The following is a 72,089-nucleotide window of genomic DNA, read 5'->3' on the forward strand; positions in this document are numbered from 1 at the left end:
CTGTCTCCCTTTATTTTCTCCAAAACTGTAAAACTTAGGAACTGGATGATGACAGAGGTTGTATGTATATGTATGTGTGTGTGCGTGTATGTGTATACATGTGTGTAACTAAAAAGTGTAAGAGATCTTCTGAAATTTAACTTGAAGCAAACAACTTTGAACTAGTTAATGTATGCCAGTAAAAGATCTTTTTATTTCCTTGGCTACTTTCAGTTTTAAGAATTTGTTTCTATTTACAAAATAATAAAATCATGAAAAAAATTTTTAAAGAGCTGGAAAAGACCATAGAGATTATCTAGTCCAATTCCCAACCTAAAAAGGAAGGTAGAAATCTTTCACTCACATATGTACCTTTATTTTGCTTACTTTTTAAGTAGAATTTTTTTCGTACACTCTTAAAAATTAAGAAAAAATCTGAAAAGCGCCCAAATGAAAGTCACTACAGTTCACAATCCTTTATAGATCCTAAGTATCTATAAATACTGTGGCAGCATGAGGCAGTGTTAAGAAAACAAGGCATTGAATCACAGGACCTGGATTCAGGACCTGGTACTGCCTGTTACTAGCTGTATGATACAAGGCAAGGCTTCTCTTTCCTGCTTTGTGGGTTTGGACTGGATGATCTTAAGGTCTCTAGATGCTAATGTTTTCAGACTTAAATACCAGGACTAATTATCTGATGTTGCCTGTTCAAATGGAGGGAGAGGGGCGGGGAACCTAGGGACAATTTAGCAGAATTATAGAATGATTAAAGGACTGTTAAATGGTATTCTGGAGAAAGGCTTGAACTGGAATCACTTGCCCTAGGAAAGAGAAAGTCGAGGGGCTGCCTACTAAATAATCATATCTTGTATTTGGTATAATTCTTTGTAGTTGGGAAGAATTTTCACATACATTTACTCATTCGATCCCCGTAAGAAGCCTATTAAGACAGGTAATACAAGTTTTATTTGTCCCATTTTATAGATAAGGAATCTAAAGCATGGAAAAGTTCAATGACTTGCCCAAGGTCACATAACTAATAAGTGATACAATGACTTAAATACTGGTCTGACTGATGCGCTAACTGGTCTAGTGCTCTTTCTGCTGTTGTACCAATAGCGAGCAAGACATGCCACAGAGTATAAGTTTTAAATGGAGAATTTATTAGCCGGCGTCCATCCCGGGGCATGAGCAGCCCAAATCAGAACAGTCCAGAGTAGGGGTGAAGGAGACATATTGAGACAGAAAAATCAAGGTGCAGTGGTTAATTATCTCTTGAAACTTACATATGTTATTTCAGCAGATCCGGCAAGCCTGTGTCATTTCACTTTTGTGACCATGATACAAGAAGAGGAACTTCCTTAATGGAATAGATTGTAAATACAACAAATCAGATAGCTGACAAAGTGTCAACTGAAATTACAACCCAGGATCTCTGTGTCCAATTTGCCATTAACATTCCACAACATGGTATATGCTCATAAAATATCAGGATAAGAAAAGTCAATGATAATGTCTGGGGCTAAGGTTTTCACCCTTAATGGCCATAGACAGACCAAGGGATGCTCCATCTGGGTTTGTTGACATAAAATAGAGACATCTCGGAGCCTACTCAGGGAACAAATAGACTGTTAGGGTCAGGCTTTCCTTCTGGTTGATTAGTTGACATTCTTTAGAGCAGTCACTGGGGCCCAGGGACATTTGCTGAAAGCCAAATGGCAAGATCTAAGTCCATTTTTGTTATGCAAACTGGGGTTTTTATCAGGGCCTGGGGGCAAGGTCTTCTTAGCAATAGTACCACACTACCATATGCCAAACTTGTACTTGTTTGATAAAAGACTTGAAAACTGTCAAGAATTAACTGTTTGCTTCTGCACAGAACAGGACAGGAGAAGAGAAAATAAGCTGTTATGCTGCAACATAAAGATCACTATGAGAGGCAGTGTAGTAGAAGGGTATAGGGCTGACCTTGGGTCAGGGTAGAGGATGACCTGGGTTCAAATACTACCTCAGACATATACTAGCTGTGGGACCATGAATGATAAGTCACATCTCAATACCCTGGGTAACTCTCTTAAGACTCTAAGTTACAGACCAGTTGCTGATCTGAACTGATGGGGGACACTTCCACACAAGGAATTCCCTCTACACTGCTGAAATCACAGGTCTGGACCAAAAAGAATAGCTAAGTAGACCAGAGCATTTAGGCTGTGGAATCTCTTAAGTGGAGGTCTTTAAAAGCAGGACAATTTCATGTTCCTTGTAGAATTGAGGTTTGGTTCTTTTGGAAAGCAGAGAAAGGATCACCTCAAAACCTTCTCCAAGCCCATGATTCTTACACCTAAAACATCTTGGAAGGAAGGTGGTAACAGCTGTCATTTGAGCTGAGTTAACAAAAAGGCTCAAAATCTTGCCCCTTGGAAAAAAAAGATGTGTGGCTCAGATCCTATTAAGCTTTAACTGTTTATTAATTTATCCCCAACCTCTCCTCTCTATGGTCTGAACAGAAAAAAAGAAATTGTCCTCTTTAAAAAGTGAAGTTTTTGCAGAGTGCTATTTTCATTTCATAATATGCACCAAACCCATTTTGTCAAATTTTGTTTTAGAAGTAGAGTTGCAACTGGGCTAAGCAGAAAGCCTTCCTTCCAAGCCCCCACTTGGAGCAAATTTTCATTTTTAACTTATAAGCCTCTTGGGGTGACAATGGGAGACCATAGGCCTAATGGAAACTTTGACACAGACTTCATCATTCATCATGACTGACAGGTGTAGCCATAACACCCTTGCCTTAGAAATTGTCCTGTGAGTGTGGCTCATAGGCAGCTCAGATCTTGGGCTCTGGCCTTGGGAAGGTTGGTTTGCACAAAGAATTCTAACACAGAGGGATAAAGGAACAAATAACTGGATGTAACTAGAAGGTACTGTCTTGGAAAATGAAGCGTTCTGGGCCTTTTTTTTTTGGTAGGCCAGTTGTTGGCAGACTGACAACCAGCTGTGTGGGCACAGCTGCATAGGCCCTTCACGTTTTCCTGTCCCCGTCTTGACTTATTCTAATAATCGTTGTGTGTTCCAAGAAAATTGATCTCTTTTTAAGATGTCAGGTTACGTGGCTTCCACAGAGTAGAAAATCATAAACCAACACATGATTTGGTGATCGATCGTAGCTAAAAGAGAAGATTTCCCCCTCACAAAAAAGGTGGCTACCAGTTTCCCAGACTCACCCACCTACATAGACAATTGCAGTATTATTTTTTTCTTCAAAGGGTTTGCCCAAAAGTTCTTTAGGTACCACCAGAGCACAGACACACGCTGGCTTGAAACAGACAGCGTGTCCCATGAAGAAATAAATGTCTTCTGAAAAGCCTATGATCTTTCCATGGTTTGGGCTAAGCCTTTCTAGTTTTGAGTTAAATGGTTTATAGATATTTTTCCCTCTGGCATAGAATCTCTAATTCTTTCCTATGATGACATTCCTTCCCTCTCATATGACTACTTTGATCATTCTGGCATTGACAGGCTCGTTAATATTCATCTTCTCTGTAGGTCCACACACTTTTCTTTTCCCTCCACCCAGGCTCCTGGGAAGTCCCTAAGCCCATCATTTCTTATTGGCTTGTTCTGTAACCATTTATTGTTTCACCTGGTTAGCAAGGCAATCTGATATCTAATTAAGGATTTCCCTGGCAATACCAGACTAATTCACTTTATAGCCTGCTTGAAGTCCAAGCAAATCATGTCCATTGCTGCATTGTTCCCTGCCTCTGAGAAATTGCTTGTGCTGGTTAAGCATGACCGCCTCTCTGTAAAGGCATCTCTAACCAATTTGTACATTCCCAAGAGTTCTAGCTTAATCCCTCATCAAAGAGACCGGTTCTTTCCAAATTTAAGTGGTAGACTTGAAGGGATGTGAGTTTGAGATCTGTTATGTATGGAGACCCTTTAGATAGCTTATTATTTTATAGAGAGGAAATCTGTAAAAACTTACTTTTCCTCCTTTTGTCCTTGCTCTGCGATATTTTTTTTCAGCTTTCCCTCATTTCAGCTCTCTAAATTACTTCTTCTCAAAACCTCTTTAAAAGGGCCAAATGTCCAAAAAGTCTTTGACAACACTCAAATTACACATTGACTTAATTATGACAATTGCATGTATTGTCTTTTATTGTATTAGGCATTATACAATAAATTCTGTTTTCTGTAATTCTATCGATTAGAACTATTCATTACCATTCCATATTTTGCTAAATAGTGATAAGTGATATGCATATTGATGATTCTGTTGCCCTGGAATATCATAGAATTATATCCTAGGTCAGGGCTGTCCAAAATGCAGCCTGCAGGCACGGCCCCCAGTGTGATATATGTGGCTGGCCTACAAACATAGAAATTTACATAATCGCTTTAGTAAATGAAGCTCTCACTAAGATGGCAAATCAAAATATATACTTATCTCTTTTAATGAGATCTATTTTTAATGGCTCTGAAATCACACTTTTTATGTCTGCATTTTTTTACTTCAGCTGAGGCATAACATATTCGACCCCAGTCCTTTATTTTAACTCTGTGCGTGTCTTTCTGTGTCAACTGCATTTCTTCTAAAACAGCATATGTGTGGAGTCTGTTTTCTATACCATCTACTATCTCTTTATGTTTTACAGTTGAGATCTTCCCTTTCAAATTTATTATTATGATTATTCACTGCATATTTCCATCCATCCCATTCATTTCTTCTTCTTCTTCTTCTTCTTCTTCTTCTTCTTCTTCTTCTTCTTCTTCTTCTTCTTCTCCTTCTCCTTCTCCTTCTCCTTCTCCTTCTGCTTCTGCTTCTGCTTCTGCTTCTTCTGCTTAATCTCCTTCTGCTTCTTCTTCTTCTTCTTCTTCTTCATCTTCTTGTTCTTCTTCTTCTTCATCTTCTTCTTCTTCTTCTTCTTCTTCTTCTTCTTCTTCTTCTTCTTCTTCTTCATCTTCTTCTTCTTCTTCTCCTTCTCCTTCTCCTTCTTCATCTTCTTCTTCTTCTTCTTCTGCTTCTGCTTCTTCTGCTTAATCTCCTTCTGCTTCTTCTTCTTCTTCTTCTTCTTCTTCTTCTTCTTCTTCTTCTTCTTCTTCCTCTTCTTCTTCTTCTTCTCTTCTTCTTCTTCCTCTCTTTCTTCTTCTTCTTCTTCTTCTTCTTCTTCTTCTTCTTCCTTCTTTGTCTTCTTCTTCTTCTTCTTCTTCTTCATCTTTCTTCTTCTTCCTTCTTCTTCTGCTTCTCTTCTCTACTTCGTCATCTTCTTTCATCTTCTTCTTCTTGTTTGTTCTGCTTCTGCTTCTGCTCCTCTGCTTAATCCTCTTCTGCTTCTTCTTCATGTTTGTCTTCACTCTCCCTTTTTTTTTTGCTTTTTTTGGGGGCAGGGCAATTGGGGTTAAGTGACTTGCCCGAGGTCACACAGGTAGTACTTGTGTCAAGTGTCTGAGGTCTGATTTGAATTCAGGTCCTTCTGACTCCAGGGCTAGTGCTCTACTCGCTGCACCACCTAGCTGCCCCTTCTCTCCCTTTTTATTCTGTCCCTCCTCAAAGTCTATTTTGCTGCTGACAACTGCCTCCCTTCATCTGCTCTTCCTCTTGTCATCCCCTACCCCGGTTCTCTTATCCCTTTCTCCTATTTCCTCCTATTTCCCTATTGGGTATGATAGATTTCTATACACAATTGAGTGTGTGTATATATTTTTCCCTCTTTGTACCAATTCTGATGAGAGTAAGGTAAGCATGGCCCACTACCCCCGCCCCCATTTCCCTGTTCACTGTAAAAGTTCTACTGGAACACCTTTTAAATGTGAGAAAATTTTCCCCATTCTTTCCCTTCTCCACTTCTTCCTCTTCTTCACTCCATTTTTTTTCTGAGATCATCCCAACATAATCAACTCATAGCTATGGTCTCTATGGTCACTGCCCTTATAAATGGTAAGGATCTTGAGTCACATATATCATTTTCACATATAGGTGTGTGAACAATTTTACCTTGCTGAGTCCCATATGATTTCTCTTTTCTGTTTATGTTTTTATGCTTCTCTCAAGTCTAGTGTTTAGGAATGCTTACAATTCCTCTCTTTCATCAAATATGCATTTTTCCCTCTGAATGATCATACTCAGTTTGCCTGGGTAGTTTATTCTTCATTGTAATCCTAGCTCTTTGTCTTCTCAAAAATCATAATCCCAGCTCTTTGCTCCTTTAACACAGAAGCCTCTAATTCTTGTGTGATCCTGACTGTGGCTGCATATTTGAATTGTTTCTTTATAGCTGCTTGTAATATTTTCTCCTTCATCTGGAAACTCTGGAATTTGACTTAAAGTCATATTCTTAGACTTAAAGTCATATTCTTGGGAGGTTTTATTTAGGGATACCTTACAGGAGGTGATCGGTAGATTTTGTCAATTTCTATCTTACCCTCTGGATCTAAGACATCGGAGAAGTTTTCTTGGATAATTTCTTGAAATAATGCCTAAATTCTTTCTTCGATCTTTGATTTCAGGTAGTTCAATAACTTTGAAATGATCTCTCCTCCATCTGTTTTCCAGGTCAATTGTTTTTCCTTTTTATTTCTCTATCCATCTATCTATCTATTCATTCATTTATCTATCTATTTATTTATGTATTTATTTATTTGGCAGGGCAATTGGGATTAAGTGACTTCCCCAAGGTCACGCAGGTAGTACATGTGTCAAGTGTCTGAGGGCGGATTTGAACTCAGTTCCTCCTGATTCCAAGGCTGGTGCTCTACTCACTGCGCCATCTAGCTGCCCCTGTCCATTGTTTTTCTGACAAGATTTTTCATATTTTCTTCTATGCTTTCATTCTTTTGATTTTGTTTTCTTGAAGGAAGAAATCCACCCTACACTGGAAGAGGCTGTGGATAGAAGAGCCCGTGTTGGGAAGCAACCCCTGGCCATCACCTTCCAGAGCCCTACATGTGACAGCACTGTAAGTCATGGAGTGGGGCCATCCCAAGTAATTGTTCTTTTTATCTCAGCACTGGACCCAGATGGCTCCAGAGGAGAAACTGAGGCTGGTGACTTTGCACAACCCTCCCTCACTTTAATCCAATTCACTTGCAAATCATGGCTTCACCTTGCTGATGCCATGGTCCTCTTCTAGACAGAAGGATAAACAACAACATGAAGAAGTCATGGAGACTATCCAGCATAAATGGGGTGGAGGATGAATGGGGAGGAAGAAGGGAAATAGCTCACTGGTGGTGATTGTTCATTTCTATTAACACTATGTGAGCTGGTACCCAGCAGAGTGCCATGAGCCAACCTTTCTGACAGTGCTCTCATGCCCCAGGTCTGCTGGAGGACCTCTGAATCCGTGTTCTATCCTGACCCTTCTGTCTACTAGAAGGGGGAGGTCCTTCTCCACGGTGGTGGTGGTGGTGGGGAAGTACCCTCCAGACTCCCAACTCTGCAGGGCAGGCCCCCTGATATGTTCTAGGGAGTACTGGGCCTTTTTATTTCCCCTGCCACTGGCACCCTTAGAGGCTCTGGCCTTTCCATCCACCCTGCTGGTGATCCTTCCTGTGTGCTTTCTCATCCTCAATTAGAGTGAGAACTCCTTGAGAGCACTGACTCTCCTTGTCTGCATGGAATGGCAGGTTTTAGCATGGTTCTTGGTACGTAGTCAACACTTAACCAGTGCTTTTCATTCATTCATTCATTCATTCATTCATTCCTTTTTCAATAAAACTACTTGTGTTTTCTGCCTCCTTAGGCTGTGTACTTGTTAGGAAAGCCGATACTGCTGATGGAGGTGGTAGTGGATTGTCAAATATGGAAGTTCCCATATTATCTGGAGGGATGAGGTTCAGGGATGTGAACAGGTCAAAAACATGAAAGATATTTGAAGGTGTCTACACTCTTCTATACAAGAGGGAGCCACTGACCATGCCTCATTCTTCTATGTTTTAATTTGGTGACAGGGTAAACCCATCAGAGACTCAAGTGTCCAGAAGACACATGGACCAAGTCCTCAGCTGCATGGCAGATCAAGAGAGTCAGGTCTCCCAGAGGGCACAGAATTGTGAGTAACTGAGACAACATGTGTAGCTGTTCCACTGTGTGTGTGTGTGTGTGTGTCTGTGTGTCTGTGTGTGTTTGAGTGTGTGGGAGGGTGTGTGTTAGAATGGGTGGCTTTGTGCTTAGAGAGACAGCAGGAGGGAAGCGGGAGAACCCAGTCTCACAGAGACAGTTCCCTCCATTCCTTTTTTTCTCCTCTTACCACACACTTACATTTCATTGCCTCAGGACCTCAGCATACTCCCTGTGCTCCTGATTTAGACCCTAGATGCTGGCTCCTGCCCTGTGTCCCATATCTCTTCTAGGCCTTTATCAGTACATGAGGAAGGCATGAGGGGAGCACCTGCCCTGGGGTTCTTTCCCCCTCCTGTTAAGAAGGCAACATCCCAAATGGGGCAGTAGGAAGGAGGGGTGGTACTGTTCAGCCCTGAGGGCTTCAGAAGGGGCCAGCAGAGGGAAGGGGAGCAGTGTCTCTAGTCCCTGTGGGAAGGTTGGAGCTCTGACCCCTCTGTCCCTTGCCTGTCCATGTGGGGAAGGTATTTGTCTGTGTATGTATGTGTGTGTCTGTGTGCATGTGCATATGTGTGTGTACTTGTGTGTGTTTGTCCAATACCCTATGCCTGGCCAGTAGCTGCCTTAGCTCAGGTGATTTCAGGTTGCATTGATACAATTATGAGATGGAGTCTGGGATAGACCAGGGCTTCTTACCCTTTTTCTACTAGAGCTCCTTTTTCACCTGAAAATATTTTACATGACCCTGAATATACGGGTATATAAAACATGTATACAAATCAAACATTTACTGATAATAAGTCACAAAGAAATTTCTTTCAAAACAATTCTTTGGTATATATATATAACCTTACTAATTATTAAAGATGAAAGGAAGGTTGCACACTAATGAGATGCATGTGCTTATTTATTTTTACATGAATTAAATCTTGGCAGAACATTTCATACTGCAGAATGTAAAGCATCTTCAGCATTTTTCAGAGTTGATTGATATGTTGATTTAATAATCATCGAAACTGAGAAAGCCACTTCACACAAATGCATAGTACAAAATAGCAGAAGAATATTTTAGGCCATTTCAGAAATTATTGGAAATTCTGTCCTAATGCCAAGCCAAAATTCATTTAACGATTTTTTTAGGAAACCCAAGTTTTAAACCTGTGTCATTTGATAACTCAGCAAACTCTTCTTGAACTTTTAATGGCAGATAGCTGTTTTTTTTATTTCAATTGAGTATGGTTTATAAACACAATTTAGTTTTTTAGAATCAGAAGTTGAAGGGAAGTATTTCTGAAACTGTCTCCATGTACTTCAGATGATTAATTAGAACTCTTTCAATTAAATCTTTGGGAAGGTTATAAATTATAAATTCAATTATAAAATCATCTGCAGCTGTAAACACTTCTTTTTTTTCAAGACGGTAATACAAATTTATTTCTTGAAGAGAGTAACATACGCACTAAAGATATTTTCATCAGAACAATAATCGTATTCCGAGGTGATCAGTACAGTAATGGGAAAAATAATTATAAACATTTATATAGCACTGGAAATGCAATATTAAGTTTATAAGGTGAGAAGTTTGCTGCACAACATTGCAGAGGGATTATGGTAATTTTTCTTCCTGACTATATGCTCAGAACACTGCATCATATTATATATGCTACATATTAATGCCAGCTATAGACCCGGGCCAAATTCTACCAAGATGGGCAGATGAATACTCATCGTATCAAAGAGCACACATAGACATAGGTAATTAAAACAGAATTAAATAGCGCATGAAATCAAGTGACAGTAAACTGATACAATGACTATAATAGGTATATATACATGAACATATATATCTTTTTAAAAACTTTTACCGTGAAAAGTCATGATTTTGTTGCACAATAGGTATCTTATTAGCTGAGTCTAAGCATAAATATTCAGGGTCATGGAGAGTTGGACAGAATTGGAAAACACCTGAACAACAAAATCAGATAATAATGTTCTATTATTAATCTTATTTCTACTATTATTTTTTCCCAGAGTCCAGCTGACCTTCTTGCCAATGGCCAGGAGGGAATGAAATTGCCTTTTTCACATGCCAGTGCAGCACTTAGACCAGGATTATGTTTGAGTTCAATTGCTGGAGCAATTGTAACTTCTTCAGCTTCAGTTTGGCGTTGAATAATGTAGGAATGTATGAGTCAAACTTCCAAATCCCTGCCATTTTCCACAGCTGTGATAAGTTCAGGAATATGGTGTTCCTTCAAATGTTGAAAATGCCAGATTCAAGCTTTAGGTTGTGTGAGATAAATTAAATGTGAAGACTTCACAGGGAAGATATGTATAAACATACATACATGCATACATACATATATATATATACATATATATATTTATATATATTAAGAAAAGGTTAAAAATCAAGAAATAGGGAAGTGGAAAAATTCTGAGGCCATGAGAGTCTGATGGCTCAGTCTCTGGGAAAGTTTACCCGGAAACTTTTTGTTCTTTCTTATGTTTCTGGTTTAAAGACGTGCTCAGTAAGAATAGGGTCACTATGGCCTGCTTTCCTTTACTGTAAAAGTACAGGAAAAGAATGGAGAGGGTCTCCCCCTCCCCTTATCCTATTCTCCTTCTTTAGATTTATAGATGTCACCTCAGTTGTAATCATTAACTAAGGGAAGGGGAATTGGAGTTTCTGTGCCTCGATTTCCCACTTCTTTGTCTACCTTTCATGCTCAGATTGTAAGCCCGCCTCCCAGCCAATGGTGAGAAGGGTCAGAGGTGGGCGGGAATTCTCTTGTGTTAAGTCCTTTTTCCAGTTTTGTGATCTCTCTGGGATACAGACCTAGAAGGATATTGCTGGGTTAAAGGGTACGCAGAATTTTATAGCCCTTTGGGCATCATTCCCAATCACTCTCTGGAATGGTTTGATTAGTTCACAACTCTACCAACAATACAGCAGTGTTCCAATTTTCCCACCTCTTCTCCAACATTTATCATTTTCCTCTTTGGTCATGTAAGCCATTCTGATAGGCGTGAAGTGATGCCTCAGAGTTGTTTGAATTTGCATTTCTCTAATCAATACTGCTTTGGAATATTTTTTTAAATATGACTATAGATATCTTTAATTTCTTCCTCTGAAAGCTTCCTGTTTGCATCATTTGATCAATTGGGGAATGACTTGTGAATACAAGTTCTAAATTGGATGCAGTTCTCTTTGTATTTTAGCAATAAAGTCTTTATGAGAGACACTGGTTGTGAAAACTGTTTCCCAGATTTCTGTTTCCCTTCTAATCTTGGTTGCATTGGCTTTGTTTGTGGAAAAACTTCAATTTAACAAATCAAACTCATCCATTTTGTATTTCCTAATGTTCTCTATCTCCTGTTTAGTCGTAAATTCTTCCATTCTGCATAAATCCAAGAGGTAAACTATTCCTTGCTTTCCTAGTTTGCCTGTACTTATTAGCCTTTATATCTAAATTGTGTACCCAGTTTGACTTTATCCTTGTATAGGGCGTAAGACGTTGATCTATGCCTTGCTTCTGCCATACTATTTTCCAGTTTTACCAGCAGTTTTTGGGTTTATCAAACAGTAGATTACTAGAGTCATTGACTGCTGTATCTTGTGTACCTAAGCTATTTCATTGATACACCACTTTGTTTCTTAGCCAGTACCAAATAGTTGTGATGAATGCTGCTTTATAATATAATTTAAGATCTGGTACAGCTAGGCCACTTTCCCCTGCCTTTCTTTTCATTAATTCCCTTGATATTCTGGACCCCTTCTTCTTCCAAATAAATTTTGTTATTGTATTTCCTACCTGTATAAGATATTTTTTGGTAGTTCGATTGGTATGGTGCTGAATAAGTAAATTAATCTAGGTAGAAGTGTCATTTTTTATTATATTAGCTCAGCCTACCCATGAGCAACTGATATTTCCCCAATATTTAGATCTGACTTTATTTGTGTGAAAAGTGTTTTGCAATTGTGTTCTCATAATTCATGGGTTTGCCTTGGCAATTAGACTCCCAATTTGACATAGAAGAACAAAAATAACATGGTTTTGAAAGGCATAAGTCATTATGAAATAAATTAACAAAACCAGATTTGTGCTCAGTCAAAAATACAACAACTTCATCTTTCAATTTCAATAATCTGTTTAAATTTCTCCCTCTTCAGAGCTGCTGCATGATTCATCAAATTTTCTTTTTGTTGACAATTTAAGTGTGCTACAAACTGGTAGTGAAGACTTTGGCTCATGGGGATCATTATTTTAGCTCTTCTTTCTAACTTTAGCTACTTATACATAACTGAAAAATATTGTTGTCCTAAAATATGAAAAATATTGCTAATAATTTCTCAAATATATAGTAGCTTTAGTTTATTAAATTACTTTTGCTTGTGCTTAATTTAAAAAAATATTGTTCACACTTATGTATATACAGTGGTAGGGCTTTTGTCTTCATTTGGTAGGGAATTTCAGGATCACTACCATTTTACAGATTAGGAAACTGAGGCTAAAAGAGTTTAGTAGGCAAGAGGGGCAGGGTGTATGAGAAAATAGCAAAAAAGTTGCCAGTCAGTGACACTGGAAGGAAGAGTACCCATCAAAGCTGAGCTCTCTGGCCTCCTCCCATTCACTCTAAGAGCCTAAGTTTTCTCATTTGTAAATTGAGCCGGAGAAGGAAATGGTAAACCACTTCAATATCTCTGCTAAGAAAACCCCAAATAGAGTCATGAAGATTCTGACATGACTGAAAAATGACTAAAAAGCAAAAGTAAACAGAGAGCCATCACACAGAAGAAAAAAAACTTTGAAAAAATATTCAGTAAAATGAATCAAGACATTGAAAAAGTGTTAAAATAAATTCATCCTGCCTTCCCTGTGGACCTTGCACCACTGGAAAGGAATGGTGGGACTTGTTTTCTTCCTCTTTTGAAGGACCATGCTTATCAATTCTTGTATTACTCATAAAGAGTTGGTCTCCATCTGAGAGCAGGGACTGTTTCATTTTTATCTTTGGACTCCTACCTTTGGACTCCCAGCACCCCTAGCATTGTGTGATCCCATAGTACCTTTTAATAAATGCTTTTTGACGAATTTAATGCTATTGAAAATTATTTCAGTCTTTTGTTGACATCTGGTCAAAAGAATGAGATTGAAGAATATTATAGTACTCTTTTCCTGACATCTAGTGGTCACAATGGAAATTGCAGAATTTATCCATTTTTGTTGTCATCTTGTGGAGAGATGGAATATTTGCATTGTAATGAAAGTTTTAGGCCACAGAGAAATATATCATACAACTGAGATCCCTGTCTTGTGGCCAATGCAGATATTACACTTTTAGTCTGTCATCTCGTGTTCAAGCCACCTACTCATTTAAAACCATATTTTTATTGAATTTTAGTGCATGTAACAGCTCTTTTCTTGTTATGGAGGCAGAAAGAAACTAAAGTCCTAAATTTATGAAATGAAGAGCGTACTGAATTCCTTCAATGTCAATATGAATTCAGACTAAATTGTCCCCATGAAAATTCTCTATTAAACTCAACATCATATCAAAACTCATCTGATACAGGATAAGCCTTCATAGCCGTAGGGACAGCATTGAGCTGATTTCATCCTCCCATATGGTTATGTGGATAAAGTCTTAATGTTGATTAAGAAAAGGACTCAAAAATTTTCAGTACATAAATGAAAAAAAAAGACTGACTTTTTTCTGAAGGAAACTTTGAAATAATATCGAGTGTGACTGACATTCTACCAGGCATTCAGGTAAATATCTGCCCAGTTGTTGAGGGCTTGTTGTTGTTCAGTCACTCAGTGATGTCTGACTCTATGTGATGCCATGGACTTTTATCCATGGGGTTTTCTTTGCAATGATGCTGAAGTGATTTGCTATTTCATTCTCCAAAGTGTTTCAATTCAACCAGAGTAACTGAGGCAAATAAGGGTTAAGTGACTTGCCCAGAGTGGCAGAGTAAGTATCTGAGGCCACACTTGAACTCAGACCTTTCTGTTTCCAAGACAGGAGTTCTATGCACTGCACCACATAAGTGCCCTGTCCAGGGCTAGTGAAAAATAAAAATAAACCTGTAAAAAATAACCCTGGGAGTATGCAAAATGATAGTAAGGCTACAGCTATAGTCATTGGCCTCAGTAGTAGGGCTTAGATTCCAATTGGGCTTTTCTCTTTCCAAATCTCATCTATCTGCTGGGAGAACAGACTATTTTATTATATTAATAGGATATTATTACGTTAGGATTAAGGTTTTTTTCTATTTCCTCATTCAGGGGCCATGCCCTGTAAGTCAGTCAGTCTCTGAAGGAAATTGCTGATGAATGAGATTTCCAAATCCTCTGGGAACATGCTCCTTCATCCTGGGCAGGACCTCAACCAACTAGGAGACCTCTCTTCTGTTCAGAGGGTAAACAGAATGTAATGAAGGAGAAGTCCAGCCCTAAAGCAATAATTCTATTCTCTTGCAACCCCACATCGTGTTTGAGTGTAACTCAGAACATGAAAGAGAAAATTGACCAGAGTGGATTGAATGAAGATGAATTCCTTTGTCCAGATGGGTGGAGGTGGCCGAGTCCCATGATCAAGCCATGTTCTCAAGAGGAGGAGTTGAAGACATTTAGCCTACCTCCTCACTAATTGTTCACCTATCAGGATTGTTTTTCATCTGTCAGGGCACTTCTTTATCCAAAGGTATTTAACCATTCAATGATCTCCATGGTTTTATCTTTGGTTGTGGAGAGAGACCATTGCCCATCAATTTATTGATTATCAGCTAGCCTAATTAATAAATTGATTATTAATTACTCAGAAACTCTGTCTCTCAGGTTTTTCATTCATCTCATTTCCCCTGAACCACGTTCTTCATCCATCTCCAACTGATACACTCCATTCTGAACAAAGCCATCTTTCTCCTTTTAGGTGCTACCAACATTCCCAAATGTGTGGTGTATGTCTGTGGCCTTACTCCTTTCTGTAGCTAGTCATTCTTTTAATATTTTCAATGTATCCAGAAGATCATAGCATCCTAGATCTAGAGATGGGAGTCCAATCACCTCATTTTATAGAAGTGATTTGCCCAAGGTCATGCACAAGATTTTAGGTCAAGAGGTGCAAGGGATATCAAAGGTTATAGTCCAACCCTCTCAATTTATAGATGAGGAAACAGAGGGCCAGAGAGAAGTGACTTGCTTAAAGTCACATGCAGGAATATAGATCTGGTGCTGAAAGGGAACACAGAGGCTATGTAATGAGACCTGCTTATTTTACTGATCTGTCAAGTGAATCTCAGAGGCCTTATGTGACTTGCTCAGGAATACACAGCTCATAAGTGACAGAGACAGGATTTGAGTCCCAGCCTCTTTAATTGAAAATCCAAACTCCTTCAGTTTCATCACAAAATGTCTCCATTGCCAATCCCCACTTCCTCTTTCTGTTTCCTGGTAAGGAGTGTTGTTATCAAAAAGCAATGTCTAATGTGGTGACTCCAAGGTGTCACCCCACTCCCCTCCCCGTTCCCTTTTCCCTTACTTTCTTGTAGGGCATCTTATTTCCTAGCTGCATGGGAAAAGTTTTTTTTTTGAACATCTTCTTTTAAAACTTTGAGTTCCAAATTCTCTCCCCTTTTCCCTCCCAACCCACCCTCCCTAAGAAGGCAAGCAATTCAACTTAGGCCACATGTGTATCATTATGCAAAACCCTTCCACAATACTCATGTCATGAAAGACTAAATATATTTTGGTCCTTCCTATCCTATCCCCCTTTATCCAATTTTCTCTCTTGACCATGTCTCTTTCCAAAGTGTTTGCTTTCGATTACCACCTCCCCCTATCTGCCCTCCCTTCTATCATCCTCCCTTTTCAACCTCCTTCCTCCTTCTTTCCTGTAAGATACCCAATTGAGTGTGTATGGTATTTCCTCCTCAGGTCAAATCCGATGAGAGCAAGATTCACTCATTTCCCCTCACCTGCCCCATCATCCCTCCCAACAGAACTGCTATTTCCTGCCACTTTTATGCAAGATAATTTACCCCATTCTATCTCTCCCTTTCTCCCTCTCAACATATTCCTCTCTCATCCCTTAATTTGATTTTTTTTAGATATCATCCCTTCCTGTGCAACTCACCCTGTGCTCTCTCTCTGTCTATATATATATACATATATATAGACACATATGTCTGTATATATATGTATATATACATATATATAGACACATATGTCTGTATATATATGTATATATACATATATAGACACATATGTATATATATATATCTCAGGTTCAAATCCTGCCTCAGACACTTAGTAGCTGTGTGCTCTTAAATTAAATTAGTCACTTGACTTCTGGTTTCCAGTTTCATAAACTGTAAAATCAGGGGGATGGAACTGGATGACCTCTGACATCTCTTCTATCTCTGATCTAGGATTCTGTAATTCCAAGGACTCCTTGAAGGTGTTAAAGGAATGACTGGGCAGAAAGGGAACTGAGGCAACATATATATATGTGTGTGTGTGTGTGTGTGTGTGTGTGTATACATATATATACAAATATATACACACACATATACATATATATTCATACATATATATATATATATATATATATATATACACACCACATAAGCTTGGCAGTGCCTGAAAGGAGAGAGATAGAGACAGAGATAGAGAGACAGAGAGGGAAAGAGACAGAGGGAAAGAGAAGGAGGGAGAAGGAGAGAAGGAAGGAGGAGGAGAGAAGGACAGTGACAGGAAGAGAGAGAGAGAGAGAGCTTTGTTTAGAATGGAACATAACAGTGGGAGATGAATGGTCTCCCATTTAGCATTTGGAAGCAGAGGAGCCGGTTTGGAATCCCAGCCCTACTGCTGAGCACAATGATCACAGTTGTAGTCACATTTACTATTGGATTTTGTATACTCCCAGGGTTACTCTTTTTTGAATTTACTAGCCCTGCTCAATATCTCCAGTATTTATCTGCATGCCTGATTTCACAATGGTGGTCTCACTCAAACAACTGATGTTTCCTTCCTTTCATATTACTTCAAAACAAAGATCACTCGTATTTTTGTATTTCTTTTCTCTGAATATTGCTGTTGTTTTACCCAAATATCTGGGACATTGGAGGGTGTAAACAACTCAGTGCCTCTCCACTGTGATGAATTCTTGTCCTTTAACCTTTGCTAACATGAGGAGTTTCATAGGTAATTTTGATATCAATGATTTGACCTGAATTCCTATTTGCACTAAAGGAATTCATTACTCACTTCCTATCCTAAATCAAGGACTTCATTTAGCTCCATTCTTTTTTCCCTTAGCCAGAAGTATGCTGTCCCACAGGTTCGAATCCAATAAAGGAAGACTCTGGAATTCATCTGACTGTAATATCAGGATTTGTACAGAAGATAGCAGCCTTAAAGTAATGATGAAATGATGATATTGTTTGATGTCATTAAATAATGACATTTGAAGTATTTTTTATTGTCCTCAACTTTTAAGTAAACTGTATCCTGTTTGAATGGGAGATGTCAATGAAAGATTGTGTTATTTTCCTCAATGGCAATTAATTGGTCAACAAACAGTAATTATGCACTTACTTTCAGTTCGATTCAATTCAGTAAATATTTACTGATCACCTACTATGTGCAGGTACTTTGTGCCAGTCATGGGAGACTTAATAAGTAGGTGATTACAGTATATATGTGTGTGTGTGTATGGTGTGTATGTGTATGTATATCCGTATGTATGTATATACACACATACATACATATGTACCATATATAAACCATTTAAAATAGCTAGACAGTATTAAATACCTGAGTGTATACATGCCAAAACAGATATAGGAACTATATGAATATAAACATAAAACACTTTTTATACAGATAAACATCCAAAGGAAAACACAGCAGAGAAAGATGTGGCCTACATTAAAATACCGCATTTCCCCGTGTATAAGACGCACCCTTTACCAAACAATTTGAGGTCTAAAAACTGGGTGCATCTTATACAGTGGTTGTAGATTTTTTTACTTGCATTTCCCACTTTTTCACTCTTGTCTTTGCGCTCATTGTTTTACATTTGTTACCAGTACATTAGGTTACCTTTTGCCATGTTCTGCCCAGAAATGGCTCAGAAAATATTTTTGTGAACTGCTGAATTCAAATTAAAAGTGATCCAGTTTGCGAAAGTGAATGGAAGTCATGCTGCTGAATGTAAGTTTGGCCCTCCTCCAACTGAGAAAATAATCCAAGACTGGCTTTGGGAAGAAGAAACCCTACTGAAAACACTATGGCAGAAGAAGGCCATGAAAGGCAAGAGTGAAGAAACCAACTATAGGAGAAGTTTGTACCTGGGTGAACAGATCCTGGGATAATATCAAGATTGAGATCGTTGTCAAATCATTTAAGTTGGGCATTTCAAATGCCATAGTTGGAACTGAGGATGAGGAAATATATGAAGACAGTGATTCGTCATCAAACACAGATGAGGACAAGCTAATGGATGGGAGTTTTGACAGTGATGAGGAGCTGTATGAATTTCATGATGAATAAAATTTGAGTTCAATAACTTCATGTAATACATTTTTTTTCAAATTTTGGGCCCCAAATTAAGGTGCATCTTATACATGGGGAAATACAGTACACTCCAATCTGACCTATTCCAATGTGCTAGCAATGATTGCCTAGGGCCTGGGATGGAAGTTAAGACATAAAGACATAAAGACAGACAGACAGACAGACACACACACACACACACACACACACATAGAAACACACGCAAACTCCCACATTTTCACACACACTGGTATACCAATGATGGAGCACTGAATGCAATGGATTTTAGAAAGGAACATACAATCATACACAGAAAGACTTGCCCCTAATCTTAAACACCCACACTTGTGGACACCCAATAAATTATTCGATAATGAATTTTCATTTATTTCATTTAGCAATCCAGGGGAAGACCCAAAAGAAGGTCTCAAAAGTGCCTTCAGAAATATCTGAGTGATTTAGGACATGGAGAGATAGGGCAGCCACAGGCAAACAGGCTCAGAACATTATTCCCTAAGGAAAATCTTCTGGAAAAGGCTGATGGAAGATTTGAAAATATCCCCTCAAAAAGAAGGATTACTATATTTCATTTACCCCTGACATGTCCAAGTACTCAGCTCTTCTCTTTATATATCCATGCATCTGAGCATTACTGTGTTCTCTTTATGGAGTGAATGTATGAATTCTCTCCTATACTGCCTAGTTATTCCTGTCAGTACTCATATATCCTATCTTTATATGGATTGTGTAGGAGACTCTGCAGTCTTACACAGGAGTATGCATAGATGAAGACTGAGAATATATATAAATGAACGATATGAGTTCCTTCCCGTATGTGCCATGATATAATCATAGATATATGTATATGCACATATACATATATATATATATATATATATATATATAAATATACACAAACATACAGACACGCTGACATGACGAGAGTCATTCAGCACTCATATAGTGGAATAAAAAGAGAAAATGGAAGATACAGAGGCAATAAATATGCAGAGGAAATATTCAAGCACTTATGGATACAAAGTCCAGTGGTTTCTAAGAGATGGACAGAAGGCAGTCTGGACAGGCAGCAGCGGGGTCCCTGGCATCCTTCTTGGGCCCTGTGGGCCTTTCCATCAGTACCTGGCTCTCGGAATGGCAACAGGCAGATAATCTTGCTGGCAGCTCCGGCCACTTGCAGACTCAGTGGGCGAGAGGAAATGAGTTCCAGAAGGTTTTAGGGGGGGATGGGGCAAATGAGGCTGAGAGGGCTGAAGGGGAGGAGAAATGAGCCTGAGTGCCTTGGGGGTGGAGGGGCAGGGTGGGAGATGCTGACTGCAGAGAGTCCCTTGAGTGGTATGCCTGAAGAGAGCTAGGGAAGGGAGGGGCTGCCTTGGTGGGGAGAAGGGATCCTGCCTCACAAAAGTCTGGGATGACTTCATCGGCCACTGGAGCTCAGCGGGCGGTCCAGCTTGCCCAGTCTCAGATCTCCTTTACTGGTGGCTCCCTGAGGAGCTCCAGACCTGGGAGTAGATATCTGACAGGTGAGAGATGCCAGTGGGCCAGCTCAAAGGCCTTAACATTTTAATTGTATCTTGCCTGGTTACTTATCATGTACTATTCTCCTTTGTATATTGCACTATCATTACTTTCAAAAAGTCCCCCATGACTGCACAAACTTACAGAGGAAGAACTTACAGGCCCTAGTGATTGTATGAAGAACAAAGGAGAAGGTTGAGTACTACCACAGACAAGACACTTTATTTGTCTTTCTTGTAAACATTTTATGCGGAAGGAGGGCAGAAGTCCCTCAGTGTGCTGTATGAAGTGACTTTGTTCACATATAATATTTTGTTTTGTTTTGTGCCTTAGTTTCCCTACCTCACCCAGGCCGGAAATTCAGCAGCCATTCATGGGCTCAGTCTCACTGCTCATTATCATTATTATCTTTGACCAGCTGTTTTTTTTTTTTTCTGATGTGAGCCACTTCACCCATCCTTAAACAGTCTTGTGTCCCTTACAGCTGTATGCTTACTACATTGGTGCTTGACAGTTCCAACTTAAGGAAGCAGCAATACACTCTCCTCTCATATCTAAAGATCAAGTCCAACATAGAAACAGGCTTGATCGGTGAGATTTAAAGAACAGAGCACTTTTGGGGCATTTCTTCCATCTTAGATGTCACAATTTGCTGCCATGTAACATAGTATACAGGACTCTAAGACAGGAAGATTTGACACTGACTAATGACTTTGGACAAGTTGCTTAATTTCTCTCAAACTCCGTTCCCTCATCTGTAAAATGGAGATAGTAACACCTGCAGGACATATCTCACAGGGCTGTTGTGAGGATCAAATGATAATGTACATTCCAAATACTTTACAAAGCTTTAGAGGCTTGATTAATGTTGGCTATCATTATTACTACTACATAGTCTCTGGGTTTTGCTCATTTACTCATATATAGTCACTTAAGCTGAAGAGCATTTTCCTGGGAAATCTCCCCTGTCCCGATGTACAATTAAAATTCCTTATACATAAATATAGTATCAATATAACCACCACCACCCCCAAACGAAAGTTCCCTTCATGGATGCATTGTCTTCTCTTATTAAAATATAAACTCTGGAACAGACGGCCTCTTTTTGTTTATTTGTTTGTAACATAGTAAATGTTTAGTAAATTCTAGCTATTTTATTCATCCATTAAATGTCTTCATGGAGTATATCGTATGTAGTGTCTCCGATTAAATTTGTATAGTTCTCAGTATAAAATTATTATTGGTCTTGGATTGGTATACCCCCATTTTTATAGTGAATACATTATAGATGTAAAGTGATAGTTATGGACACATCGATCATAAGCCTATGATTTCCCAGTGTGTCAGTCTATTCTTAATCTGAAATTTTAATTTGGTATACTAAGTGCATTGTAAAACATGGGTGGGTCATTTTGTTCACTTTGTTGAAATGATTGAGGCATTTCTTCATGATGCCTACCCTTGGCATCAAGTCGTGCTGGCTCAGCTATCAAAGGTTATTAGGCTACATAAGATGAACTGTGGGTAAAGGAGACACCCTATTCTAGCCTACACTCTTATAGCAGTGACTTTGACAAAGGCACTGTAGAGACTTGAATGTTAGAAAATTCTTCCCACTGCACCAGAAATCAGCTACTGGTATAATACATTATTTCGAATCTCTGAAAAGCCCAAACTTGTGTGATATCAGGCCTACCATATGGATAAATCGATGTGTTTCCTACTGAAACTTTCTGAACTCTTTGCTGTATCCATTAGGGACGACTCGTTTTACTTCAAAAAATATTTCAAGGTCATATGACTTGAATAATGTGGATACTAAATCCTTCACTGGATATGGAAGCTCCTCCATATCTGAGAAGATGGTCTTCAAGAGTTGCCAAGTCATTAAATTACACAACCCTATAGCAAATTCAGGGCAGCTAGGTGGCACAGTGGATAAAGCACTGGGCTTGGAATCAGGAAGACTCATCTTTGTAAATTCAAATCAGGCCTAAGACACATAATTGTCCTGTAATCCTGGGCAATTCACTTAACCCAGTTTGCCTCCATTTCCTGGCCTATAAAATGAGCTGGAGAAGGAAATGGCAAAACCACCCCAGCATCTTTGCTAAGAAATCCCCAAATGGGGTCATGAAGGGTCAGACACAATGAAAATGACTCAACAAAAAAGTTACTGACCTTCTGGCTATAAGACTCTCTTATTTGGCCAGGCTAATTTTCAGTCAGTAGACACAGTCCATTGCTAGTCTGATAGTTGAATACTAACTCAATCTTAGTTTGACAAGATCTTCTAGAACATAAACTCCTCTGGCATAGCCTTTGAAAATCTTGAGTTCACCTTCTCACTAGAAAGGTAATAGAGTATGACTTTTAGAAAAGTTGTATGTGTTACCACTTTATTTATTTGTTTCCGTATCACGTGAGACCTGGGCTTTATTTTTTTCAGATTGCTTTCTTTTTATTAATTAACTTTTAGTTTTCATCATTCCCTTTTATAGGGCGTTGAGTTCTAAATTCCCCCCCTTCACTTTCCTCTCCCCAAGATGGCATGTGGCCTGATATAGGCTATACATCTATGATCATATTAAACATATTTTCATATTAGTCATGTCATGAAAGAAGAATCAGAAGAAATGAGGAAAACCACGAGAAAGACAAAACAAAAAACAGCAGCAACAGAAGAGAAAATAGTAGGTTTCAATCTGCATTCAGACTCCATAGTTCTTTCTCTGGATGTGGATAGCATTTTCCTTCATGAGTCTCTTGGAATTGTCTTAGATCATTGCATTGCTCAGAAGAGCTAAGTCTAACAAAGTAGGTCATTGCACAATGTTGCTGTTACTGCATACGATGTTCTCCTAGTTCTGCTCGCTTCACTCAACATCAGTTCATGAAAGTCTTTCCAGGTCTTTCTGAAATCCTCGTGCTCACCATTTCTTATGGAACAATAGTATTCCATTACATTCATATGCCAAAACTTTTTCAGTCATTCCCCAACTAATGGGCATGCCCTCAATTTCCAATTCTTGGAATTGCAATAAATATTGTTGTACCTGTGGGTCCTTTTCCTATGGTTATGATCCCTTTGGGATACAGATCTACTAGTGGTATTGCTGTATCGAAGGCTATGGCCAGTTTTTTTTCCAGTTTAAATTATTTCTTTATTTATGTGAAAATTCTACAAGTATTTTTTGCATTTGAAAATGAGACTTAAAAAAAGTCAAGTCACTATGTGACTTATTATAGTCATCTGACACTTTTTAGTCAAAGCTAATAATCATGCAAATTGACAATGGGGAAAAAGATTTAAGTAAAAATGTTTTTATATAACCTCAAAATTCATCCTTAAATCTACCTTTTATGAAGCATGACTGATTTCTCATGAAAATCAAACAAAGCATTAAGGAGTTAAATTCTATCCCTGTTGCATGCATCCAGTATTCCCGATCATATTCAGGATATATAAACATTTAAAACCCAAACTAAGGACTCAATATTTTCTGGTTAAGAGATTTAATGAAATGCCTATGAAAAGAACAAAAGAAAAACTCCCTTTAGTGAAAATTTCTTCAAAAGAAATTATGCTACAAAATATAATAAATAATTATATTAAAATCACACATTCATTTTACCTTAAAATCAGACACAATTTTAATTAAACATTAATATTTCACTTTAATATGTTTCATCTGTAGGAAAGAAAAATTCAGATAAGTTATACAACAAATTCTAATCCAAACATAGTTTTAACTCCAGAATAATTCAGATTATGGGAAGCTTTTTATAATTATATAGGGCTATTTCTCCAGCTGTGCATCACAAATACTTTAAAAGGTGAAACACAGGCACTTGACAATAAACTATGCAAGGCATAGTGATCCTTATAGGTCGTGGTATAACTGAACTCCCAATAAGAGGAAAGAAGTAATGACATTTCCTGACCTCTCTCCTCAGCTAAAGGGTTGTCATAAGGTCTTCAATTGATTTGTTTCTATTGTCTTGTGTCAGCATTAGCTGAAGATGTGTCAAAAACAGTGCTTCTGATCTTAAGTTTTTTTTTAATGAACTACGAAATGGTTCTATGAATTATGAAATACATCCTTATGTAATTTTAGCAAACACTGCTACAAAGACACTGGAGACAAAAACCAAATATCAACTTATTTACCTGAGGGAAATTATTTTTCTTCTCCAACAAGGCTAAGTAACATAGTATTAACAAAGCTTTCTATTATATTATGAACAAAAAAACCTAATTAAAATTACTTCACGTATAGTTTTAAAATATAGCATCCTTCTGACTATTCTTGTCAAAGAAAATCTTTTTTCCTAAAACATTGTATTTTTAGAAGTCTTTATACACTTAGTAGTTTTATGATAAGGCATGTTCAGATTTTCCATAGAGATATTAATTGGAAAGTCCATTTAAACTGAGCTGCGCAGAAGTACAATTGCATTATATGGGTTGCAGGGGACAGAGACAGTCTAATGTTGGTAAATTGCGTGTTCTGAAGCATATACCTCCTCCTGACAAAGCCCCAAGGAAAAACTATTCTTTACCAACAAAAGTTATGACTTTTTTTCTCCTCACACAAGTTGGTGATTCAGATAAAAGAGCTATCTAAGCATCCCTGGTGAAGTGGCATATTGCCATAGACATCCAACATGAGCACAGTTAAAGACAACTATAGAAGTTTAGAGATTTAAACATTTTTTACTTCAAGAAGTAACTTCATAGTTGATAACAATGGATCAGCCATAAATTATTTTTCTGCTAAAAATAGGCATTTTTTACAAGATAAGATGTAACTAACACCCATTACATTCAGAATATAATTTTTAAAATTAACCCCAAATCTGTGGTTGTAATAGAAAAAGAGGCACTTTCAGTTTTATATCGTTTGAAATCTATACTGAACAGAAGTATAACAATTTAATTCCCAAACTAAAATGAAAGAGTACTAAGACATGTAGTTAGCACACATTATATCATTCCTTAGTCATCCTGACAACATAAAAGCATGGTGACTTTTAAGAAATAATTAATTTAAAAATAAGATCAATATTTAAAAGTCAAGAAGGAGAAATAAGGAAAAATAAAACCAAAACAAAACCAAGATTGTTGCTATTCGTGTGCAAATAAGAAGCTATTTCTCCACAGGCATTGAATGAATATAAATTTTTTACTTGACATTTTGCACTCAATTATAACCCTTTACTTTCCTATTGTTTAAGCAAGTTTTTTATGCAAATTTTGATTTTTTGCTAAATTAAGTAACTTTTAGCCTAACTTTTGGAAGACTTATTGACTCTCTGCAAATTCCGGGCAATGGAAGAAAATTGTACAACTGCTATAGTCTCATATTTCATACAACATACAAACAGAAGCAGAATGACCAATTAAAAAACAAGGAAAGAAGATTCTCAGACAAAAAACGTAGGAATTATAACTATGGCACGAAGAGTTTTGTGGCCAATTACAAATCAACACTGGCTTTTTTAATGGAAGTCATCCAAAATTAACATCTGTAGCTTCAAAAGTCTTAGGATCCCAAGGGCCTACAAGTTTCTGGATAAGGCAGTCAAATTCAAAACCAGTCTATCTATTCACAAAGGAAATATAGTACTTTTGGTTATCTCAACAATCTGAAATACTGGAAAAATCCAAATATGAAAAATAGTCACAAAAGAGGTTTTCTTTCCTTTTTAAATGAAGAAAACAGATGAATCATCTGTTGATATACTAATTAAAAGTAACAGAGAAAATATTTATAAGAATCTGAGCAAAACTAAGCACATGGGTGCAATATTGAACAAATTTTGGTTTGATTACACATGGACATCAAGAAACATTTTCATTTATAAAGTATTTCAAATTGCCATTATTCCTCTAATTCTTCCCAGTTATCAGTAAGATTACCTTTGCTTTGCCGTCTCATGCTGACCAACTTTCCGGCTGACTTGATACTCCACCTGGAAGTGTTTCCTGAGCTGGTCAAGTTGGTGTATTTAGTGGAACCTTTAGTCTCATCTTCCCAACCTGGCCGGGAGAGATGGTCCCTAGAAGAGTCACCTACATCAGTAGCTGGATCTTCAAGAATAATCTGAGCTGGCTCCCATCCCTCGATCTCATCTGGTTTCTTGGATTGCATATTCTGTTTTAACACCAAACTGTCCCAAAATCCAGATTTCCCTTCAGTCTTCACATCTTCTTTTATTCTGAATTTCGTTCCTTTAAACTTTGGAGATTTGCATTTTTCTAGTAGTTGCTGTTCATCATCTTTACTAAACATTGAGGTCACTTCTTTCCAACCTCGGAACCTGGCTCCCTGAACCTTCGTGGCAAGTTGAGACACTGAGGAGGTAATTTGATCTTGAAGTAACTGGTCCTTGTTCTTGGAGGAGGCAGCAGCCGTGGCGGCCGGAGGAGACGGCAGCGCTTTGCCCTCTCCTCTGCTCTCCTCTTCCTCAGGAGAATCATCCAGAAGCACTTTGCTCTTGTTCAGTTTCCACATGCTACAGTAGGGTTGGGGGTGTTCTCTTCCCCACCCCTCTTTAAACTTGCTGGATTTTGGTCGGGATGACTGGTTGAGGATCTGTAATTTTTTTTCGGGTTTATGATTTCAGTGAGGGGCTCCCATGCCTGGCCAGAGCCCAGAGCTGGAGCAGAAGCTGGAGCCACTGGAGCCTCTGCCACTGGCCGGGGGCTCGGCCTTGTTAGTCTATGGCCAGTTTTATAGCCCTTTGGGCATAGCTCCAAATTGCTCTCCAGAATGGCTGAAACAGTTAACAACTCTACCAACAATGCATTAGTGTTCTAATTTTCCCACATCTTCTCCAACCTTTGTTGTTTTCCTGTTTTATTATGTTAGCCAATTTGATACATGTGATATGGTACCTCAGAGTTGTTTTAATGTGCACTTCTTTAATCAATAGTGATTTAGAGCATTTTTTCATATGACAATGGACAGCTTTAATTTCTTCATCTGAAAACTCCCTGTTCATATCCTTTGACCATTTATCAATTGGGGAATGACATATTCTTGTAGATTTGACTCAGTTCTCCACAGATTTTAGAAATGTGTAACCTTTATCAGAGACACTGGCTTTAAAGATTGTTTCCTAGTTTTCTGCTTCCTTTCTAATCTTGGTTGCATCAGCTTTGTGCAAAACCTTTTTTTTAACTTTAATGTACTCAAAATTATCCATTTTGCATTTCATACTGTTGTCTACCTCTTCTTCTGTCATAAATTCTTCAATTCTCTATAGATCTCACAGTTAAACTATTTCTTACTCTTCTATTTTGCTTATACTTTCACTTTTAATGTCTAAATTGTTTACATATTTTGGTCTTATCATGGTATAATGTATAAGATGTTGGTCTATACCTAATTTCTGCCACACTATTTTCCAGTTTTTCCAGCAGGTTTCTCAAATACTGACTTCTCCCAAAAGCTAGAGTCTTTGGGTTTATCAAACAATAAATTACTACAGTCATTGACTATTGTATCTTGTATATCTAACCAGTTCCACTGATCCAACACTCAATTTCTTGGCCAGCACCAAGAAGTTTTGATGATTGCTGCTTTATAGTAGTTTTAGATCTGGTATGGCTAGGCCACCTTCCCTTACATTTCTTTTCTGTCTTTAATTTATTTTTTATTTGTAGTTTACAACCATCTGTTCCACAAGATTGTGAGTTCCAAATTTTCTCCCCTCCCTCTCCTCTCCCCTCCCCCCCAAAGGTGGCATGCAATCCGATATAGGTTCTACATATACCTTCACATTGAACTTATTTATGCAGTAGTCAAGCTGTAAAGAAGAGTTATAATCAATGGAATAAATCATGAGAAATCAAAAACAAAACCAAGAAAGGAAGAGAAAAAAGAGAGGGAGCAAACAGTTTGCCTCAATCTGCATTGAGGCAATTCTGGGCAATATTTGAGAATGAGGATATTTGGCACCAACTTAGTTAATGAATTCCAGCATTTAAGGGTTAATTTGCTTTAAGGAAAAAGAAGGAGATGTCTATCATTTTAAAAATATATATATTTATATATGTTAATCTGGAGGTTTATGGACTAATTTGTGAATGAATCCAAATGTTTAAAGGTTATTTTGCTTTAAGAAGGAAGGGGGAGGGGCAACAACTACTGGGATTTGAGTTTTTACTGAAAGAAAGAACAGCAGGGGTCTCAAACCTGGCTTTTTAAAGTCAGCAAAGGTGATGTTTTTAGGATAAGATTAGGTTTCCAGGAGGATGTGGGTCTTAAGGATACAGTTCTTATTAGTGAAGCTTGCCATCTGATGGGAAAGAACCCACCCTCAGGGGGAGATGATGTGGCAGATCTCTTTAATCAGAAATAAGCAGGTAGTGACAAAAGGGAAGTTATCTGCCAGAATCTGTTACCCTTGTGAAAGAAGTTGTTTTAAAAAATGGGAAATTGGATAAATGCAAATATGTAAAATCTTGTTGTTTTAATCAAATGACTGGTTATATTGGTACTCTTCTATAGTCAAATGAAAGATAATATGGTTTCTAAAGTGTTAATGAGAATAATTAGAAAGGAAAGAGAAGTTTTATGATGTAGGGTTGAATCATTATCCCATAGACTAAGGCTGGGATTTTAAAGTTATATTGTATTTATGTGAAATAGAGATGTTATAAAGTGATATAAGAGCAATTAGGTATTGACACAAATAGTGTAATTAATTACTGCGACTAAATCAGAGACATCTTCAGTTTAGGCAAACAATTCTAGAAGTATTTTGGAAAATGTTTTTGTGATTTTAAGCGAGAGTTAGAGCTTAACAATGTGTATAAGACTCAATTCCTGAAGTGTTCCTTTTTTCCTCCAGAAGGAATTAACAGGGACAAATCCATCAACTTGTGAGGTCAGTCATTAACCGCTTTTGTTTGTTTAAGCAAACTGGAATGGGATTCCAGTATACACAGTTATGTCAGTAAAAAGTACTAACTTATGAGTTGTTTTGTATTATGGTTGAAACGTAAAGGGACACTGAGTAATAGGTTGGAAACGTAAATAAAAGCTTGAGGGGATACGAAAGGCAGATGAGAAAGTTAGGGGACAAACGGGAGTCAGCTAAGCCTCCCCTGTCCTGAGAATGATAGTTTCAGATGGTTTTAGCAAGTTGGGAAAGAGTGTGAGGAAGTATTTAGAAGCTGGAAATGTTATGTAGCTTGATTTGTTAATTATTTGCTCAATGAAATTTGGGCAGTCTCATGTGAAGGATATTTATTTGCTATTTAAGATTTTATGGGACTACAATTTAATATTGTTTTAAGCTCTGATTACAGGTTTAGGTCACGTGAAGCCAGTGGTAGTATGGCGGGCATTGCAAGCTGAGAACTTGAAAGGTCTGTGCCTGGGAAAAAGTCTTGAAGATGACCTTGGACACAGCCTAGGTAGGATCTTCCTGACTCTATTTCCCAATTCTGCTATTTCCTTTCTGAAAAGGAAAGTCTCCACCTGATTACTCTTAAGCCCTGCTTTCAGCACTGGTGACTATAAGATTGGCTATCAGATATGACTGGTGCCTGGAATCAAACAGAGCTGAGGAAGTTCTTTCCTTCTGTTAAGATATATGACATAGTCCCTCATTTCTTTCATAGCAAATTTATATTAACAAGAAGTTTTGTAAGCACTATGCTAAATCTATTAGGTAATAGAAGAATATTGAAATATCTCTGAGTTATTATAATAGGATACAGGTATGAATAGCTTACAATTTTAACCTATGTTCATGGCCAAATAAAACATTGAAATAATATAGGGATAACATCCTCCAAAAGGGGAAAATGATTAGGCAAAGCAAATAAGGCAAAGATGTAATGTGATCAATGTCTAAGAGAAGGAAGGGATAGCAAATTTTGAAAAAGGCAATTCCCCTAAGAATTATATACATATGTGTATGACTGGCTCCAAAATTTATCAGTTCTGGAAATTCGAGCTGATAAGTATGTTTTGGTAACAAGATCTTAAATGTGGATTTTTGCACAAGGAAATTGTATGAGATATTGTTACAAGTGAAATTATATCTCCTTTGTAAGGTATCTGTCTGATGATTTTAAAGGAAGATGAGTTCAATTTATGGTTGGACCTTCATATTTTAAAGGATTCTTATACCAGGTACAAAATTTAGGTAAGGACAGAAACAGTAGATGATATATGAACTGAAATACTCTGAAGTTAAAAGGAGAACCAAATTTAAGCGATTGTACTAAGTTATGTTAAGTTAGAATTGTTTGAGAATTTCTAGATCTGAACCAGAGAAGCAGAACTCTCTTTTACTATCTAGGTATTGTATTTGTTTGAACTTAGCCCTGCGTGGCTGGGACCTATGTTGTGCTGTTTTTCTCTCAATTATCAAATCATATGTATTCTGGGAGCTCCTATCAGATCTGACTACTTCTACAGCTGCCAACTTGTGGATGGACTCCTTGATCCTTCTGTCACATCTGCCCCTGATCCCAAGTGGACATCTGAGCCCATAGGACACCTTGCCCTCCGGTTTCAAAAGAGCCTGAAGGGGACAGCATCAGAAGCAGGCAGCCCCTCCCGAGACTCTGGACCAGAATCTGTACGAAGGACAACTCTCTTTCTGAGTCCCTTGTGTTCCCAAGACTGTTTACTTGTACCTTTGGTGTCTTTAGCTTATTTTACTTAAGTTCTCTAGTTTCCCCATTGTGCTCCCTACTGATCCCCCTTGCAACTTGCTTCCCCTGCTTGTTTACAAGTAGTTTATAATTACTGTCCATCTCTGGGGATGTCCAAACACAGAAAGAAAAAAACCTGAATCCACCTAGATAAGGATTTTTAGAACTTTTAAGGTAGAGTTTTTTCCATACCTTAATTGGTCTTCAGGCGAAACCTTCAGTTTGCCTTTGACCAAAAGGGGGAAATGTGGAATGTTTTATACCATTTTGTAGCCTGAATTAATGAGTAACTGGAAGAAGATCCAGGACCTGGGCTTCTTTGTTCTCTAAACTTTGCTCAGGAAATACCCCTACCTCTGTTGACAAGGCCAGATCAGACTTACTTAAGGATATTTTTCCCCTGTTAGCCATTGAGGGATGAGACCCTAATCCTGAGAGGAGCACCTTGCTTAATATTTTACAGGTATATACTTTAACTGACCCTTGTCAAAACTCTTGTCTTTACAAACTTTTCACTTGGCATGTTGATGAAGGGAGAGCACAGGCTTTGGGAGTCCTAACGCAGTCCTTAGTTGCCTAAGCCAGTTGCCTGTTTAAAAAAACAATTAGACTCCCTGGCTGCTACAGCCACTCTAACTGAAGAAGCTTCTGAATTTCTGCCTGAGCCTTGCCCTCTATTGTTACTATATGCATGCCTTCAGTTACTTCCCAAATCCTTGCTTTACAGGATGCGTTTAGGGAATTTTTACTGCAAGTTTTTCACCTGGCACTAGCCTAAGCTGATATTGAGTGATATTCAGGGGACCAATGTCCCCCCCTGGCTCACCACCCTGCTAGCACTTTGGCTGGCCCCCCCTCATTTTATTGATCCTGTCTGTAACTATAGGTTCCTGATTACTTTCTCATATCCCCAACCTTATTCGTTCTCATGTTAATTCTGTCCCTGTCTTAGTGGCCCAAACCTCAGGTGCTCTGAATCAAGTCATTCCTTTTCAAATATTTGAAATGTTCCATAAAAGAAGTGGGAGATGTGATACCTGAGTAGCCAGCTATTGCTAGAAAAACCCTGCCCCCAGCCCCTAACTGCAAACCCCAGTTTGTGTAAGAAAATCAGACTTAGTTCCTGCTGTTTGGCGAGTGTCCTGGGCCCCTAAGACATTTCCAAGGAATGTAAGCTAATTACCAGGATGGAAGCCGTGGCCCTAGACATTATCTTGAATTATATGACTTTTACCATATCTTGAGCCTTCCTAGCTTCAAGAGTTATGGCAAAAGTTGGAGACAGAGATCCTGGGTTGTAATTCCAATTGACACTTTGTCAGCTATCTGATATGTTGTATTTACAATCTATTCAGGAGGTTCCTCTAACATATCATGGTCATAAAAAGTGAAATAACACAGGCTTGCTGAGTCTGCAAAGTAACATATGTAAACTTCAAGAGATAATTAAGCACTGAATCCTGTATTGTCTATATAAACTACCCTCTCCCTTTAAACGTGGCCATTGACTTGGGAAGACCCCAATGGCCGCCGGCTAATAAACTTCTCCATTCAAAACTTATACTCTGTGGCGTGTCTCACTCGCTTCTGGTATAACAATATCTATGGCTGCCTATGTTTCAGATTTTTTTTCTTTTTTTTTCAACAAAACATAGACATTTCACAATTAACACAGACACGCGAACAGAGACGAACTCAAAACACAACAAAATTCACGGTGTGGATCGAATTGAAGGCTAAACAGGTCCCCTCAGAGGAAAGATTTCCTCCTCAAAGATATGACCCCCAATCTCTCTCACACCTCAACGCAAAACAGAGAACCATACAGTGTGGGTGAAATCGAAGGCTAAACAAGTCCTGTCAGAGGAAAGATTTCCTCCTCAAGGATACGACCCCCAATTTCTCTCACACTCCAACACAAAACAGAGACAAACAGCATGGGTTGACTGAAGGCTAAACAAATTCCCTCGAGGAGGGATAACGACCTCCAATCTCCCCACACCCCAAAACACAAAACAGAAAACCAAATGGCATGAGCTGATTGAAGGCTAAACAAGTCCCCTCAGAGGAAAGATTTCCTCCTTAGGGATACGACCCCCAATCTTCCCACACCCCAATAGGAAGGGTGGCGTCCCAGCCTCCCCAGCTCTGTACCACAGCCTCGTCAGGGTTTAGCATGGTATCAGAGATCCAAATGGCTAGCCCCAAACCAGAAAAACCTTACCTCTAGAGGTCTACAAACCAGAATTCTCCGTAGGCCGAAAAGGGACAGTTCATCAAAGAGCCCATTCTCCGAGACCATCACTCCATATCAGAGTCCTAGGAAAAGAAATCCCCAGGAGCTGGCCCTCTAAAGTGAGAGAAGGTGGATCGGGGGCAGAGACACCCTGTTGAGGTCCGGAATTCTGTGTGTGTTTCCAGGGCGGTAACATGAAATACCGCCTCATCTCGCTGGGGCCTCCAAAATGTTGTACCAGAAGCGAGCGAGACACACCACAGAGTATAAGTTTTAAGTGGAGAATTTATTAGCCGGCGGCCATCAGGGTACGGCACCACATATCAATGGCAAATATGTTGGGGTGATGGCTTGGCTTATATAGGATATGGGGGTACAGAGTGGGGGGAAAAACAGGAACAAAGATCCTGGCTGATCAAAAGATTCAGTCAGGTTATCCTACTAGTGGGATAATCTCATTTACATTCCTTGGTGGAGTTATGGAGTCCCAGGGATATCTCTCAGGAAGGATCTGTCAAGTTATCTCTCAGTGGGATGGTCCTATCTATTGACATTCCTTGGAGGAGCCAGGGAGTCCCAGGGGTTTGCTAAATGCCAAAGATATCTGAGTCCATTCTTTCTGGGGGTGCTTGTCAGTAGCTAGGGGTTTCTCAGGGGTTCCTAATTTTCCTTGTATTACATTAAATTTAAAATTTATTTTTTTTAAAATTTGGTCTTGGCTAAGGGAGCACCATTGATTGTCATTATATCTTGGATCTTCAAAATAATCCTTAGGTCAAGGAATATTTTTTTTTTAAATTCAGAGAAGTCATTCTTCCTTGACAAAAGGTACTGTTCAAATACAAATTATGAGGAAAGCACCAAGCTAATTGAGAAAACAGAAGACCTAAGAGACATAGGTTTTTCAGGAAAAAAAAAAGTATTTGGAATTTAAGGGGAAAAAAACCAACTTCATAATTAAAGTCCAAAGAATGTGTTCCTGATTGCATAGAATATTTCCAGTGTCATTTACACATTTAAGTCCTTTTACCAACTTTGTTGTCACCATTTAATATCCATGTTATCTATGGGGATTTCAGCAGTACTGTAAGTGGTGTGCAGGATGTGGAAAATATTATCCTATTTTATATCATTTTCTAATTTCAACCAGACCCAGAGCCTGAATTAATGAGTAACTGGATGAAGATCCAGGACCTGGGCTTCTTTGTTCTCTCTAAAAGTTTGCTCAGGCAATACCCTTACCTCTGTCAACAAGGCCACATCATTAAAGGACATTACCCTAACCCCAAGAGAGATTACCTTGCTTAATATTCTACAGGTATATACCTATGTTATGGAATGTAATGAGACACAGAGATGCTGGGTTGTAGTTTCAACTGACTTTTGTCAGCATCCTTTACAACTCTATTCCATTAAGGAAAATCCTCTTCTTGTATCATGGTTAAACATACATGAGGCTCATAAAAAATGAGGTAATACAGGCTTGCTAGCTCTGCTAAAATAACGTATATAAGTTTTCTCATTGCTTTGTTCAGGCAGCCAGAGTTTATACTCTGACTCCTTGTACGTACAAGTAAGCTAGCTTCACTATGCTTTAAGGGAAAATAATAAACAACATGGATTTTTCTATCACCTAGCTCTGTTGTTTCCTTCAACCAAATTTTCAGGCTTAACAGTTATGGTGCCGTGACTTTTGGATGGAAATGATGGAAACGGAACAATGCGGCCCAACCTTGCCAACACTTTTGGGCACCATAGGATTAATTTTTCCTGGAATTTTGGCCTTGACAAGGTGGGGGTAAGTTGTCTCTCTTCCCAGCTTCCAAAAAGGACTCCCACAAAATTGGTTGAAGTCTGAAAATTCCCTTTAAGCTAGCTCTGGGGGCAGGGATCAAATCTGTGGTCAAACGCACATAGATCCCCTGGAAACACTGATTGATCTAGAAAATTAACTATGGATCAGTCAAAAACTAGAATTAGAAGTCCAACCGTTCCTCCACTCCCTTCCTTCCTTTCCTTGGAGGCCCTGATCCTGGGGAGAAAAACTGCACTTTGCTTTTTCCCTCCCCCTCTGCCTCCCAGAAAAGGCTCTGATCCTGAGGGAGGTAACTCTGTTCTGCTACCGTTGCCTTCTCTCTTCCCTCCCCCTTTTCGCCCTTCCCTTAAGGGCTCTGTTTTTGCCTTCTGCCCTATTCCTGCTTTCTTCCCTTAAAGGCTCTGATTATGGGGAGGATAAATGCATTTTATCCTTACTCCTAGCCTTCCCTTACCTGCCATAGTCTTCCTCCATCTCCCCTTTCCCCCTTCCTAAGGGATAGGATATGGAGAGTGAGAAAAATCAGGAACTCCAAGGCTTCCCCAAAGACCATAGGGGTGCTAATAGCTAACTCATGAAAGCTTCTAATTCTCTGTTGTTTAAACTCTGAGCTCAGTCTGTATTTGTTCTGTATTTGTTTTGTTGATTGTCTGTTAACTGTCTGTGTGAGAGCGTGTGCTGTGAAATGTCTATACCGTGTAAAATCTGAAACCGAGGTAGCCAGAGAATTCTAAGGCTGCAGTAAGGGAAACAGAGACTCTTTTTTCTTTTTCAATGTCTGGTCTGGCCAATCAGACTTGAAGAAAAAAATAGAGTTGAAACATTTTAGCATATTCTGGGATTGATTATTCATTAAATGTTTGGAAATTGGTTAGTTGGATTTTGGGACAGAACTCCTGAGACTATAGATCACTCCAGGACCTCTCACTCTTGCTGAAACACCCTCCCAATGCTGATCACTTAGGTGAAGTTTACTTAAGTTACAATCATTGAGATCTTTCACCATTGTCCTGTCTCTGACAGAGCCAGAGCTGCAGTAAAAGTGAGAGCAGCTAAAACTCCTTTCCTCCCAGATCAGATTAGGAGAGAATGCAGGAGAACTGTAGGGAAAACTTAAATCATCCTTCCCCACCTGGCAAAAGGAGGAGAAGGACAGAAATTCACAGACTGACAGTATTCTGACAGTCCTGTGCCCATGGGTACCTTTGTAGCCCATCCTTTTTGGCAAAGCTTGGAATTGTCACCCAGGTCCTATGCATTCTGCCCACTCTGTCCTCAGCAGCTGCAAACCGCCCTAGGCTCAGTAACTTCTGCAGTTGCGGGGGAAGGGCGAGGTAGATGGATTTGGACTTTCTGCCTCCCAGAATTGTCACCACTGGGATACTAGCTTCTGCTCTAGGTAACTTTATACTTCTTGTTCCAATTGCAAAACTGTATTTTAATCTCTGTTTGACCTGTTTCCTGATTTGAAAGGGAAAATAATAATGATGGTTGTTACGGGATCAAAATGATAATGATTGTAAAATGCGTAACATAAAGTCTGGTATATGATAGACACAACATTATTATTATCTCTCTCTGATTTAATGTAATTGTTAACTTTTGAAGTGGTTTTTAAATACCAAAAGTAATAAGCTGAATAATTTCTATATGTGGTAATCTGGAAATGCAATAGATGTCATCTGAAAATTATTGTTTCTATATTTCTAAACTTGCATTGTGTTCCCAAAAATTCTCTTGGATTGTGAAATTTGAGAAGACCAGTGTGTGGTAAGAAATGATATTATAGCAATTTTAATCTGATTTTGATATATGTGAATTGGGTTTCCAAAGGGAGGTGATAAAATCTGGAACTGTTATATGTGGCTATAACAAGTAAATAATTAATAATACTGATATTTAACCATGAGAACAGACTTTCTGTGTGAAAAAATTTTCTATTATGAGAATATATCTGGTGATCTAAATTTATAGTTTCAAATGATGAGATGAAAGATTCTCTGTGCATGGAGATTTAGAAATGTGTTCATCTAAATTGATAAATGGGTTGTTTCAAGTTTTAAAATGCATAATTATGTTTAGGGCACTGTTACATTTCTAAATTGTGTAATTTGACAAACAGATGTATCAGCAATATTGAAAAAAATATGGTTTTAAAGGCAATAATCTTTTCTAAGTATTGGGCCTTAGAAATTAAAATGTTACCACTAGTGATTAAAATAATTCCTCTTATAATCTGGATGTTATTAGATTAGGAATTGTAGTTAATTAAGAAATTGAGGGTTTTAACTGAAACAAGAACTTTTGAAGCCATCTAGTCATGAATTCTTATCAATCTTGTGTGGTTTTCTGTGTAGAGGGATTACTCTGGAAAAAGCTTTTTAAAGTCCTGGTAAACCTTATTATTGTGATAAGGTAAATTTAATTGGGTATGTAATTTATAGAAACCAAGTGTCCTCCCATTATAACACTTTTTGACTAAGGAACTTTGTAATATCTAGGAATTCTGGGCAATATTTGAGAATGAGGACATTTGGCACCAACTTAGTTAATGAATTCCAGCATTTAAGGGTTAAATTGCTTTAAGGAAAAAGAAGGAGATGTCTATCATTTTAAAAATGTATATTTATATATGTTAATCTGGAGGTTTATGGACTAATTGGTGATGGCACTTTGGGAATATGAATGAGTCCCAATGTTTAAAGGTTATTTTGCTTTAAGAAGGAAGGGAGAGGGGCAACAATTACTGGGATTTGAGTTTTTACTGAAAGAAAGAACAGTAGGGGTCAGAAGCCTAAAAAAAACCTGGCTTTTTAAAGCCAGCCAAAGTGATGCATTTTTAGGATAAGATTGGGTTTCGAAGAGGATGTGGGTCTTAAGGATACAGTTCTTATTAGTGAAGCTTGCCTTCTGATGGAAAAGAACCCACCCTCAGGGGGAGATGAGATGGCAGATCTCTCTAATAAGTGTTCCTTTCTTTTAGAATGAGTTATCATGAAAAACAAATCCCCTTTTTTGTGTCTTTGTGTGTTTAAGAAGCTGGAATGGGATTCCAGTATACACAGTTATGACAATGAAAGTACTAACTTATGAGTTGTTTTGTCTTATGGCTGAAATGAAGGCTGAGTAATGGGTTTGAAAGATTTGGAAAGGTAAATTAAGGTTGAGGGAAAATAGGAAAGGCAGATAAGAAAGTTTGGGGACAAATTGGAGTTTGCTAAGCCTCTCCTGTCCAGAGAGAATACTAGTTTCAAATGGTTTAAGCTGAGAATGTGAGAAAGTATTCTAGAAGGCCAAAAAGTTATGTAGCTTGATTTGATAATTATTAGCTCAATGAAATTTGGGCAGTCCTATCTGAAGGATATTTATTTGCTATTTAAGATTTTATGGGACTACAATTTAATATTGTCTTAAGCTCTGATTACAATAGTAGGTCACATGAAGCCAGTAATGGCATGGCAGGCGTTACAAGCTGAGAATTTTTTAGGTGGGCCTGCCTGGGAGCAGTCGTGAAGATGACCTTGGACACAACCTAGGTAGGATCTTCCTGACTCTATTTCCCAATTCTGCTATTTCCTTTCTGAAAAGGAAAATCCCCACCTGATTACTCCTAAGCCCTGCTTTCAGCACCTGGTGACTATAAGATTGGCTATCAGATATGACTCGTGCCTGGAATCAAACAGAGCTAAGGAAGTTCTTTCCTTCTGTTAAGATATATGAAATTGTCCCTCTTTCGTTTCATAGCAAATTTATATTATCAAGAAGTTTTGTAAGCACAATGCTAAATCTATTAGGTAATAGAGGGATATTGGAATATCTCTGAGTTATTATAATAGGATACAGGAATGAATAGCTTACAATTTTAACCTATGTTCATGACCAAATAAAGATTAGAAGAATATAGAGATAACATCCTCCAAAAGGAGGAAATGATTAGACAAAGTAATAAGACAAAGATGTAATGTGATAAATGTCTAATTAAATAGGATAGCAAATTTTGAGAAAAAGCAATAGGATCAAATTGATTCCTCTAAGAATTATATACAGATGTGTATGATTGGCTCCAAAATTTATCAGTCATGGAAATTCAAGCTAATAAGTGTGTTTTGGTAATAAGATCTTAAATGTGGATTTTTGTACAAGAAAATTGTATAAGATAGTGGTACAGGTGAAATTGTATCTCCTTTATTAAAGTATGTGTCTGATGATTTTAAAAGGAAGATGAATTCAATTTATGGTTGGACCTTTATATTTTAAAGGATTCTTATGCCAGGTACAAAATTTAGGTAAGGACAGAAACAGTAGATGATATACGAACTGAAATACTCTGAAGTTAAAAGAAGGAGAACCAAATTTAAGTGATTGTACTAAGTTATATTAAGTTAGAATTGTTTGAGAATTTCTAGATTTGAACCAGAGAAGCAGAATTCTCTTTTACTATCTAGGGACCAGATAACTACAATCAGGCATCTGGGATTCAAGAAAAAAGTACCACTTTAAATGGATATTGGAAATATGTGGCTGGGATACTGAACCATTTATTGTTACTGTTTGAACTTAGCCCTGCGTGGCTGGGACCTATGTTGTGCTGTTTTTCTCTCAATTATCAAATCATATGTATTCTGGGAGCTCCTGTCAGATCTGATTACTTCTATAGCTGCCAACATGTGGATATGGCCTCCTTGATCCTTCTATCACATCTGATGATTGCCCGTGCTCCTGAGTGGACATCTGAGCCCATGGGACACCTTGCCCTCTGGTTTCAAAGAGCCTGAAGGGGACAGCATCAGACGCAGGCAACCTTCCCAAGAGCCCAGACCAGAACCTGAACGAAGAACTGTTCTTTCCCTTTCTGAGTCCGTTGCGTTGCCAAGACTGTTTACTTGTACCTTTGGTGTCTTTAGCTTATTTTACTTAGGTGCTCTAGTTTCCCCATTGTGCTCCCTACTGATCCCCCTTGCAACTTGCTCCCCCTGCTTGTTTACAAGTAGTTTATAATTACTGTGCATCTCTGGGGATATCCAAACACAGAAAGAGAAAAAAAAACCTGAATCCACCTAGATAAGGATTTTTACAACTTTACCCCTGGGGAAGATAGAGGTTTTTCCATACCTTAATTGGTCTTCAGGTGAAGCTTTCAGCTTCAGGAGGAAATGTGGAAAATATTATACTATTTTATATAATTTCCTAATTTCAACCAGACCCAGAGCCTGAATTAATGAGTAACTGGATGAAGATCCAGGACCTGGGCTTCTTTGTTCTCTCTAAAAGTTTGCTCAGGCAATACCCTTACCTCTGTCAACAAGGCCAGATCATTAAGGACATTACCCTAACCCCAAGAGAGATTACCTTGCTTAATATTCTACAGGTATATACTATGTTATGGAATGTAATGAGACACAGAGATGCTGGGCTGTAGTTTCAACTGACTTTTGTCAACATCCTTTACAACTCTATTCCATTAAGGAAAATCCATGATACAAGAGTATCATGGTTAAACATACATGAGGCTCATAAAAAATGAGGTAATACAGGCTTGCTAGCTCTGCTAAAATAACGTATATAAGTTTTCTCATTGCTTTGTTCAGGCAGCCAGAGTTTATACTCTGACTCCTTGTACGTACGAGTAAGCTAGCTCCGCTATGCTTTAAGGGAAAATAATAAACAACATGGATTTTTCTATCACCTAGCTCTGTTGTTTCCTTCAACCAAATTTTCAGGCTTAACAAGGACTTTCAGGCCCTTTGGGGAATCTGTACCATCTAGCCACTCTTGGCATGGTCTCCCTACATATGTGTTAGTTTCTGGAAGCTGCACAGGGATCTCAGCATACTCTTCTTTCATTCATCTCAGCAGTGTTTTGTCTGGTTTTCCATCTTCAGTTTGAGTTTGACCTTTGCCATTTAAGCATCCTCCAGGACAGGCCAGGACCTCTACAAAGTGATATGGGAACTTGCCCTTTTTAAGTTTCAGGACTATGTTCTGGATATTTCAAAAGCCATAAGCAGCAGCAAACCATAGCACTATTTCCTCATTTTTTTCCAGAGTGATCTGGAAGTCTTTGTTTTTCAATGCTCTGTAAGTTATTTTCTTGATATCCAAGTCAAACAGTTCTTTGGCTGCATATTTAAAGATGTGCTCCAGGTAGCCATCTGACCTGTTCACACCATCACTCACTGTGTCTCCTTCCTTTATCTCACCAAACAGAGTGTCTACTACAGCTTCCTTCCTGAATTCTTTTTTTTTGTTCCATTATCTGGACAATTTCACCCGATGTTAATATGCAATCAACATCATGAGAATTATATGAATCAGTGTAAAAATCTTCTCTAAAGGCTTCCAGAAGGGGCCACAATGATAAGGAAAATTTTATCTGGGGACAAGTTCTGCTGTCTGGCAAAATAATCCTTTACCAGTGATCCCATGATCTGCTGGGGGGATTTTGCAGTACATATATGCGGTGTAATTGGGTTACCCAGCACTCTTTCTGCATACTGGATCCAACCTGGGCTGGCAGAGGCAAACATAGGTAAGGAGCTGGTGATATCAATGTATAAATTCTTTCTGACTTTCCAAGATACTGAAATCAACAGCTATTATTGAATCAAATACATAATGTACACCAAGATTTTTTAGGAAATTGCAGTCTTTTTGATGCAGCGGTTACACTGAGATTGAACTTGGCAGCAAAATAAGGCAAAGACTGAGGGCATATAGACACTGCCAATACTTTGTGGACTGAAGTATCACATTTCTTATTAAGGTTCAGTATACAAAAAAACTCCTTCTGATTCTTCTGGAAAACTTTTATTCCTTCCTCCACTCTAACACAGCTGTCATAGGCCAGGCAATCACTGAGAAATATTTTAGCATCAGCCAACTTGTGGAACTCACTTTTCTCTTCATGTTCACTGTTAAAGTTTGATGTATCAATGGATGCACTTTGTTGGTCATCAATATTTGTTTTTTTTTAATACATTCCTTCTTTGTGCAATTTTCACACTGTATTTGGAGAGTTTATTTTTAATTTCTGTTTTAGTATAAATATCAGAAAGGTAAGTTCAGAGTCTGGTCTTTGTGTGTGCTTCAGTACAGACCGACAGTTCTTCAATCCCATTCAAATAATTTTAGTTCCTGCTGCCCTTTGTTAGCATTGCTCTGCTCCTCTTTTTTTCAGTAGGCTCCTCCTTGATTTTCACTTTTTAATTGCCAGTGAGCATTCAAAGAGTGAGAGGGATAGAAACACAAGAACCAATCTAAGTTTTCTGTGCAAAAATTTTATATAAAATACTAGCAGGGAGACTACAGCAATATATCACAGAGATCATGCACTGTAATCAGGTGGAATTTATAACAGAAATGCAGGAAGGGTTCAATATTAAGAAAGCTATATGCATAATTGATTATACTAATAACAAAAACAACAAAATCATCTGATTATATCAATTGATGCAGAAAAAAACCTTTTGAAAAAAATGCATCCCATTCTTGTTGAAAGCACTGGAACACACAGGAATAAATGGAACTTTTCTTAAAATGATAAGTAATATCTATCTAAAAACAAGAGCAAGCATTAACTGTAATGGGGATGAACTAGAAGCCTTCCCAGTAAGATCAAAGGTGAAACAAAGATGTTCATTATTACATAATAATAATGATAATGATGATGATGAATTATATTTCAGTAGAGTTCAATATTATACTAGAAGTGTAACCTATAGCAACTAAACAAGAACTAGAATTTAAAGGAATAAAAATAAGGAAACAAAACTATCACTGTTTGTAGATGATATGATGGTATACTTAGAGAACACAAAAAATCAGCTAAAAAACTAATTTAAAACAATTAACAACTTTAACAAAGGTGTAGGACATAAAGTAAATTATAAACACAGCTTCCTGCCCAGTTCCTGCCAAGTTTTTGCGGTAAGGCATTTGGAGCAAAGAAGTTTAATGCTGACATTGGTTCCTTTCAGCTTTGTTTATTGCTTTAAATATTTTGATTATTTATTTATGTTTTCTCATACAGGACAATTGTAACTGCTGCCTTTTTATATAAATAAATTTATTATTTAGTTATATATGATATATAGTTACAAAACAAAATTTATTATTTATTAGATTTATTTGCTTTCCTGGGCTCTCCCCCAAACACCTTTAAATAATGCCTCAAAACAAATTCTAGTGGCAGAACCCACAAAAGGACAAAGTGAAACAATTTTCCATCTCAAGACAATTTAGAAGATCCACAGAAAAGGTTTATTGTATCCGGGCAAAAATGGAGTGCAGTCCAGCACAGGATGTGCCAGCCAACCAGGAGCAGGCCTTGGGGGCAACTGAATCAGTGGGAGCAATTGAGGTTTCCAGACCTCTCAGCCCACAGATGGTAAAGGGAGTGAGACAAGTGGTCAGAAGGTGATTACGGTGGGGGGGTGGGGGCAGAGCCAAGATGGCGATGCGAAAACAGGGACTTACTGGAGCTCTCTTACAAATTCTGTCAGATACCTCTGAAAAATAGAATCTGAGAAGATTGGAGAGAGATAGAAGCAACTAGGAGACTGAGTGTGGCGTATTTCCAAGCCAGGAGAGTCTGCAGGGTTGACAAGATGGATCTGTGGGCTGGGAGAGAGCTGGCACAGAACTGCACCAGACCACACCAGAACTGGAGCAGCAGCTGAACCACCAGCAAACCAGGCTGGGAGAACACTGGGTGTGTGGAACTAAACCATTGCCTGAGCGAGAGCAGGAGCAGGCCCAGGGCTGAAGTGCCAGCAACAGCAATGATCCCCAGGCCTCCTAGCCCAGGACAGGAGTCTGTTGGAGCTACATGAAACACCATCACAGAGCCTGTGGCCATGCAAGCAACTACTCCTGAGGCCTTCATACCACTGTCTAAAGGTTTGAAACTTGCCTTCTTGACCTTTTGGGAGCCATGATGACCACTTGAAACAGATCTCATCTCTCCCTTCCTCACTCAGAGAATACTGCCCTGGGAGAAACCCTGGAATAGAAGAGCCAGAAGTGGAGCTTCAGTAGCCTTTTAGCTCGGGAAGCTGGGGAGACCTTGCCTGTGGTTGCAGAGGAAAACTAGTGGGGGAAGATAGGAGTCCCAGCATGGCCCACCTCAGCAGACCAGGAGGAGTTCCTGAGCCCCAAAGGGATTGGAGCCAGCAAGCATCAACACAGACTTGTCTTCCCACAGCCAGAGGAATGGCAGACCCCAGCTCAGACAGCTGCTGAGACCACTCATGCTGTAGCGCAGCCCTAGGGGAAGAGATGACTTCCAGCAGCCAGACCACCCCTCCCCCACACCTCACACCAGGAACTTCAGTGTAACCGAGAGGAACTTGGAAAGACATCCACGTGGCCTCGACCTTCACACATCAGCCAGCTCCACCTCAGCACCAGGTGAGTGTCAGCTTTACACAGCCTCTAGCTGACAAAATCAGAGGCCTCAGCAAACAAAGCCAGTAACCAGGCCCAAAGCTCCCAGAACAAGAAGCTTGGGACAGAGCCCCCTGAGCTCCAGAAGCAGAGATCAACTTTAAAAACCAAGAAAAAGACAACCACCATGAAGAAATAATCCAGAAAACCAAGGACTATTGATTCTTATTATGGAGACAGGGAAGATCAAAATACCAATTCAGAAGAGAATAGCATTGACACTATACCCACATCCGAAACCTCAAAAGGGAATGTGAACTTTTCTCAAGCCCAAAAAGCATTCCTGGAAGAGCTCAAGGAGGAATTTAAAAACCAAATTAGAGAGGTAAAAGAAAGAAATGGAAAAAATTCACTGATGAGAACAAATATTTAAAAGGTAAAATTGGCAAAATGGTTAAGGAGGTTCACAATCTAATTGGAGAAAATGACTCCTTGAAAAGTCAAATTAACCAAATGGAAAAGGAGGTACAGAAGCTAATGATTCTATGAGGCATCAAGAATTAGTCAAACAAAATCTAAAGAATGAAAAAATAGAGAGGATGCTAGGAAGATGGCGGAGTAGGTCAGAAAATTCCAAGCTCTCAAGATTTTCCCCCACGAAAGAGTTAAAATGGCACCTTAGGGCAAACAAAGTGGGGTGGAGACAAAGAAGAGTAGGGGCACAACCAGGATCTTCCACGGACAGTCTGAGAAGATCTGAAGAAGAACCCCAGGACTGGTTTGGTAGGCAAGGAGTAAACACCTCCAGGCTAGGTTCCCTTTTAACAACCAGTGGTAAGCCCTGGGGTTATTTGGTTTCAGAGGCTGCCTCAGCCCCAGCCACTGGAACTTTTTACCCCAGGATAGTGAGGGGAGTCGTGCCTTTGAGCCCAGGAAGATTGCTGAAACCTCTCCTGATGAGGAATGCCATACCCAGCTGTGCTGTGAAGAGCAGGGGGGCCGTGAGAAGGAACCAACACACGCCCAGTGAGTGCAGAAGCAGTGGGGCCCTGGGGCCCCTGGCTGTGGGCACTTACAGGAGGCTGGAGGCTTGGCTTTGGTTCTAGGCTAGAGGGAAATGAAGATCTGGGGCAAGAGGCACCATTTCCCATACCCCAGGGCTAGAGGTAATTACAAAAGAATCAAGTTATTACCACAAAAAAATGCATAGGCAAAGGAGAAAGAATCCAACCATAGAAACTTATTATGGGAATAGAGATGAGCAGGGTTCATTTTCAGAGGAGGACATTGAAGAAAAGAAATCCCCAAAGAGTAATGTTAAATTGTCACTTGCCCCAAAAGAATTTATAGAAGATCTTAAAAAAGACTTTAAAAATCAAATGACAGAGATGGAGGAAAAATTAAAAAAAAATAAAAATAATCCAAGAAAAACAAGAAGGATATGAAAGGAAAGTCAACCAATTAGAAAAGGAGATCCAGAATCTCAAGGAGGAAAATGACACCTTGAAAATTAGAATTGGGCAAAGTGAAGCCACTGAAATTATAAGAGATCAAGAAATAATTAAACAAAATGCGAATAATGAAAAAAATAGAAGAGAAAGTGAAACATCTTATAAGAAAAACAACAGATTTGGAGAATAGACCAAGAAGAGAAAATATAAAAATAATAGGAGTAACTGAAAGTAATGATCAGAAAAAAAATCTTGATATAATAATACAAGAAATAATTACAGAAAATTGTCCTGAAGCATTAGAACAAGGCATGGAAGTAGAAATAGAAAAAATCCATCACACACCACTTAAAATAGATCCTATGAGAAAAACTCATAGGAATATCATAGCCAAATTCTGAAATCCCCAGATCAAGGATAAAACAATAAAAGCATGAAGATCAAAAGAATTCAAATATGATGGTGCCACAATTAGAATTACACAAGACCTAGCAGCAGAGACATTAAAGGACTGCAGGTCTTGGAACACAATATATCAAAGAGCAAAAGGTCTAAAATATCATACCCTTCAATTTTCAGTATTATTTTGAATGAAAAAAAAATGGACATTTGACAAACCCCCCGACTTTCAAGACCTTGTTAAAAAAAAGTCTCAACTTAATAGAAGAGTCTACATACAAGAACTAAGAGAAACATAAGGTACATACCAAAGACTGACTATAAGGGATTTACAAGAACAGACTGCTTACCTTTTATATAACATAAAACGTAAAATGTATGTCTAACATTCTTATTAATAATTGTCAAGCTTATAAGAAAGAGCGGGATAAACTATGATATGGATTTAAAGAGTAAAACCGTTTAGAAACATCTAAAAAGAGTAACTACTTTATACAAGAGAGGTGCAAGAAGAAGAAAGGATACAGAGGATTAAGATGGGGGAGGAGGGCTGGTAGTTCTGGTAACCTACTTTCATTGGGAATGGGTTTAAGAGGGAACAATACATATATATTTAGAAGAGTATAAAAGTCTTCTAAATTTGGAAGAAATAAAATGGTAGGGGTTTAGTGAGGGGGGAGAGGACAAGGGATTTTTAGAGGGAAGAATGAGGAATTAGGTAAAGGGAGTTTAAATTAATGGGAATGGGGGGATCAGGGAAGGATCCTTAGAGGGTGGAAGGCAAATAATAGGAGGACAGGGTAGTTGGTGGAGGGGGGTAGGCAAGTAATAGGAAGGCAATGTAGCAGGTAGAAGTAAAGCAGAGGAGGCAGGAAGGATAAGAAACAAAAGATATGTACAAACATAAAAAAAGATCAGGAGTAGATTATGTTTGGGAAAGTATATGTCTGTATACACAGGTATATATGTATAAGTGTATGTATATATCTATATGTGTATGTATATATCAAGGAATATCTAAATTATATTGTAGCCTTCTGGGAGGGGTGGGGGGAAGAAAAAAAAGGACAAAGTTAAAAAGTGCACAGCAGAGAGCAAAAGAAAACACAAGGAAGCAAAGAAAAGATGGACAATTCTCAACACAAAGTGTATTATTTATCATACAGGCTTTCTCGAAATGAAAATTTATTGTTAAATATTTTGAATCCTCTCCTATGTTCTACTATGCACATGACATGCTGTTTTTTTCTTTTTTACTTTATATTTAAGTTTCAATATTTAATTTTATGATATGCTTTTGTTTCTTTTCTCTATTTTGTATTTGTGTTCTGGTAAAATAAAATTCAGTAAAAAGAATGAAAAAAATAAAAGAAAACATAAAATATCTCACTGGAAAAACAACTGACCTGGAAAATAGATCCAGGAGAGACAATCTAAGAATTATTGATCTACTGGAAAGGCATCATGGAAAAAAGAGCCTGGACAGTATCTTCCAAGAAATCATAAAAGATAACTTGCCCGAGGTCCTGGGACCAGGGGGTAAAATAGTCATCAAAAGAATACCCACTGATCAGTTGTACATGGCACATACACAAAAATTTACCATGTACTAGGGCACAAAAACCTCACAATTCAGTGCAGAAAGGCAGAAATAGTCAATGCATCCTTTTAAGATTATGATGCAGTAAAAATTATTTGTAATAAAGGACCATGGAAAGATAAACTAAAAATTAATTGAGAACTAAATAATTTAATCCTAAGGAATGAGTGGGTCAGGAGCCAAGATGGCAGCTGGAAAACAGGCACTCGCTTAAGCTCTCCCCCAAATCCCTCCAAACACTTGTAACAAGTGGCTCTGTACAAATTCTAGAGCTACAGAACCCACAAAATAACAGAAGGAAACAAGTCTCCAGCCCAAGATGGCCTGGATGGACACTGGGAAGGGTCTATAGCACCATGCTGGGATCAGAGTGCATCCCACCATGGGCTGCGCCAGGACTGACCAGACCAGGAGTCAGGTGGAGCAGGCTTTAGGACCATGAATCACTGAGCTGTGGCAGTTACCAGATGTCTCAACCCACAAATGCCAAAGACAATGAAGTAAGTTAGTGGGAAAACTGCTGGATCTGGGTGAGAGAAGTGCACAGTCTGGCCCCAGCCCCAGGGGCAGTGGAGGTGGCCCAGCAGCAGCAGCAGGAAGCTCCTGCAGCTGCTTCCAGAGCTCCAGCATCAGCTGTTTCCAGAGTCCCAGGCCCACACGGTGGGAGGAATCACACAGTGGATTGCTTTGCTGGCAGAGAGGCAGGGTTCTCTTGCTTTGCCCTGCTTGTATCTGGATTGCAGTCCTGGTTGCCAGTTCTTGGGGGAGGAGGAGCGTTGGTGGCAGAACTTGCGGTGACTGTAGAATAGAAATAGCTCTGAAAATAGCAGCACAAGGGCCCTAACACTTGGGACAAAGTACTCTCTACTCTAAAAGCAGTCATACCCTGAAAAAAAGCTCCAGGGTTAAGAAGTTGGCTGGTAACATGAACAGGTAGTGTAAAAGGACTCAGACTATAAAATCTTTATTTGGTGACAAAGAAGATCAAAGCATACAGCCAGAAGTCAACAAAGTCAAAGAGCCTACATCAAAAGCCTCAAAGAAAAATTTGAATTGGTCTCAGGCCATGGAAGAGCTCAAAAAGGATTTGGAAAAGCAAGTAAGAGAAGTAGAGGAAAAATTGGGAAGAGAAATGAGAGTGATGTAAGAAAATCAAGAAAAACAAGTCAACAACTTGCTGAAGGAGACCCCCAAAAATACCGAAGACAATAACACCTTAAAAAATAGACTAACCCAAATGGCAAAAGAGCTCCAAAAAGCCAATCATGTAGCCACTAGATGCTGAAAGCAGGGTTCAGGATTAATCCGGTGGGGAATTTTCTTTTTCAGAAAGGAAAAGCACAATTTGGAAATAGAGTCAGGAGGATTGTACCTAGGCCATGTCTAAGGTTGTCCTCAAAACTCTTCCCAGGCACAGACATCCACATTTAGCAGTTCTCAGCCTGCAGCACATGCCATTCTACTATGGGCTTCAAGATGACTCTGACAAGTATCCCTGTAATCAAAGCTCAAAAACAATAGTAAATTGCATTCCCATGAAATCTTGAATAGCAAATAAATATGGGCTTGTATCCTTCATATAGGGCCATCTCAAATTTGATTGAGCTATTAATTATCAAATCAAGTTACATATTTTTTTGGTTTTCTCAAAAATACTTCCTCATGCTCTCTCAACATACTTAAACCATCTGAAACTGGCACAAAGGTATCCAGAGTAATTATCTAGGAACAGGACAGGTTTGGATAACCCTCATTTATCCCCAAACCTTCTTATCTGCCTTCCAGATTTTCAATCAAACCTTTATTATCCTTCCAAACCTCTCAAGCCCATATTCACATTATTCAACTTTCCTTTAAATTTCAACCATAAGACAAGATAGTTCATAAGTTATTACTCTTGACTAACATAACTACTGCCTTAAACAAAAGAGGTTCCTGACTTTAGTCTCACAACTGAATAGATACACATCTTTGTTTCACAAGCTTGTTTATCCTTCTCTAATTATATTCATGCTGGGAGAAAGAGATACTTCAGGAATTAAATCTTTTTAGATATGATAAGTTCAAACACTAATTTTAACTCTTGCTTAGGCCATGGAATGATGACAAATTCAGATCAAAACAAAGATCTTTTCTGCTTTACAGCACATTACATTAATTTAGCAATAAATTATCTTGCAAACAAAAATTTAGTAGGATTTCTAAAATTCACACAAGATTTTTTCAAAGCATTTCTTCTAAAAGTATTTCCCCTTCTTGAAAGACAGTTTAAAATTTATCCTGATGTTAAGAGGAATAATCACTAAACTTTCATGAAGAAAATTATTTGGAAAGTTTTAAAAATGATAGGCATCAGAGGCAGAGCCAAGGTGGCGGCTGGAAAGCAGGGACTAGCGTGAGCTCCCTGTCGAGTCCCTCCAAAAACCTATAAAAAATGGCTCTGAACCAATTCTAGAACTGCAGAACGCACAGAACAGCAGAGGGAAGCAGGGCTGCAGCACAGGACAGCCTGGATGGTCTTTGGGTGAGGTCTACCCCACACGAAGCTGGGAGCTGGGAGCTGGGAGCTGGGAGCGGAGCAGAGCAGAGCCCAGCATGAGCGGCGCGGACCAACCAGACCAGGAGCCGGGCAGATCAGGCCCTAGCACCCTGAATCAGTGAGTGTAACCAGAATGGCCTTTGTTTTCTTTGAATGACTCAGCTTACCTCATTGAGCCTCTGGACACTGTGGCTTGCTCTTCCGGGGCAGGACCAGACAACTTCCTGTGTGAGGAGTCATGGGGCTGGCTGAGGGGAGGTGTTAATGTCTATGCTAGGGGGAGGGGCCAACTCAGGAACCAATCGGCCCTGGTCATTCGGGCGGAGCTTGATGATGTCAAAAACCCTATAAGAGGGGAGAGGACAGCTTGAAGATTCTCTCTTCCTTTTCCGGTTGGAGCCAGCGACAGTTACAACGACCGTTACAGAGGCAGTTACGACAGTTACATCGTCAGTTACAGTTGCAGCTTCAGTTACAGACACAGACACAGCTGAAGCAGGAGCTGCCAGTAGCAGAGCTGACCTACGGGAGGAAGCTGAACAAAGACTTCAGGCCAGTGGGTAATCTTATTACCATCGAGGGGGAAGCATGATTTTGCTTTACGCAATCATGCTTCTCTGTAGCCTCCTGGTTACTCTTGCAAGGCGTACTTATTGGGCCTGGAAGATTTTGATCAACATATCAAAATGGGGCTTCTGGTTCATGGGTTGGTTACTGTGGAGCCTAAATAAATGTTTTGATTCTTCTGCCTTCTACTTTGAGAGTTTCTTATATCCGGCGGTTCCGAACCTTTCAGACATGTTTATGATCCTCTTTGAGATTATAAACTCGGCCCTCCTGATACATTTGGCGTCACGAACAGGATCGCTAGTTATAAGATCTCTATTTAGAAGCAGAACAATTTCAGAGGAAGAGATGAATATCCCAGGATGGGAGGATCCATTTTATTCCTCCCTAGCAAAAGAATTGGCTAAAAAAGCTGGACCCTGTGAAAACTGGGAACCAAGGCTACGGAGAGGAGATCCTAGGGATTTGGAAAAGTGCTTACGAGAAGTTGGGATTCAGTCAGGGGCATCACTATCTAGGCAAAGCTGGATAGTGTTATCAGCCTACCGGCTAGTATACGAAAGATTGAGATTAAGTGAAAGACATGGGGGCACTCCTACCCCACAGGAAGAAGAGGAATCTCAGATAGCAGGAGACCAAACTGACTCAAATGAGAACTTTTCTATTAATGTGGCTAAGAGCAACAGGAGACCAAAAAAGCCCAGAGTGCATTTCAACCCAGCCCAGAAAGAGCCTGACTGCCTGCTTCGTCCTAGCCATGGTGGCAGAGGAAGTGAGTGGGGAGAGAATGAGACAATGTTAGGGGCTGAGGCACAAAACACTACTGGGGTTCAGGATGTGCCTCACACAGAGAATAGGAGATGGTTAAATGATCAGACAAGGGCTCGACCCATACAAAGGAGGAAGACAGAAACCCGAGGTGAAGATTCAGTTACAAGGGAAATTCAGGAAGATTTCTCACCGCAAGAGGTCACAGATATTTTGAGTAGATTCAGCCAAAGAATAGGAGAACCATTGATATCTTGGATGGTAAGACTCAGTGATCAAGGGGCCGGTGGAATATCAGTAGATGGGACAGACTGCATGAGATTCATAGGTATCAGCCATGATCCTCTAGTTCAACAAGCTTTTAGGGAACATCATCAGCAAGGAGATGGTGATAGCAGGACTACTCTGTTGGCATTAGCCGCTGTGGGATGCAATAAGAGATATGCTACTGATTCTATGTGGCCCACTGAGCACAGACCCTGGTATTCACTTAGAGATTGTATCATGAGACTAAAGGAGGAGGTAATGAAGACTGCCATTATGACAGGAACTGCAGACAAATATTACAATGATTCAATGGAACTGCCTCATAGGAATTTAATAATTAGGACAGCTCCCCCTGCTTATAAACAACTAATTTTGAATTTATTACTTGGAGAAGTAGGGAGCCGTCTTACAACAGTGATAAATAAGATTTTACAGTTACATGACTTAGGTGACTGGGGAGGGGATAGATCTCCTCGAGAGAGAAGGGTGAATAACCAGCAAACTTGGCGCCAAAGGAGAGTAACAAGGAAAGAAATGTTTACTGCTTTATTGAGAGCAGGAGTAGGTTTTGAAATGATAGATGGAATTCCAACCAATGAATTATATAGAATGTACAGAGATAAAGGCCTTGATAACAGGAGAGATAGGGAAATCAGAACTGCTCCTGCAAATGCTACAGATGTTGAACCTTCATACCCAAGTGAATCACATGAAAGGGAATACTAGGGAACAGGCCAGGCCCCAGCCCAAATTAAGGAAATACACAGGCTGGATTGCAGACCTCACATTAACTTGACCATATATTGGAAAAATGGGTCAAGTACGGTAACTGAGGCATTAATAGATACTGGGGCCGAGGCCACCCTTATTTATGGAAATCCAGACAAGTTCAGCCATGGAACTCCTATTACCATCACAGGACTAGGAGGGACTGAAATATCAGCCAGACAAGTTAAATTAATGATGAAAATTGGACAGTTGCCCAAGAAAGAATATAGTGTGGTTATTGTGCCTATTCCTGAATACATCATTGGAATAGACATTTTGAAGGGTATGACCTTAAATTTACCTGAAGGGAAATACCAATTTGCTGTGAGGAAAATAGGCATTAATGCAGTCTTAGTGGGGAAAATCAAGATGGATCCAATCACTTTGCCCGAACCTTCTGAAGTAATTACTTTGAGGCAATATCGTGTGCCAGGTGGGCAAGATGAAATTGCCAACACTATAAGAGAATGTGTTGAGGCAGGAGTGTTAGTCCCTACAACTACTCAATGGAACAACCCTGTCTGGCCAGTCCGAAAGTCAGATGGAACATGGAGGATGACAGTAGATTATAGACAGCTGAACAAAGTGACTCCTCCCTTGTATGCTGCTGTCCCAGACACGGTTACTTTAATAGAGAGAATACAAAAACATGAAGGGACTTGGTATGCAGTTATTGATTTGGCCAATGCCTTCTTTACAATCCCAATAGACCCCAAGCAACGGAATCAGTTTGCTTTTACTTGGCAAGGCCGACAGTATACATTTACACGCCTGCCGCAAGGATATATTCATAGCCCAACTATTTGCCACAGGATTGTAGCTGAACATTTGGATGAATTAAAGTTACCTGGTGTACAGCTTACACATTACATAGATGACATCATGATACAGGGAAAGAATATAAAGGAGGTGGAGGAGAGTTTAGCATTATTAATTGACCATATGAAAAGCAAAGGATGGGAAATCAACCCCGCAAAGGTTCAAGGGCCAGCTCAAACTGTAAAATTCTTGGGGATACAGTGGAATAGAGGACTGCGAGAAATTCTCCCACAAGCTCGACAAAAAATCCAGGATTTTCCCACCCCTACCAATAAGAAAGAGGCCCAAAAGTTCATAGGGCTGTTTGGTTATTGGAGACACCACATCCCACATTTGGGACAGATTTTAAAACCCTTGTATAAAGTCACCAGAAAGAAATATGAATTTGACTGGGGACTTGAACAAAGTAGAGCTTTTGAGGAAGCAAAGGCTGCTATTCAATTAGCTCTAGACTTATGGCCTATGCAAAATGGGCCAGTGGAGTTACAAGTGACTGTACAAGATGACTATGCAAATTGGAGTCTGTGGCAAAAACAACAAAGCCGAAGTGTACCTTTAGGCTTTTGGTCAAGGAAACTGCCCTCATCTGGAGTGCAATATACACCTTTTGAGAAGCAGCTGTTAGCTGCATATTGGGCTTTAGTAGAAACTGAGCAACTAACTCTGGGTCATGAAGTGGTATTAAGGCCTGGAATTCCAATTATGACTTGGGTAATGAGTACCCCAGCTTCTCACAGAATTGGACATGCACAAGAGGCAAGCATAATCAAATGGAAGTGGTATATTCAGAATAGGTCCAGAGCAGGCAAAAATGGAGTTTCTGCTCTACATGAATCTGTGGCGAACATTGATACTGAGAGCAATGAAAAGCCCCTTGAATCTAAGCAACAGATGGTACCATCCTTAGTGAAATGGAATAATGGATATGACGGACTAAATGAAGAACAGAAGAAACATGCTTGGTTTACTGATGGGACAGCAAAATATTTAGGACAGAAGAGACATTGGAAAGCAGTAGCCTATAACCCCTGTACAAGGAGAACTCTGGAAAGTTCTGGGATAGGTGGAAGTAGCCAATATGCTGAACTGATGGCAGTGCATCAGGCCATCAGAGCAGAGAAAGGAGGACAGTGTCATATATTTACTGACTCGTGGGCGGTAGCTAATGGATTAGCTACGTGGATGCCTATATGGAGGAATCAGAATTGGGAGATTCATGGCAAACAAGTTTGGGGTAAAGAGTTATGGGAAAATATATGGGACATGTCTTTGGTTACAGATCTGTCAGTTTTTCATGTTGATGCTCATGCAACCCTGACCACACCAGAACGTGAGTACAATGCACATGCGGATCGACTAGCAAAGATTGCTACTGAATGTATTGTCCCTACTCCGACTCCAAATGATGACCCAGCCTTAGCAAGATGGGTCCACCAGACTGCTGGCCATTTAGGGGTCCAGGCCACCCATCGATGGGCACAGGATCGAGGTATCAGTATTTCTCATGCGTTGTTAAAACAAATAACAGAGGAGTGTTGTATATGCCAATTAGAAAAAGAACGAACTCTTCCTAGGATAGTTACTGGAGAAATAGCAAGGGGAAAAGTTCCAGCCCAAATTTGGCAGATAGATTATATTGGCCCACTACCCCAGGATAAAGGATGTAAATATGTATGTACGTGTGTTGGCACCTATTCAGGTGTACTAGTGGCTTGTCCTTATAAAGACGCAACTCAGAAAAACACCTGTAAAACTCTAGATATTGTAAGTTTATATTATGGAACCCCAATGCAGATTCAAAGTGACAATGGGTCACATTTCAAGGGCAAAGAAGTGAAAAGATATTGTGTGTTGAATAATATAGAATGGATATATCATATTCCATATTACCCACAAGCATCTGGGCTAATTGAAAGAATGAATGGATTGTTGAAAGAGCAGCTGAGAAAATTAAGCTCAAATAATTCATATCGACATTGGAAGGATAATTTGTCTATTGCCTTACGTAATTTGAATAATAGGCCCTTAGGGGGGAGTACACCTCTAGCCAGAATGATGACCCCAAATCTGCAGATCAGAGAACAGCAAACATGTGAGATCCAAAACATTGAATTTTGGACTGTGAGGGAAGATGTCCCACTACCAAGTCCAGGAACACCTGGTTCAGCAGGATATGATTTACATTGTATAGAGAATTTTAGGTTAAATAGGAAAGAGATAAGAAAAACCCCTACTGGAGTATGTATGAGAATCCCCAAGAATCATCTTGGACGGATATTACCTAAACCAGGATTAGCGGCTCAAGGAATACATGTATTGGCTGGAGTGATAGATTCTAATTATCAAAAAGAAATTGTTGTGACACTCCAGAATATGGGTAAAAAACCTGTACAATTTTGTAGAAATGATAGGATGGTTCAAGTCATTATTATCCCCTGTGAAAAAATACCCTTTGTGAAAACTGACCCTCCTCCCAAAATAACTACTAGAGGGGCAAAAGGGTCTTGCTCCATTGATAGAATAAAGTCAGGAGCTAAGGTATGGGTAAAACGGAAGCCAGATGATATTCCAAAGGCTGCAGAAGTTATAGCCCATGGGAAGGACAACACTGTAACAGTTGTTTATTCAGGGGAAAATAATTACCAAATCGTACCCCTGAACCATATATTTTACCGTGAATAGGTTATAATAATAGATTCACAGACTATTCTTTTTGTCCTTTGTTTTGGCTAACCTTGTTGCTAGTTTTGTTTCCTTCAGGCTTAAGCACCCTGCACTTTCCGGTGACTGCCTAAGCATGTAGCATTCTTGGAATTCCTGCCAGCTTGTTAAAGAAATGACCTCTGGAATGGGACTTTTTGGGGGCAGGGCCATCTCTACATCCAATTTCAGCATGAAGAAGCTATGGAAAATGAGACCTTCACCCCTCACCCCAAGATTTTGAGCCCCAATCGTTCAAGGGGGGGGGGTGGAAATGATGATAGTGTTCTGTTTACTTATTTTGTGTTATCCTTGCTGTGTTGTTTTATTGTTATGATATTATTGATCCTATGTAATGGATACAAGGATTTAGGGGTGGACATTTGAATTATTAATAATTATTTTGGGGATGATTGATTGAAGAGATTATTTTGCTGGGACCTAGGGGTGGATCACATTTGAATCGTAAACCAATATTTAGGAATGTCACCAAATGATATGTTTTGCTTTATAATGAATGATATGTTTTAGTTTCCTTTGTAATTGGATCACAATGTATGTTCTAGGATACATGGCTGATTAGATTATGTATCCTATAACAAGGGGTGGAGTGTAACCAGAATGGCCTTTGTTTTCTTTGAATGACTCAGCTTACCTCATTGAGCCTCTGGACACTGTGGCTTGCTCTTCCGGGGCAGGACCAGACAACTTCCTGTGTGAGGAGTCATGGGGCTGGCTGAGGGGAGGTGTTAATGTCTATGCTAGGGGGAGGGGCCAACTCAGGAACCAATCGGCCCTGGTCATTCGGGCGGAGCTTGATGATGTCAAAAACCCTATAAGAGGGGAGAGGACAGCTTGAAGATTCTCTCTTCCTTTTCCGGTTGGAGCCAGCGACAGTTACAACGACCGTTACAGAGGCAGTTACGACAGTTACATCGTCAGTTACAGTTGCAGCTTCAGTTACAGACACAGACACAGCTGAAGCAGGAGCTGCCAGTAGCAGAGCTGACCTACGGGAGGAAGCTGAACAAAGACTTCAGGCCAGTGGGTAATCTTATTACCATCGAGGGGGAAGCATGATTTTGCTTTACGCAATCATGCTTCTCTGTAGCCTCCTGGTTACTCTTGCAAGGCGTACTTATTGGGCCTGGAAGATTTTGATCAACATATCAAAATGGGGCTTCTGGTTCATGGGTTGGTTACTGTGGAGCCTAAATAAATGTTTTGATTCTTCTGCCTTCTACTTTGAGAGTTTCTTATATCCGGCGGTTCCGAACCTTTCAGACATGTTTATGATCCTCTTTGAGATTATAAACTCGGCCCTCCTGATACAGTGAGCTGCAGCAGTTACCAGACTTCTCAACCCACAAACAGCAAAGACAGTGGAAAAGGTTAGTGGGAAAAGCTGTGGGAGTGGAAGGAGTTCAAAGTTTGGCCACCACCCGCAGGGCAGCAGAGGTGGGGCAGCTACAGCTGCAGTTGCTTCCGGCCCCAGGCCCACCTGGTGGGAAGAATTAAGTGGTGGATCAGAGCAGGAGTTCACAGCCTGCTGAAGATCTAAGCCCAGTCCGGGTTGGGGGCTCTTGGGGAAGGAGGAGTGCTGGTGTGGCAGAGTTGGCACGTCCCCCCAAGCTTGGAACATAGAACTCTTTAGTCTACAAGCAGTCATACCCTGCTGAAAAACGCAAGGGTCAAGTTAGTTGGTTGGAAATATGGCCAGACAGTGAAAACTCACCCAGATTCAGTCTCAGACTTTGGATTCTTTCTTTGGTGACAAAGAAGACCAAAACATACAGCCTAAAGAAGTCAACAAAGTGCAAGAGCCTACACCAAAAGCCTCCAAGAAAAACATGAACTGGTCCCAGGCCATGGAAGAGCTCAAAAAGGATTTGGAAAAGCAAGTTACAGAAGTAGAGGAATAATTGGGAAGAGAAATGAGAAGGATGTGAGAAAACCATGAAAAACAAGTCAATGACTTGCTAAAGGAGACCCAAAAAAATACTGAAATATACACTGAAGAAAACAACACCTTAAAAAATAGACGAACTCAAATGTCAAAAGAGCTCCAAAAAGCCAATGAGGAGAAGAATGCCTTGAAAGGCAGAATTAGCCAAATAGAAAAGGAAGTCCAATGAACCACTGAAGAAAATGCTACCTTAAAAATTAGATTGGAGGGGCAGCTAGGTGGCTCAGTGAGCAGAGCAGGACCTGAGTTCAAATCCGGCCTCAGACACTTGACGCATGTACTAGCTGTGTGACCTTGGGCAAGTCACTTAACCCCAACTGCCCTACCAAAAAGCAAAAAAAATAAAATAAAATTAGATTGGAGCAAGTAGAAGCTAGTGATTTTATGAGAAATCAAGATATTATAAAACAGAACCAAAGGAATGAAAACATTGAAGACAATATGAAATATCTCATTGGAAAAACCACTGACCTGGAAAATAGATCCAGGAGAGATAATTTAAAAATTATTGGACTACCTGAAAGCCATGATCAAAAAAAAAGAGCCTAGATATCATCTTTCAAGAAATTATTAAGGAGAACTGCCCTGACATTCTAGAGCCACAGGGGAAAATAGAAATTCAAAGAATCCATCGATCACCTCCTCAAAAAGATCCCAAAAAGAAATCTCCTAGGAATATTGTCGCCAAATTCCAGAGCTCCCAGATCAAGGAGAAAATATTGTAAGCAGCCAGAAAGAAACAATTTTAGTATTGTGGAAACCCAATCAGAATAACCCAAGATCTGGCAGCTTCTACATTAAGAGATCAAAGGGCTTGGAATATAATATTGCAGAGGTCAATGGAGCTAGGATCAAAACCTAGAATCACCTACCCAGCAAAACTGAGTATCATGCTCCAAGGCAAAATATGGATTTTCAATAAAATAGAGGACTTTCAAGGTTTCTCAGTGAAAAGACCAGAGCTGAATAGAAAATTTGACTTTCAAACACAAGAATCAAGAGAAGCATGAAAAGGTAATCAAGAAAAAGAACAAGAAACAGAAATTGCAAGGGACTTACTAAAGTTGAACTGTTTTGTTTACATTCCTACATGGAAAGATGACATGTATGATTCATGAGACCTCAGTATTAGGGTAGCTGAAGGGAATATATATATATATATATGTTTATGTATATATATATATGTATATGTATATTTATAAGTGAATGTGTATGTATATATATATGTATGTGTATATATATACATATATACATATATATGTATATATATATACACATATTTATATATATACATATATATATATATATATATATATATATATATAGAGAGAGAGAGAGAGAGAGAGAGAGAGAGAGAGAGAGAGAGAGGACACAGGGTGAGTTGAAGATGAAGGGAAGATATTTAAAAGAAATAAAATCAAATTAAGGGATGAGAGAGGAATATATTAAGAGAGGGAGATAGGGAGAGATAGAATGGGGTGGATTATCTCACATAAAGGTGGCAAGAGGAAGCAGTTCTGTGGGAGGAGAGGAGAGGGCAGGTGAGGGGGGAATGAGTGAATCTTGCTCTCATCAAATACCATACATACTCAATTGGGTATCTTACCCCACAGGAAAGAAGAGGGAAGAAGATAAAAATAAGGGGGGGGGATGACGGAGGGGAGAGCAGATGGGGGTGGAGGTAATCAAAAAGAAACACTTTGGAAAGGGGACAGGGTCAAGGGAGAAAATTCAATAAAGGGGGATGGGTTGGGAAGGAGCAAAATATAGTCTTTCACAACATGAGTATTGTGGAAGGGTTATACACAATGATACACATGTGGCCTATGTTGAATTGTTTGACTTCTTAAGGGGAGTGGGTGGGAAGGGAAGAAGGGAGAGAATTTGGAACTCAAAGTTTTAAAAACAGATGTTCTAAAACAAAAAAAAAATTTTGCATGCAACTAGAAAATAAGATACACAGGCAATGGGGCATAGAAATTTATCTTGCCTTACAAGAAAAGAAGGAAAAAGGGAATGGGAGGGGAGTGGGGTGACAGAAGGGAGGGCTGAATGGGGAACAGGGCAACCAGAATATACGCCATCTTGGAGTGGGGGGAGGGTAGAAATGGGGAGAAAATTTGTAATTCAAACTCTTGTGAAAATCAATGCTGAAAACCAGATATGTTAAATAAATAAATTTAAAATAAAAAAAATGATAGGCATCTCTCTCTTCCTCTTTAAAGCAAAAGTAAACTTTAAAATTGGAATTCGTTAAAACTAAGTTGGTGCAAAACATCCTTAAGTAGCATAAATTTCAAAGTATTGTAACAAAATAAATTCCTAGCTATTGCAGAATTCTTAGATATCACAAAGTTCCTTGCTCCAAAAGGTGTTTGTAATGGAGAGGAGAGTGTCTTTATAAGCCACAAAGAACATAGCCAATTAAGTTAGCCTTATCACCATAACAAAATTTACCAGGCCTTTAAAAATTTACTCAGTATCTTTTCTTTCCTTTGTCCTTAAATATATTACTAGAAATTAATTCTATTCTGAAATCTCACATAGATAATGAATGTGGTAGTTAATAAACCTCGAAATTAATATACATAAATATATTCTTAGATGAAACAGGCTTGAATATCACACTGCTATTTTTTCTCAAGGATTCTCATTTGCTCAATAGGCATTCTGCCACTCAGAAACTTTTGCAAAGGGTTTATAAGAACTTTAGGTGAAATTTCCTCTTAAATTAGACAAAACGTAGAGGTTTATACTAACACATACATTCTTCTCTAATTTTTTTTTGTACAATTCTTAATCTAACATCTAGATCACAAGAGAAATTTCTTTTTCAACAATGTTGTTGATATAACTGTTTACCAAATTACACAATTTAGAAATGTAATAATGTCTTAAACATTATTATGTATTTAAAACTTGAAACAACCCATTATCAATTTAGATGAATGCATTTCTAAATCACCTTGCACAAGGAATCATTCATCTCCTCTTTAATATGTTGAAGCTATAACTTTAAACCACTGTATATATTTTCATAATAGCCAATATTTCAAATTTAAAATCTTCTATCATAGTAAATATCAAATTACCTAATTTTGTCACATCCCTCTAAAAGTCTAATTCATATACAACAAAATCCAGATTGAAATTGCCTTAACACCATTTCTACCCCACAATGGTCTCTCAAGTCTTTACAATCTAAGAGAATTTTAGAAATACAATACAATTTAGAAATACAGTAATAACACAAACAATAAATTTCAGATGACATCAATTGTATTTCCAGATTATCACATATAGAAATTATTGATCTTATTACTTTTAGTATTTAAAAGAACTATGTCAAAGTTATCAGGTATGGAACAATTACATTAAATTTGAGAGATAATAATAATGTTGTGTCTAATATATGCCAGTCATTATGTTAAGCATTTTACAAATATTATACCATTTTGAACTCGTTAACAACAACCATTATTATTTTCCCTTTACAAATCAGGAAATGGGGCAAACAGAGATAAAATAGCTTGCCAAAAGTTGATACATTTTGCACCTGGAACAGAGCAGAGGCTGGCTTCCCTGTGGTGATAATTCTTGGTGGCAGGGCTTAGGGAATGCTCACCACACACCCGACCCATCTACCTCTCCCTTCCGCCATAGCTGCAGAATGTACTGAGCCTGGGAAGGTTTGCAGCTGCTGGGACAGGGTGGGCAGAATGGGTGCTATTACCAAACTTTTCCTAGAAGGGTGGGATGCAAGTTGCCCAGGGGCACAGGGTCATTAGGGTCACTACCAGTCTGTAGTTGCTGCCCCTCCCCTCCTTTTGACAGGTGGACAAGAGTGACTTAATTTTCCCTACACTTCTGCATTCTTTTCTCTTATTCTGATCTGGGGAGGGAGTGGGGAATGCTGAGCAATCAAGATTAGGAGGAGGTGTTTTAGCACAGGTGAGCTCCTAGAGTTTCCCCTATTCTCAGGCATTTTCTTCAGCAATCCAAAAATGATCAATTTCCAAATTTATTAATGATTAATCTAAAACCCTCCAGAATCTGCTAAGATGTTTTTAGCTGTATCTAACTTTTCACTGTAGCTCCAGGTTAGCCAGAACAGGAACCACAAGGAAAAGAGTCTTACTGTTTCTTTGCTTTTCTAGATGCAGCCATTAGAAGTTTCTGGCTTCCTGCATTTTAAATCTTACAGAGTAATAGATTCATTCACAGCACACATGATACAGATACAGAGACACACAACTAACAGACAAACTGACAGGACAAATACAAATAGAAACAGAGTTCCCAATTAATGACAGAGAGAGAGGGAATTAGGAGGTTGTTAGAAATTCCCATCATGAATTGGCTATTCTAGATGTTTTGTTGGCCTTTAAAACTTAATTTGGTTTTCAAATAAAGTAACTTTGACATGTCAAAAGAGTCTTATTGTGGCCAGCATAATTTGGGACTATCTTTGTTAACTGATACCAGCACTAGCAATACTTGTGGCCATCAGACTGGTGCATATAAGAGGCCACAGCCTTGTTAGCCAGATTTTTATATTGTTAACCATATTTCTAATTTTAGTTTCTGATTGACCCATAGCTAATTTTCCTATTTTGATCCTCAAAAGGGACTTAATTTTTTTAAATTTATTTTTTTTATTTTTAGTTCACAGCAACTCAGTTCCACAAGTTTTTGAGTTCCAAATTTTCTCCTCCTCCTTTCCCCCAAAGACGGCATGTAATCTGATATAGGTTCTACATATACCTTCACATTAAACTTATTTACACAATAGTCAAGTTGTAAAGAAGAATTATAACCAATGGAATGAATCATGAGAAAGAAGAAACAAACCAAAACAGAAGGGGAAAAAAAGAGAGCAAATAGTTTGCCTCAATCTACACTCAGCCTCCATAATTCTTTCTCTGGATGTGGATAGCTTTTTCCATCATGAATCTTTTGGAGCTGTCTTTGAACCTTGTATTTCTGAGAAAAGCCAAGTCTATCAAAGGTAGTCATCACAGATACCATGTGTCTGCAACCTTCTCTTGGTTCTGCTCCCCTCACCCCGCATCAGACCATGTAAATCTTTCTAGGTTATTATGAAGTCAGTTTGCTCCTCATTTCTTATAGCACAACAGTATTCCACTACATTCATATACCACAACTTGTTTAGCCATTCCCCAATTGATGGGCATCCCCTTAATTTCCAATTCTTTGCTACCACAAAAAGAGCTGCTATAAATATTTTTGTACGTATGGGTCAAAGGGGACCTAATTAATTCAAAGTGATTTGACACAACTTGGTCCCCACCCCCAAACCTAGCTCAAAGCGAATTGTGGACTTCAACCAAACTAGTGGGAGTCCTTTGGAAGATGGGAATAGGTGAACTCACCTGACCACATCAAGGTTAAGACTCCAGGAAAAAAGTGGATCCTGATGTGTCTGAGTTATTAGCATTGGTGTGGTGAGGTGCTCTTTCTCCTACTCCATTAGTTCTATCTGAAGTCACAGGCACCATAACCATCCACTTGAAAGTTTAGTTAAAGGAGGCAAGAGGTAGGAGATATGTAAATTCATATTGTTTATTCCCTTAAAGATAGCTGAAGCTAGAAAATATGTATGTACATGGAGCCAGAATGTGAATTCTGACTGTCTGACGAAAGAATGACTAGCCTTGAATACATTTTAAAACAATCCCAGCTCAGGACTCAATTTTATTATCTCCATATATGTTTAACCATAGTATGAGAAAGGAATTTTCTTAATTGAATACATATAAATGTAACTACAATAAGATCAGAGAATTGATATAGTGTCAATTGAAATTATGACCCAGGATATCTGTGCTTTCTGTACTATTAACATGACATAACATAGTATATGTCCATAAAATATTAAGGTAAGAAAAAGTCCCATTATTCAAGGTAGCGTCTGGTCAAGATGCTTTGTCCTTGGTAGTAATTAACAGAAGAACGCTCTGGTCACCTTCATCTGGCCTTGTTGACACAAGAAGAGGCACTCTCTGAGTTTACTCAGAGAGCAAAGAAGGGATATCTGTTAGGCTGAAGGACTTCTTTGGGTTGATTAGTTTGGGCTCTGGCCCTTATTGAGGTTCAAATGATATTAAATGATTATTAGTCCCCATGTGGCATGTAAAAGGTACTTTATAATACCCTGAAGCACATGTGATCTGCATAGCATTCCTTGCTATTCAGAAACTTTTCTGAGATACTCAAGAACTGAGTTGTACTAAAGACAGACTTACTGGCAACTGGCTAGGAGACCGTTAGTGAATCTTTGACTGTAATGCTGGATAGCATGTTTGTTCCTTCTCCTGACTCAAGGCTTGTCACTACAGCTGCTTTACATAGCTTCTTATGCATCCTCTTCTGCAGTCAGCTTCTCTATTAATCCATCTCAGACTCTGCCTGTCAGTTTTTCTCTGTCTCTCTGTATCTGTCCTATGTCATTCCTATGTCTGCCACTTTGTCTTGGCATCTGTCTCCTTGCCTGTGTCTGTTGGTCTCTGCATATGTAGATATGTGTGCATATCTTCTGTTCTTTTGTAATTTCTAGGGATTTATGTCTGTGCCCTACTGGCTGTTCAGAGAAAATAGGGATGAAACCCACCTCTCCTCCTGGCTGAGTGGTTATAATAGAGACCTGAAAAGAAGGTAGCATGAGGGCCAGCAGGATTTGGGGTTTCCTTTGAAAGAGAGCACTGACCATAGCAACCAATAATTGAGACCATCTGACACCACCTTTGTGGCCACTGAATTCTTCCTCTAGATGGACTCCTAAGTCTGGAGGGCAGAGCCTTTGCCTAGAGGCCATGTTGGGATCTTCTCCTCCTGCAGGACTTTGTCAGCATCCTCCTCCCTCCCATGCCCACATTTAGGACAATAAGGAGAGAATCCAGGCAAGGTAGAATCCAGATAAATTGAAAGGAGAGGATCACAGCAATCCTCAATGCCCTTTCTCAGCCCTCTTCCCCAACCAGTCTCCACACTGCCAGTATGGATTCAGGAAGTGTTCTGTGGATTCCTGCCAGGGGTACATATTGGTATCCCCTCCTGCTCTACAGACTGCTGCATGCCATCTCCCTCCCCTCTCCTCCCTTCAATGAGCAGCACAGAGATGGTAAATCAATCCATGGGACTTGATGAGATCACCAAATGAAGTAGTATATTGGGAGAAGAGACCCCAGGACAGAACCCTGAGGGACACCTACAGTTAGAGGCAATGATCTGGAGGAGGATCCAGCAAAGAAATATGAGAAGGAGCAGCTAGATAGGGAGGAGGAAAACCAGGAGAGAGTGGTGTCCCACAAACCTAGAGAGAAGAGGGTATCCAGGAGGAGAGAGTGATCAACAGTGTCAAAGGCTGCAGAGAGATCAGGAAGAATCAGGACTGAGAAAAGGTCATTGGGTTTGGCAACTAAGAAAGCGAGCAGTTTCTTTAGAATGATAAGGTCAGTGTCCCATGGGTGGCCTTGGGCTTCTTTTTTTCATCTTCTATATTATTTCACTTAATGATTTTTTCTACTCCCATGGATTCAATTATCATCTTTATGCTAAAGATTTTCAAATCTACCTATCCAGGCCTAACCTCTCTGTTGACCTCTAGTCTCTTATTTACAACTGCCTGGTCTGCATCTGAAACTGGAAATGTTGTAGACAGGCATAGCAGTGAATAAAGTACAGGGCTTAGAATCAGGAAGACATGAGTTCAAATATTGCCTTAGACACTTACTAGTTGCAGGATCCCAGGCATGCCACTTAGCCTCTGTTTGCTTCTCTTTCCTCATCTATAAAATGGGGATCCTAATAGAGCTTGCTTCACACGATTTTGTGAGGATCAAATGAAATATTTGTAAAGTGCTTGGAAAATGTTGTTCAGTCGTTTCAGTCATGTCCAGTTCTTTGTGACCTCATTTGGGGTTTTCTTGGCAGAGATACTGCCAAATGGTTTGCCATTTCCTTCTCCATTTCATTTTACAGATGAGGAAACTGATATTTAGTTAGGATTCATTTATTTGCATTGTTTTTCAGGTAGTATAGTTTTAGTGCGGGGAGATAATCTCAAACTTTCCTACCTTCCAGCTCTTGTTGGGATTTGAAAATCGGAGACAGATAGGCAATCAGCAAACATTTGTTAAGCATTTACTATGTGCCAAACACTGTGCTAAGCTCTGGGGATACAAAGAAAGCCAAAACTACACACACACACACACACACACACACACACACACATGCACGCACACGCACACACACACACACATACACACACACACACACACACACCCCACAAATCATGACTGTCCCTGCTGTCATGGAGCTTGCATTTTGAGGGGAGATACATGTAAATATTTAGATATATATAGAATAAATGGGACGTAACCTTAGTAGGAAAGTCACTAGCAGCAGAGGGAACCAAGGAAGACCTCCTTCAGAAGGTGATATTTGAACTAGATGTTGAGGGAAGCCAGGGAGTCTAAGAGATAGAAGTGAGGGAGGAGAGCATTCCAGGCCTGGGGAATCAACTCAGCAGCTCTGGGGTTGACATAATTTAAGCAAAGTAATTGGAAGATGGGTATCATCATCATCACCTCTATCTTTTTTTTAGTAGTATTTTATTTTTTCCAATTACACGTAAAGACAGTTTTCAACATCTACTTTTATAAAGCTTCGAGTTCCAAACTTTTTTCTCCCTTCCCTCCTCTTCCCCAAGATGGCATGCAGTCTAATATAGGTTATACATGTACAATCATGTTAAACATATTTCCACATTAGTTATGTTGTGAAAGAAGAATCACAACAAATGGGAAAAACCGCAAGAAAGAAAAAACAAAACAAAAAAGATGAACATAGTATGCTTCAATCTACATTCAGACTCCATAGAGCTTTCTCTGAATGTGAATAGTATTTTCCATTGTGAGTCTTTTGGAATTGGCTTAGATCATTGCATTGCTGAGAAGAGCCAAGTCTATCAAAGCCGATCATTGCACAAAGTTGCTGTTACTGTATACAATGTTCTCCTAGTTCTGCTCACTTCACTCAGCATTAGTTCATGTACATATTTCCAGGTTTTTCTGAAATTTACTTACTCATCATTTCTTATAGCACAGTACTATCCCATTACATTCAAAACCCACAACTTGTTCAGCCATTCGCCAATTAATGGAAATCCCCTCAATTTCCAATTCTTGGCCAGCACAAAAAGAGCTGCTATAAATTTTTTTGTACATGTGGGTCTTTTTCCCTTTTCATGATCTTTTTTGGATACAGACCTAGAAGTGGTATTGCTGGGTCAAAAGGTATGTAGGGTTTTATAGTCCTTTGGACATAGTTCCAAATTGCTCTCCAAAATGGTTGGATCAGTTCACAACTCCACCAACAATGCATTAGTGTTCCAAATTTCCCACATCTTTTCCAGCACTTATAATTTTTCTATTTTGTCATATTGGCCAATCTTACAGGTGTTATATGATACTTAAGAATTGTATTTAACTCTATCACAAGTTGTAATTGACAAACCACTTGTTTGGTTAAGAATATATCCCGTGGGCCTCAGCATGTGACAGGTACTAGCATTAGGACCCCAGCTCAGCACCAGGTAAACTTCCAGACCTGAACAGCCTCCAGCAGCCTGAACCCACCCCCTCAGTGCGGCACCACACAGAGGGTCCCCCAGGGGCCTCAGGGCAACATCAGTGCAGGACCAGGTAAACAGCCAGGACCTGCAGCTCCTGCCTGACAGAAGAAGCTTGGAACAATGCCCCTTGCACCCTAGGAGTGGATCTCAGATTTAAAAGTAAAGGAAAAAGGCTTGAAAAGATGAGGGAAAAACCCCAACAAAATAAGAATCTGACCATAACAACTTATTATTGGTAACGGAGAAGAATAAGACACAAACTCAGTAGAGGACAACAACGTCAAAATGCCTGTGGGCAAAGCCCCCCTAAAAAATCTGAATTTGTCTCAAGCTCAACAAGAATTCATGGAAGAGCTCAAAAAGGAGTTTAAAAACCAAATAAGCAAGGTAGAAGAAAATGTGAAAAGAAATGAGAGCGATGCAAGATAATTATAAAAAAAAACACTGAACAGCTTGGAAAAAGAAATCTTTAAAAAATACAATTGGCCAAATGCAAAAGCTAACTGAAAAACCCCAATTCTTTAAAAATTAGAATTTGGAACGTGGAAGCTAATGACTCTAATGAGACATCAAGAATCATTCAAACAAAATTAAAAGAATGAAAAAATAGAAGAAAATGTAAACTACCTCATTGGGGAAAAAAACTGACATGTAAAGTGATAATGTCAGAATTACTGGACTACCTGAAAGTCATAATCAAAAGGAAGACATGGACAGCATCTTCCAAGAAACTATCAAGGATAAGTGTCCTAATATGGTGGAACCACAGGCAAAATAGGCATTGAAAGAATCCATCGATCACTTCAGGAAAGAGATCCCAAAATAAAAACTTCAAGGAACATTATAGCCAAATTTCAGAATTATCAGGTCAAGGACAAAATATTGCCAAGTGGCCAGAAAGAAAAAAACTTAACACCGGGGAGCCACAATGAGGATTACACAGGAATTAGCAGCTGCAACATTAAAGGATCAGAGGTCATTAAAGGATCAGAGGTCAGAGATATTTCAGAATGCAAAGGAGCTGGGACTATAACCACAAAGCATCAACCTGGGAAAATTGAGCATAATACTTCAGGAAAAGAATGGGCACTCAATGAAATAGAAAGATTTCAAGCTTTCATAAAGAGAAGACAAGAATCGAACAAAAAAATTGATCTCCATTATCAAGACTCAAGAGAAGAATAAACAGGAAAAAAGGAAAAAAAAAGACCACAAGGGATTCAATAGATTCTAAACTATTTACATGTGTACATGGAAAATGACGCTTATAATTTTTTCAATTCTTTCTTTTTCGTTTTTTCTTTTTTTTAGTTTTAGTTTTCAACATTCACTTCCATAAGATTTTGAGTTTTAAATTTTCTCCTCCTTCCTCTCTTCCCCTTTCCCCAAGATGGCATGCAATCTGATATAGCTCTACTTATACATCCTATTAAACATATTTTCACAATAGTCATGATAAAAAGAAGAATTAGAACTAATGGGAGGAACCACAAGAAATAAGGAAAAAAGAAAACAACAAAGGAAAAGGAGAGCAAATAGTATGTTTCCATCTGCATTCAGACTCCAAAGTTCTTTCTCTGTATATGGATAGCATTTTCCATCGTAAATCTTTTGGGGGTGTCTTAGATCCTTGAATTGCTGAGAAGAGCTAAGTCGATCAAAGTCAGTCATTGCACAATGTGGCTGTTACTGTATACAATGTTCTCCTGGTTCTGCTCATTTCACTCAGCATAAGTTCATATAAGTCTTTCCAGGTTTTTCCGAAGTCTGCCTCCTTATCATTTCTTATGGAACAATAGTATTTCATTACATTTATATACCACAACTTATTCAGCCATTCCCCAATTGATGGACATCCCTTCAATTTCCAGTTCTTGGCCACCACAAATTGAGCTACTATAAATATTTTTGTACATGTGGTTCCTTTTCCCATTTATATGAACTCTTTGGAATACAGACCTAGAAGTGGTATTTCTGGGTCAAAGGGTATGCTCAATTCTATAGCCCTTTGGTTATAGTTTCAAATTGCTCTCCAGAATGGTTGGATCAGTTCACAATTCTACATGCATTAGTGCTCCAATTTTCCCACATCTTCTCAAACATCTATCATTTTCTTGTTTTGTCATGTTAACCAATCTGATAGGTGTGATATGGTACCTCAGAGTTGTTTTAATTTGCATTTCTCTAATCAGTAGTGATTTTGAGCATTTTTTTTTCATATGACTATAGATAGCTTTAATTTCTTCCTCTGAAAACTTCCTGTTCATATCCTTTGACCATTTATCATTTGGGAATGACTTGCATTCTTATAAATATCAGACATTGGTTATAAAAATTTTTTCCAGCTTTCTGCTTCCCTTCTAAGTTTGGTTGCATTGGCTTTGTTTGTGCAAAAAACTTCTCGATTTAATGTCAGGATTGCTACCCCTGCTTATTTTTTACTTCAGCTGAAGCATAATATATTCTGCTCCAGCCTTTTACCTTTACTCTGTGTGTATCCCTCTGCTTCAAATGTATTTCCTGTAAACAGCATTTTGTAAGACTGTGGTTCTCAATCCATTCTGCTATCCACTTCCATTTTATGGGAGAGTTCATCCCATTCACATTCACAGTTATGATTATTATCTGGGTCTCTCTCTCCATCCTATTTACCCCCATTTGTGCTTTTATGTCTCCTTTCTCCCCTTCCCTCCTCACTAGAGTTTCACTTTTCACCACTGCCTCCCTCAGTCTTCCCTCCCTTCTATCAGCCCCCTTCCATTTCTTCCCCTTTACCCTTACTACTTCTTCTCTTCTTTCTATACACCCCCTCCCTCTTCTTTCCTTTTTCCCCTCCTACTTCCTATAGGGTTAACTCAGAGTTCTGTACCTAACTGATTATGTCGTTCCCTCTTTGAGCCAAATATGATGAGAGTAAAGTTCAAATAATGCTCATCTACCTCCCTTCTTTCCCTCTACTGTAATAGGTTTTTGTGCATTTTCATGTGATGCAATGTACCCGTCTGCCTCCTCCTTTCCTCTTCTCCCAGCACAATACCTTTTCACCAGTTAATTAGATTTTTTTTATCATCACATCAAAATCAACTTATATCCACACCCTCTGTTTATGTACACGTCTTTTAAATGACATAATAACAATGCTATAAATATTTTGGTACATATGAGTCTTTTTCCTATTTTTATGATCTCTTTGGAATATAGACCCAGTAGTATTGCTGGGTCAAAAGATATGCACGGTTTGATTGCCCTTTGGTCATAGTTCCAAATTGCTCTCTGGAATGGTTGGGTCAGTTTACAATTTCACCAAAAATGCATTAGTGTTCCAGTTTTCCAACATCTTCTCCAACATTTATCATTTTCCTGTTTTGTCATGTTAGCCAATCTGATAGGTGTGATGTGGTTCCTCAGAGTCATTTTGATTTGCATTTCTCTAATCAATAATGTTTTAGAGCACTTTTCATATGACTATACCTGAAAACTTCCTGTTCATATCCTTTGACCATTTATCAATTAGAGAATGACTTGTATTCTTATAAATTTGACTCAGTTCTCTATATATTTTAGAAATGAGGCCTTTATCAGAGACATTGGTTGTAAAAAAGTGTTTCCTAGATTTCTACTTCCCTTCTAATCTTGATAGCATTGGCTTTGTGCAAAAACTTTCTAATTTAATGTAATCAAAATTATCTATTTTGTATTTCATAAGGTATTCTATCTCTTGTTTGGTCATAAATTCTTCTATTCTCCATAAATCTGACAAGTAAATTATTCCTTGTTCTCCAAGCTTGCTTATAGTATCATCCTTTATATTTCAATTGTGAGCCCATTTTGACTTTATCTTGGCATATGGTGTAAGATGTTGTTCTATGTCTAGTTTCTGCCATACTATTTTCTTGTTTTCCCAGCAGTTTTTGTTAAATAGTGATATTTTATCCCAGAAGGTAGAGTCTTTGGGTTTATCAAACAGTAGATTACTACAGTCATTGACTATGGTGTCTTGTGTACCTAACCCATTCCACTGATCTACCACTCTTTCTTAGCCACTACCAAGCAGTTTTGGTGATTAATGCTTTGTGATACAATTTAAGATCAGGTCTGGCTAGGCCATATCTTTCCTTGTATTTCTTTTCATTAATTCCCTTGATATTCTGGACCTTTTGTTCTTCCAGATGAATTTTGTTAATATTTTTTCTAGCTCTATCAAATAATTTTTTGGTAGTTTGATTGGTATGGCACTGATTGTTAATTATTTCAAATAGTTTTTTAGTTGATTCTCTAAGATTCTCTAAGTATACCATCATATGATCTGCAAAGCAAACATTTCTAGTATA

The 72,089-nt window shown here is 38.9% G+C and overlaps 1 protein-coding gene and 1 pseudogene across 1 annotated transcript; both read right to left on the reverse strand.

Annotated features, from left to right (window-relative positions):
- Nucleotides 1-26,027: 26,027 nt before the first annotated feature.
- On the reverse strand, nucleotides 26,028-26,660 carry LOC118833221 (testis development-related protein-like). The gene has a single exon (XM_036740589.1). The coding sequence runs from the start codon at nucleotides 26,658-26,660 to the stop codon at nucleotides 26,028-26,030; it is 633 nt and encodes a 210-aa protein (XP_036596484.1).
- Nucleotides 26,661-26,768: 108 nt separating this feature from the next.
- LOC118833222 lies at nucleotides 26,769-43,732 on the reverse strand (annotated as a pseudogene).
- Nucleotides 43,733-72,089: the final 28,357 nt, after the last annotated feature.

Source organism: Trichosurus vulpecula (genome assembly GCF_011100635.1).
Source record: "Trichosurus vulpecula isolate mTriVul1 chromosome X unlocalized genomic scaffold, mTriVul1.pri SUPER_X_unloc_4, whole genome shotgun sequence".
NCBI classification, from domain to species: domain Eukaryota; kingdom Metazoa; phylum Chordata; class Mammalia; order Diprotodontia; family Phalangeridae; genus Trichosurus; species Trichosurus vulpecula.

Coding starts and splice junctions, on each gene's coding strand:
- LOC118833221 (XM_036740589.1), bottom strand. CDS start 26,660: ATGTGGAAACTGAACAAGAGCAAAGTGCTTCTGGATGATTCTCCTGAG.